The 57,459-nt window shown below is 29.5% G+C and overlaps 2 protein-coding genes across 4 annotated transcripts; both read left to right on the top strand.

Annotated features, from left to right (window-relative positions):
• The first annotated feature begins 945 nt into the window (after positions 1-945).
• LOC107452125 (DNA-directed RNA polymerase III subunit RPC4) lies at positions 946-34,890 on the top strand. Its single transcript, XM_016068441.3, has 9 exons — positions 946-1,067; positions 4,516-4,630; positions 10,687-10,782; positions 20,260-20,414; positions 23,255-23,376; positions 26,617-26,809; positions 29,728-29,856; positions 30,008-30,150; positions 33,372-34,890. Exons 2-9 carry the CDS (start codon positions 4,533-4,535, stop codon positions 33,621-33,623), a joined length of 1,188 nt encoding a protein of 395 aa, XP_015923927.2. The 5' UTR covers positions 946-1,067; positions 4,516-4,532; the 3' UTR covers positions 33,624-34,890.
• A 10,130-nt stretch (positions 34,891-45,020) lies between these two features.
• LOC107452143 (uncharacterized) lies at positions 45,021-55,247 on the top strand. Of its 3 annotated transcripts, none has more exons than XM_043039153.2 (3): positions 45,021-45,527; positions 48,900-48,987; positions 53,082-55,247. In XM_043039153.2, exon 3 carries the CDS (start codon positions 53,124-53,126, stop codon positions 55,068-55,070), a length of 1,947 nt encoding a protein of 648 aa, XP_042895087.1. In that variant the 5' UTR covers positions 45,021-45,527; positions 48,900-48,987; positions 53,082-53,123; the 3' UTR covers positions 55,071-55,247. The 3 variants fall into 3 exon arrangements, with proteins under 3 accessions (XP_042895087.1, XP_042895088.1, XP_042895089.1); XM_043039154.2 differs by lacking the exon at positions 45,021-45,527 and adding an exon at positions 45,603-45,729; XM_043039155.2 differs by lacking the exon at positions 45,021-45,527 and adding an exon at positions 46,047-46,071.
• The last annotated feature ends 2,212 nt before the right edge of the window (positions 55,248-57,459 follow it).

The following is a 57,459-nucleotide window of genomic DNA, read 5'->3' as shown; positions in this document are numbered from 1 at the left end:
CAAAACGTTTTACCACATTAGCAAATTTTACTTTTATTTTAACGTTATACTGTAAGAACGAATTTTAATGAAATAAAAATTAAAGAAAAAGGGAGAATTCAACAGATGAAAGTGCAGATCAAACGATTAGTTTCAATTTTATATTCTTATAAATTTTTTGAATTTTAAATAGTGAAAGCCATGAAGGAAACAAATACACAACCTACTACCGTAGGGTGGGCCATGGCCTATCTGGTCAGTGTTTCCGCCTATGTGGTTCAACGAACTCGCAACCTTCTATGCCGCTGTACTAAACTAGTATCATTACCCAACCTTGACAAAAGCACGTCCCATTTTTTCTGCTCTATTTTTCAACTCCCATGGTAGGAATACCACGTCATTTTTAATCTATACAGACGACGTGGGCAGCTCCTGAACTGGTACCCCTCTTTCTCAGTCCTCACGCCACTACCATTAAGAGAACCTTCAGTCATGACGGAGCCAGGATCGAACTCACGACCCCCAGCTCTCCATCAGCGATGTGAGTGACGCTTTACCGACTGCGCCACCTGAGCGCAAACTACTAAACTTATTTAAATGTGCTTCTTGAACGGTCGAGCTAGAAGTAGGTAACTCAAATTTTTCTTTTAAAGAGCAGAGTAGCCTCGCCGTTGTGCCAAATACTCTATAGCGTGCGGGTAGCGGGTTCGAATCCTGCCATAACTTTTCATGCATCAGCGTGACATCTTTCTCTGACTTGATCTATTTGTGATTCAATCCAATAAGGTCATATAAGCAGTATTTTGTGATGAGCATAATGACTGAACGTGTGTGTGTAACGATAAATATTAATTATCTTTGAGTGTTTTATAATCAAAGCTGCCAAAAATTCTCCTCCTCTATCGTTCGTAAAAAAGTTTTCAAAATTAAACGGATTAAACTCAAGCATTGGAAAATTTTCGTATACACTTCTGGCATCATGTTTCTTAAATCACCCAAATACTGTCTTCAGAAGTTGTAAAATTAAAATTATTTTAAGATTATCTTGAATTAAGATTTCAGAAAAAGAATATTTCTCTGGTTTAAAAGTAAGTACCTTTCTTGTATATGTATAATATTTCTTCGAGTAATGAATATGTAAAAAAGAAGAATTCAGTAGTTTAGGAATGTGTTTAAAATTGATGATTGATCTCTAATTATTAATTTATGTATAAAAGTTCGGTAACTGGTTAAATCTTATTTTTAACATCATGTTTTTATTTTCAAATTTAAACTTGATTTTATTATAAAGATCTTTCGTGCTAGGAAACCAGATTATAAAGGGTAGCTATATTAATATATAAGTTATAAATATTATTGGATTTCCTTCTGTTGCCCTAATTTTGTTTTTTTTTCTTCAAAAAATAAATAAACAAATAAAATAAATATAAATAAATAAATGGAAAAAAAGACGAATTTTTTCTTTGTAAATTAAAGACAAAATGAAGCGTAAAATTTTGAAATCTTGTAATTTTTCATGTATTTTCAGTTTTTGATAGGTTGTAGCTTTTAAAATAATATCTACTTATGTCTGCACTCAGTCACCAAAACTTATTTACGGATCTCAGCAAAAATACCAACAATTCTATTAATTTCAGTCGATAGATTTGGAGACGTAAAAAATTCAAATAATTTTATTAAAAATATTTTTTTTTGTGTTTACGCTTGTAATAGTATTTTTCCAACATAAACAATTATTAATTAATTCATTAACCTGAATATTATGACTTCCAATAAAATTAATTCCAACTAGTATGACATCTATCATACGATCACAAAATGTAAATTCACGTCTGCCGGTTGAAAAAAGCGAATTTGATTGAACGAATTTTTCCAAATTTGATTAAAGCCCAGTTTCGAATAGTTGTCACTTCCCTAATTTTTTCTAAAATCACAGATTTTTTTCGTTAGCTCCTGGTATTTTTGATTAGTTGATTATTAGGCCGTCTAGGGGGAAATTTGTAGGTTGTATATGTTAATTTAACGTTGGCTAAATATTTTACCGTTTTTTTTGTTTGCTTTTTTGAAAAGTTAATACCTTGCCTACTTAAAGAGTCAAGTTCTAAAAATATTAAAACACGTTCTAAACAATTTTATTAAGAGGTTCCTACTTGGCAATATGGAAACGCAGAGCATTAACTGTGTATTTGGCTCTACTGTTACTTAGCCTTAATGTTGGTTGACGTTGAACAAGGATGAATCACCAAACCACACTCCAAAACACTACACATTATTCAGAAAAAAAAGAACAGTGTGGTGCTCTAGCGCAGTTGCTGATCCATTATGATTTTACGGAACCTGACTCATCGATCACAATATATTGCAGGTTACTGTATGTAACTAAAACAAAGAAAAACGAAAAACAGTCTAGATGGTCATCAGATAGTGTCCTGTCTTATTGCATGACATCGCAAAACCACACATAGCATAAAAGACTATGGCAAATCTACAGCAATCGAAATCGGAACTCTGGCAAATCTACAGCAATCGAAATCGGAACTCCATCTTCATCCACACACACTATGCCCATCCCCCACTGACGACCATTTCTTTCTAAATTTGGAATTTTTTTTTCATAAGAAAATTTAATTCCAAAAATGCTGTGGAGCAGGCTTTTCAGGAATTCATTGACTTTCCATTGTCTATTTAACACTTTCAGTTGTGTAATTAGGTATAAATACAAAACTGTACTTTTATTTACATAAATAACTTTTATAACTTTTGAATTATTCGTTCTGTTGACTTTGTTTTAGTGTCATTCGATTTACTGCAACAAAAAAAAAAATAAATAAATAAAAAATAAAAAAACTACGTTCGAAACAATATCTTATTTGCTTAGATCTTTTGCTTTTTGTAATCTACAAAGAATAATGGGAAAAATAATGAAACCACTCTCAATATGTTATTATAAAAATGCATATGGGATATAATTGGGAAACCCACTATAGTTCAAGTTTAAACAAATATTCGATAAGAACAGCAAGGGTGGACTGATCGAAAAGGCACGCTCCCCGTAGAACACCGAAGGCAAGCATCACTGGCTGCGGTCATTAAACAGGTGGGTGATCACTTTGATCAGCCAACGTAGGGACCGAGGGTGTGCGGTATCTGTCCTCGTTAAACTCTTCTACCATAAAGCGCTTGACTTCTCGTACAGGTTATTGGGCTATCGAAGCAGGGATCCCCTCTGCAGAGGATCAAAAGTGCGATGGCATATCTTCGTTTCATGCTCAGGGATGTTTCCCAGACCGTCGCCAATAGCCCATTGTGCAGTTCTAATGCGACGTAAATAAAGTACCTACCTACTTATGAACTGCAAGGAGGAAAAAAAACCCTAATAACTTTCGTTCTAAACATCGGATTTTCACAGATTAAGTCACTAAATGCCAATCTTAATGATTTAAAGTTGTAACCGCAAACTTGCTAATTAGTGCTAAGTATTGATCAAGTTATGAAATCGGACGTAAAAACGTACTTATTATCAATTGTTCAGCCGATTTAGATTTTGGACCCTTAAAATATTGGGAAAGGGATTAATCGGAATGTCTGGAGACTGGTTGAAAAAATGGAGCTTCTAATAGACATTTTCCTTTCTTCGTCATACCTCCTGAATCCTAAGTTCGTTTGTCCAAACATATTTTTTTACTATTCGTTTTAACACATTTTAGCCTAGTGCCCATTTAAAAGCACGAATTCCTTCTTCAGAGAAATAAAAAGTGATAGTACAGGGATGTCATTCATAAGATTGTGCAGAAACATGGTAGTTAGGTCTACCACATTTTACTTGGAATATAAATTTTTATATTTGGGTATTTAGTCAACTTTTTTGAAGCTAAATGTTAGGCAAATGAATGAAATATCCGCCTGACATAAACAAATATGTACTACCACTTTTTATCCTTAAGATGTTTTTCACATAAAGACCACTTTTTGTGTCTAGGCATTAACGGGTTGCACCATTTTGAACTGTGTAGCCTTAAATGACAAACTTTAACAAAAAATTGAACGAAATCGGTCAAATAGTTTCCGAATTATAAAATAATAAAAAAATATTTATATATATTTTTTAAAACTTTTATTTTTTAAGAGTTATTTGACCAATTTTGCTCAAATTTCGGATTTTGTTCTATAAAGTTGAAAAATTAAAAATGTAAAAATTTGTATACCATTCAATAAAATAAAATAAAATAAAATAAAATAAAAATTTTTTTTTCCACATTTTGCGAGCTTCAGAAATACATAACATACTACGTATTACAGGTTTTTTCTCAATTTTATTTCAAGTTTTATAAAAATTAATCAAAGTGAAGATGTAACACTTCAGATGCTATAACTAACGTAACAATCTTAGATACAATAAAACTTAGATTTAAGTCTTGTTTTTACTATTATGTTTGGAACAATTTAGAAAAAGTGCAAAATTGTATTATAAGTATTGAAATTACACTATGGATAAAATAAAGGTAATAATATGCGGCGTTGTTTTTTAAACCACAGGCATTAAAAGAAGAAAGATGAATCCTGAGTTTTCTAGTATGTCTTCCTCCACCATAGAATCCATAAGAAAAGCTGGTATAGGACGTCGTGGAGGTGTTAAAGTTCGTGGTGGAAGGTAGTTTAAACAATCTTGAAAATTTGGTATTTCACTCTACAATTTGTAAATAGAATTGACATCTCAAGATTATGCGCGATTTCCCTACTCTTCATATTTTCACTTTCTCTGTTGCCATGGTTTTGGCAAATCTCAGTAAAAAAAAATTTGACGTAGTCATGGTAACGGAGACTGGATGTGTAGGTGACCGGTGTGTAGAGAGTGAGGAAAGCACATAACTTTTAGACGCTTATTATATTTACAAAGAGTACTTTAAATATTATTTTACAACCGTCGTTGAACAGCCGACCCAATTTTGAGTTTACGACTACTAATGTCCAACTCCGTAGCTTGTAATTTTGAACCCAATCCAGAAGACAAGGGGACTCCTGGATAGAGTATTGGGAAAAATTTGCCTTCGTGGAGGACTTTTTAGTGGAGCTAACCCTCATTTGCGTTACATGGAAGGGAATATCACGAGAACCTCCCACGGTTAACCTGACTGCAAGGGGATTCTGACCCGTGATTCGTCTACCACTGAGGATATTTCACGTCAGCACTGTGGTCGGTGCAAGCCGGATTCGGAATTCGTATCGACTGGGATTCGAACTCGGTTTGCCTCACTGGAAGGCGAAAGCTCTATCCCCTGAGTTATCGCGGCTCTCTACTAAGAGTATCTTATTTTATAACCGTTGTTCAACAGCAGACCCAATCTTGGGTTTACGACTACTAATGTTCAACTCCGTAGTCTTGTAATTTTGACCTAATCCAGAAGACAAGGAAACTCCTGCATCAGTACCCCCAGAGGTATGACTTGTTATGGGAACATGGAGGACTTTGAGTCTCGACAGATCTAACGTGCATCAGTCACCATTTACTACACGGGGAGTCTTCGGCCGACTGGGATCGAACCCACGAACTCTTGGACATGGGCCCAGTGCTCTACCAACTAGGCTATCCCGGCCTTTCTACTAAGAGTATATCATAAATTGGAACGATATTTCAGCTTCTCAAAAGACTTCTTGCAAATATATCATTAGTTTTAATCATGTTTTGTATTAATATCGACGATTATTATTTCAGATTGTTTTCTCAAGTTATACTTTTCGTATGAGATGGTAAACTGTAATTTGAGCAAGATTTTCTAGCACAAAAGAGGCCTTCGCTAAACTAAGCAAGGCCCTAAATCTCTTAACCCTCTGACGCATAATTTTTATTAAACGCATTTTGTAATTTGTATTAATTTATTATAATGAAATGAAATGAATGAATAAGTGTAATAGAATTAAGGAATCAAATGAATGAATTGAGTAGAATGGAATTGAATGAGTTGAATGGAATAAATGGTATGAATGAATGGATAAAGGAAATAAATGAATGAATGAATAGCGTTTCAAGTAACAATAGAATGTATAAAATGGAATAAATTTTACTTTTCTAATAAAATTTCTGTTTCATTACGAGAAACAAAGATAATTACAAAGCATTTATGAGGGTTGGAGAGCGAAGCGAGCGAGGTGTGGGGTCTCCTAGCCATTGTAAAACATTAAATATTCCTGTTCGCTGTTGTTATGATACCTTAATTTAAAAATGATGCAATTATGTAAATGATTAATCATTAAATTGATGCATCATTTTCAAAAACAGTAACTGCTTTTAAAATAATGCATTATTTCCATCTGAAACTTATCACTGTTAACATGCATAAAATAATTTGTTCAGAATCGTTGAGATAATTACGGAAATGTTATTGTTTTGATTTGGATTCTAAAAGTACTTTACACAATACATTTATTATTGATATAAAATATTTCTAATCACATTTTCTAATTCTCTTTGAATTGAAAATCATAGTCGAGAATATAATTACCTTTTCAGTTAGTTATGTTGGTAGAAAAATCAATTATTCATTGCGCATGAAAAAAATTTCTACCAATTGTCTTCGCTTTTTCTTTTTCTAATTTAACCTGTTATAATGAATTGTTTTTGATCTATAAATAATGCATTATTCATATTATTATTTAACCATTGCATTGTCATCTGAATTTCTAAATTACACTTGTCTGTAATATAAATGGTTCAACATATAACATTCAAATTACACACATTATGTTTAATTATACCTCTAAAACTATCTTCTAGTATAAGAGGTTGGAACTGTCTAATACATTTTACTTTTATTGTATTTTCTTACATGAGTAATAAGTAATTACAATTTCGAAATCATTGATCAATTTTAACTTAATATTTTAGTTGCGGGAAGGTAAATTTTATTTTATGGAAGTTTAAAAGGAAAATTTGTAGCATTTAAAGCTATATAAAACAACTTTATCTACAATTGAATAAGCAATGATATGCGTGTGTGTACATTGAAAATTATTGCATATACTTTTTTTTAATACATATTTGTATCAGGGTAACTGGAAAATCCTGCATTTTGCAAATTGCCCAAGTCACTTTGCAATGTTTACAAGGATTCTTCATTAGGCTTAACAAATGATATCGATAGCTGATAAGAGCCGGGTTTTCCAATTAGCGTACGATCCAACACGTTTCCGTTATAATAATTAAAGTTTTTAAGAATTAGAAGATTTAAGCTTTTCAGAGTCTGATATCTTTATTATTATTTTGTTATCGTATTAATCAAACTTTATGTACTATAAGCGCATTTAATACATATTTCTTTAGTTTAATAGGAAAATTTAAGGAGCACAATTGGATATTAGGAGACTTCTTTTATGAAAATATGATAATTAAACTAAGAAAATACCAAGTTTTAAAGCAAAGCTTTTATGAACTGGAATGTACTGTTTTGAAAATTTTAAACTCATCCCCATTTCCCATTGAAGGAAAAAAATGGAGACAATACTAAAGTATTTCATTCTAGAATAGTTTTTCTACATCAAGTGATTCAGTTCAATGATTCGAATCAAGTGATTCCGATCCGTAATTTGTGTTAAGCGCTTTGGATCTTTGATTTGAAACAAGTGATTCAAATAACTTATTCAAATCATGGGATTCAATCAGTGATTTGAATCTGATTCAGGTAACTGATTCAAATCTGATTCAGGTAACTGATTCAAATCAGTGATTCAAATGAAATGAGTGAAGTCATTATTTGAATCATGTAGTTCTAATCACAGATCAGAATCATGCAATTCAGATCAGTGATTAATCACCAATTCAATTGAATTGATTCGGATCAGGGATTTAAATCCGAGATTCGAATCAAATGATTTCAAAAGCAATCTGAACCACTGATTAGAATCAAGTGATTCAAAATGCTTTTTGAATCAAGTGATTCTGACCACTTAATTTTGAATCATGTGATTCTGATTAGTGATTCGAGTCAAAGGATTCGAATCAGTGATTCAAATGATTTTAAACGCCTCTTTAACTGAACAGTGGTCTCATCTCAAACGGAAAAACAAACGATATCAGCGTTTTCAAACGCACTTTTTTCCCATTTGAGGAAGAAAAAAAATGGAGAAAAGACTAAAGCGTTCTAGGATAGTCTTTCTAAATCAAGTGATTTAATTTAAGAAGTAGTCGTCCACATTAACGAAACATAATTATTAAATTTTATATGTCCCGGAATAACATAAAAAGAAAAGTCTAAGACCATTTCTCATTGTTGACATTCTTGTTGGAAAGACAAATTATGTGATGGGATCCTTAATCAACAAATAAGAACCGAAAACTTTTGATTGTCGAGCTCATCAGCATAAAAATAGAGAGATTTCGCAGTTTTACGAATTATCTCGCGTGCTCTCGTACGTAAAGTTAGATGCGCATGCGCCAATCTACGCAATGCTTCAGATGCGCATACGCCAATGTCGGTGAAGTGCGCCTAATAAATATTAAAAAAGTAATGAAATAGTGAGCAAGCATGCGCAGTTGTTACATTCAAACTTACGTATGGGAGAGTGAGGGATGATACGTAAAACTGCAAAATCTCTCTATTAATGAAAATTATAATCTAACAGTATATACCTGTAAATTATTTGCTTATCTCTCATTTAACTGTATTTTTTTGTTGTTTTTTTTAACAAAAGTATTTAATATACATTGGCTTACGTTATCTTCAATTATTTTTTACTGTTATACAATTTATATTCAACTTAAGTTGACACACATCTTTCGTTACATTTTTATTAAAATGGATGGAAATAATGGTGACAGTCTAATTCGGTAGAATTTGTCTAGACAGTCTAATAATATACACTCATTACGCAACATTTATTGAATAACCATTTTACAATCATTAAACGGGAAATAAGTTATGCTTAGTTTTTGATAAATAATATTTATATGATATATTTTATATATAACTATCTACAGTCAACATACGAAATAAAAATTGTTACAAAAAGTTTTTTTTTCTCTAATTGTCAAGAAAATTAATAATAACTTAACGCACTATTGCTAAATAATCTCGTTGGTGGAAAAGATTTAACGAGTTTTTATAGTAACTAAAAATTAAATAATTTTTAAAAAAAAAAAGTCTTGTGAATAAAAGTTGCAATAGTAATTAAGCAAAATGATTAGATTTAAATTTTATTCTGATAGAATTTAAGACTAAATCTGTTTTAACAGAACAGAGCATTTTGGGATAATTTTAATAGAATAAGTTTTAATTTTGGTTTATTTAACTGTTTATCATGAGTAATCTAATATGATTCAGTTAGTTATGATAAATCAAGCAATCGTGGGCGCTGGTGAGCGGCCATGAGCGGGAAGGGTTTGCTGCGACAAAAAGCGTTAAACAATGACATTTGTATCCTAATGTGAATTAAGTTTTTAACAGTGCCGAAAAAAAACGAATGATAAGTAAATAAATAAATAAACGGACTAACCTGAATAACTTTTGAACTAATAATCGTATCATAACGTTCTAAAACTCATTTTTAATGGTTCGAGGAGGTAACCTCAAATATGCTAATTAATTAGTGTAGACGATATTTTAAGTTACGAAATTAGACAAAAAAACGTACTTTCTCTGAATAAATATTCCTGTTTTTCCCGACGAATTCGAATTTCTGACTTCCGAATTATAAGGAGTAGCAGCAATCTGCGAAATTTGGTCCCCATAGTTTGGTCGAAAGAGCTGTCCAAAATTTGGATCCCTTAATGTTAATTTTATTTTTTGCGTATTTCGTCATATCTCGAGAACCTTTAAATCGAATTGAAAATTTTTCACACAAAACTATAAAATTCGTTTGTCCGAAGATAATTCCATTTAAAAAATATAAGTTATAGTAAATATTTATTATCTTTATTGTTTTATTTAATAATGGTCGAAAATGTTTTAAATAGTAAGGCCTTCTTTAAAATTCGATTTCTCTGGAACTATTCGACCGATTCTGTTCAAATTTTGTATTTTGTCACGTAAATTTACATCCTTTAAATTTATGTAAAATATTTTATACTTTACAGTTTAAAGCTTTTTCGACCATTATTAAATAAAACAATTAAAAACAATAAATATTAACTAAAAGTTATATTTTGCATGGGATTATCTTTGGATGAACGAATTTTATAGTTGGATGCAAATTTCTTTAATTTGCTTAATAAGTTTTCGAGGTATTTCGAAATATGCAAAAAATAAAATTAACATTAAAGGGATCAAACTTTGGACCGCTCTCCTGACAAACCTATGGGGACCATATTACCCAGATTGAGACTATCCCATATATTTTGGGGTCAGAAATCCGAACCCGTCTACAAAAAAGGCATGATTATTCAGAAGAAGTACGTTTTTGTGTCCGATTTCATAACTTAAAATATAATCTGCACTAGTTAATTAGCATATTCGAGGTCACACCCTCAGACTTCTAAGATTAAGTCCTAGAACGTGAAAGTCCGATCTTCGGATCAAAAGTTATTCAGGGTGGTCCGTTTTTTATTTCGGCACTGTATATGTATCATTGATGCTTTTGAACTTAGAGGTGATTTATATCTGTTCCTAGTACACTTTTTACCATTAAATTATCTTAGTAGTGTTCCATACTTTTAGTATTCCAAAATATTTAAAATTGTTCTCTTCTAACATTTGAGTTGTTTGATGTATTTTATAGATTACCACCTGTTAAAATACATAATGTGCTGTCAAGAAAGAAAACGATTGCACCAAAAATTCCACAGAAACGAACGGAAGTGAAGAAAGAAAAAATGTAAGTGAAATTCGAACTTCTTCTACGAGCAGGTTTCTTATTTCATTAAAATTAAGTTTAAATGTGTAATTTTGATAATATCTAGTTTTAATAAATCACTCAAAGTTTTATTGCATTGTTGTCAAACTCATAACTTAGAAGTTATTACAAATTTTCAAATTAAGGAAAAAAATCTTTTTATACGTACCAAAATTAATTTTTGTTCAATTTTTAAGTTAAATTTCGAATTTCAAAAATATAATTTTTCCAGAACTCGAAAAAGCCAATTTATTCTAATTGATATTGACAAAGCTATGTGAAGTGCAATGCGTTGATAAATAGGAAAAGTATGATTAAAAAATTTAATGAAAATCAATAGCATAAACTTTTGTGACTGATTATTCAATGTTAATTTTTGTTTAATTGTATTCCAGATATTACAAAAATAAATCAAATAAAATAAGATTTATTTTTTTGTTTAAGAAAGCGGTATTTTCCTTAAGAAACCGATGCATATTTCTTTGTTCGGAAAACTGGTACTAAATGTACAGTCAGTAAAAAAAGAAAGGAAAGAAAAAAGAAAGAAAGAAAGAATATGAAAAGCGGATTACCCATATATCGTTTGAATAGTTGGTCGGATTTTTATTCTGTAAAGTGTTATGGCAATATCTCAAAGAACTCTCTTAAATTATGTATAACAATCAAGTGTAACCGTGGCGAAATATGCTTATTTTGACGCAAAAACGCCTTTTTTTTCGGAAGAAGCAAATAATTTTTTTTATTTCTTTGAGTTATTTAACGCACAAAAATAACTCATGAATTCAAATTTCATGAAGTTCTGACGACTACAAAGAAAAAATGGAATATCGAAGCTTTTTGGTATTGGTTGAAACAGATTTTAAGCGTCACGCAGTAATCGAGCTACCCTTTAAGTAATTCATAGCATAAACTTACAATTGCTTATAGTAGTGTTTCCCAAACTTATGACTTTTTTGTACCCTTTCTAAATTTTTCGTAACGCTGTGTACCACTAATAAAAAAGTGAACATATTTTTTACTATATAAAAATTGCAATAAAGTTTAAAATCACAACTGGCTGTTGATACCACTAATTATTAACTGTTAACTCTGCAAAAAAATGGCCAATAGAAAAATACGTAATCATAAATTTTCATGGCCAGCTTTATTTTAAAATAAAAATTTTTGAAATTTTCGTTTGTTGCAAGATATTTCGAATAAGAACGGGTACCCCGGCTAAACTGTTCCCGTACCCCTGGGGGTACGCGACGCGTACCACACTTTGGGAAACACTGGCGTATAGTAAAGTAAATGCGACCCAAATTAAAATAATAAATAATAAGTGATAAAACTTTTTTCATAGTTATTCATTCCGTAAACTTGTCAACTTACGCGGATAAGTAAAACTGATCCTAGATTAAGGAAATAAATGAAAAGTAGTAGCAAGATTTGAGTTATTCATTGCGTAAACCTATCAATCGGTACTAGGATGTAAATCTGACCCCAAATTAAATAGATAGTGGCAGTGACATTTTCTTTCCTCAAACGAAAAACTAGGAAAAGAAAGTATTTTCTTTTTATCTGACTATTTGGTCTTGCCGTATTAAATGTATATTATTCCTGGAATTTAGATGTTTTTTTTTTCTCCATTTAACTCGTACGCATTAAAAATGCACTATTAGAAAAGCTTTTAAAGAGAGAAATGAAACTTTAGACGTTATTAGATTAGGAATAGATACTATTTAGGTCTTGCATTCAAAAAATAAATGACTGAACTGATGCAATTTGGCGATGTAATCTCAAAATGGAGTAATATTTGGACTATTTGGTCTTGCCGTATTAAATGTATATTATTCCTGGAATTTAGATGGTTTTTTTTTCCATTTAACTCGTACGCATTAAAAATGCACAATTAGAAAAGCTTTTAAAGAGAGAAATGAAACTTTAGACGTTATTAGATTAGGAATAGATACTATTTAGGTCTTGCATTCAAAAAATAAATGACTGAACTGATGCAATTTGGCGATGTAATCTCAAAATGGAGTAATAAATACTAAATACAAATACATTCCATAGTTCATTTTTTAAATTAGTTTTTAAACACCTTTTCATTATATTACACATTCGTCTTTCTGCTGAAACCTTAAAAATTTTTGTGAACGAATTTTTGTAATTTCACTGATATATTAAAAGACATGAAGAGAAACATGACACATTAAAGTAACCAATTTTTGAACCTATATAAGCGGTTAAACAATAAAAGAAAGCTTTTCAAAATTTTGTCTGCTCCGTATTTTGGGAAGGAGAAAGCCGAATTCTATGAAAAAAGTATTTTTTAGAAAAAGAGCATTCTTTGGCAAAAAAAGCATGTTTCGACTCTGTTACAATTAACTGTTCTGCTTATTTCTAGAGTTTTCTGAGAGATATTACTAAAGCACTTTACAGAATGAAAATCCAACCAACAGTTTAAAAGTTATAAGAATGATCCGTTTTTTTCCATGACTGTATATTTTGAAACCAAACTTTTGACAGTATGAAAATAGTAAATTTCTAACATAATTAAGAAAATCATAACAAAACAAAAAAATGAANCTCGCACGCATTAAAAATGCACTATTAGAAAAGGCTTTTAAAGAGAGAAATTTCCAACTTGTTTTTTTCCAGCTGGTAAAAAGTGCAACTCCAGTGGGGCTAGTCCTCCCCATCTATTTGATTGCCTGGATGTCACCATGGAAGAGGTTCTTGAGAGACCTCTCCTTTTCCTCGATTTTCTGAAGACTCACGGCCTCATGGATCTGGTATAGCTCCGCTGCGCTATCCCACATGGGATTGGAAGCAACAAAGAGAGAAATGAAACTTTAGGCGTTATCAGACGAGGAATAGATACTATTTAGCTCAGACGAGGAATAGATACTATTTAGCTCTTGCATTCAAAAAATAAATGACTGATGTGCTGCAATTTGGCGATGTAATCTCAAAATGGAGTAATAAATACTAAATACAAATACATTCTATAGTTCATTTTTTTAAATTAGTTTTTAAACACCTTTTCTTTAAAATACGCATTTGTCTTTCTGCTGAAGGCTTAAAAATTTTTGCGAACGAATTTTTGTCATTTCACTAATCTATTAAAAGACATGAAGAGAAACATGACACATTAAAGTAACCAATTTTTGAACCTATATAAGCGGTTAAACAATAAACGAAAGCTTTTCAAAATTTTGTCTGCTCCGTATTTTGGGAAGGAGAAAGCCGAATTCTATGAAAAAAGTATTATTTTTTAGAAAAAGAGCATTGTTTGACAAAAAAGAGCATATTTCGCCACTTTTATGGTTAACTATTCTGCTTATTTTTAGAGTTTTCAGAGAGATATTACTAAAGCACTTTACAGAATGAAAATCCAACTAACAGTTTAAAAGTTATAGGATTGATCCGTTTTTTCCCGTGATTGTATATTTTGAAACCAAACTTTTGACAGCATGAAAATAGTGAATTTCTAACAACGAAAATCATGAAAAAAAAAAAAAAAAAAAACATTAATGNAACAAAAAAAAGAATTCAAAAGGATTTCTGAAATTATTTGCCATTTTACAATAAATTTATATAAATATATAAATAATTTTAAAACTATTATTTTTTTAATGCACTGGCTCGCTGTCTTCTTTTCATAAGTACGAGTCTGACAGTTAAGAGGCCACTAAATGATCATTTAGCGTTTATTTTGTTTCAGTTCCTTTTGAGTTTTGCAACCGAATTAGTTTATAACACTGTTGGACTTTACAATTAATACATGGGGATGAAATGAGTCATTTCCTTTTTGAACACTAGACGTTATATACAATCTCTTCCTACCTCAGATGCGATGAAAAAAGTGTGAAAAAAGCATTAAGGCAAACGTCACGAGAAAAAACGTCAGATGCGAAAAAAAACGTGTGAGAAACATCAAGGCAAACACCAAGAGAAGAAACGTTCAATGAGAAAGAACGTGAGAAAAACATCATGACAAACGTTATGAGAAAAACGTCCAATGAGAAAAAAAACGTTCAATTAGAAAAAATGTGAGAAAGACATCAAGGTAAACGTCATGAGAAAAAAAGCTCGATGAGAGGAAACCATGAAGGCAAATATAAAGAGAAAAAACGTTTATTAAGTAGAAAATGAAAGAAAAACATCAAAGTAAACGTTATGAGAAAAAACTCTCAATGAGAAAAAAAAATGCGTGAAATACATCAAGGCAAAAGTTTTGAGAAAAATGTCCAATGAAAAAAAAATGTGAGAAAGACATCAAGGCCAACGTCATGAGAAAAAACGTCCAATGAGAAAAACCAGAAAAACGTTCAATGAGGAAAAACGTGAGAAAGACATCAAGGCAAACGTCATGAGAAAAAACGCTCGATGAGAGGAAGCCATCAAGGCAAGCGTAATGAGAAAAGATGTTTATTAAGAAAGAAACGAAGTTAAAACATCAAAGTAAAAGTTATGAGAAAAAACGCTCAATGAGAAGAAAATGCGTGAAAGACATCAAGGCAAACGTCATGAGAAAAACGTTCGATGAGAAAAAATGCGCGGAAAACATAAAGCCAAACATCATGAGAAAAAACGTTCGATAATAAAAATTGCTCGAAAAACATGAAGCCAAACATTATGAGAAAAAACGTTCGATGAGAAAAAATGCGCGAAAAACATAAAGCCAAACATCATGAGAAAAAATGTTCGATGAGAAACGTTGCGTTTTTGACGAATGTGAAACAGTCGTTTGTGATTCCTGTTATACAGACTCTAAAAAATGGCGATATGGTGGAAACAAACCTTTTTTAACTATCGTTTTATCCGTTTGGTCAAGCAAACAATATTTTTCAATAATTTATTTGAAACAAGTCATACGTAATGTGTTCTGTGGAAATAAAAATAACTCTTATGTTTAAGAAAGGTTTTGGTAAAAAAATTCGTTTCTCACCCTGTATTCCTCGATCAAAGCTGCATGTAAACGGAATAATCCTTGTTCACGAGTTCGTCAACTGTAATGAACATAACTCCCCTGTTCGATTAAGTTTACCTCAATAAATTGAAGAGTTTGTATTCGTGACCTAATTTGTGTTCCTTTAGAACATGAGGGAGAGTGTTGATTGATTGTTTAGGAAGAAATCCACCGATCAATACGAAAGAATATTAAAGTGGATGAATATGACATAGTATCCATTAGAGTCACAAAGTTGAAAGAAGAAGCTAGTCGCATTGATGTGCCCATTACAGAGCAATTGCTTTTATTGATTGGAAAGAAAGCCACCTGATGTTTTGTAGTCTGTGTTTTGTAGTATTTCAAAAGCATAACATGTTTCATACATATTTTTTATATTTAATTTAGATAATGAAGTGATTAAATTAGAGTCAATTAAGTGTATGGTATCCAAGGCATTTATACAGCAATTAACGTAATTAATTCATCATAATGCTTTTGATTTTTTTTAAATATCTACTTTATAATTGTAATTTGTTTATTACTTTGCTGTAAATGCCATTGTTTTCATAAATGAAAAGTAACATTTGAAAATACTCACGATATTTGTGAGCATTGACATTTTTTTTAGTTACCTTTAAGCAAAAAGCATTAACAAGTTCTTCCAAGTGATTAAATGTATTTTTTTATATCCGTATTTTTATCGTGTCTGTATAATTGAAGAGCTTTGAATGAAGATTATATTAATTTGAAAATTCTCACATCTGCTTAATTACGTGTAAGTGTGGAACATAGATGTATTCTAGTTATTAAGTTATTAAGTGGATTCTGTAGGTCCGTATTTTTACTATGGTCGCACATTTGAAAAGCTTGAATCAAAGAACATGTTAAGTAACATTTTGAAAATACGCACATTTGTAATTCCTGGAAATATCTTTTAGTTGTCTGTAACTGTTATTAAACAGTTGCCTGTAACTGTGGAACATTCTACCAAGTTATTAAATGGATTCTGTATATCCGTATTTTTATTCAACTGTAAAATCAGTCTACGGGCTTGGAATGAAGAACATGTTAAGAAACACACATTTGAAGGAATATTTGAAGGAATATATAGCTTTCACATTTGAAGAAATATATAGTTTTCAGTTACTTGTAGGCGAAGAACTTTTACTTCTTCATCCAAACTATTAAATGGTTTCTGTATATGCGTATTTCTTTAAAGCCGAATAATTGAAGAGTTTATAATGAAAAGCATGTTGAGTAGTTATCTGGAAATACTCACATATGAGGGCATTGATAGCTTTTAGTTATCTCTGGGCGAAGAACTTTTATTTATTCATCCAAACAATAAATAGTTTATGTATATGAATATTTTTATTATGGCTATGCAATTGAAGAATGTAAACGTGTTACGGCGAAATTATAAAATACTCATATTTTAGGGCATTGAGAAGTTTTAGTTACCTGTAGGCAAAGAATTTTTATTTATTCATCCAAACTATTAAATGGTTTCTGTATATGCGTATTTTTATTATGGCTATGCAATTGAAGAGCTCAAAATGATAAACAATGGAAAATTTTTAAAATACTTACATTTGTGGACATTGGGAGTGTTTAGTTACGTGCAATTGTAGAAGATTAATTTATTCTTCAAAATTATTAAACAGATTCTACATATCTATTAATTTATTAAGGTCATACAATTGGGTATAATATGAAAAAAACACAACTACTTCGATTTAGTAGGAACAACATATGACGCAATGCTAAACGAATGGAATTTAGTTGTTGTTTATTTAGTTATTGTTATTAGTAGTTGTTGTTATTTGTTTTAGTTGTTGTTGTTTATTTAGTTGTATTTAGTTTCAATAACTTTTCTTTATAATGCAATAAAATCTGGCGAGCAGCTATTTAAACGATCGAACACTTCGTTTGTTTATTTGTGGCTTGAAGTTAGGCTCGCAGAAAATGCCGTTCATGGGTTAAATTTAGTAGGAACAACACAACCTGTGACGTAGGCTATATTATACCCAATTGAAGAGTTTAGAATGAAGGACATGATAAGTAATAATTTGGAAACACTCTGGTATTTGCGAACCTTTAGAATATCGTTTAATAATCTGTGAAAGTAAAACATTAATTTAATTTTATAAATTATTAAATGGAACTGTTTTCAACGAAAAAGATGTTTTAAAATATTCCCTTGTAACTAATATTCTAAGTTTCTAAAATTTTCTCAAATTCACTAAAATATCGTTTTACATATTCTTTTATAACGATCTTCAACTTTATCTGACTGATTTTATAATCGAAAAAAAAACACTTCATGAGTATGATTCCAACAAAATTATTAAAAAAAAACGTTAGAGAAGAATACGTCAAACGAAGCATTTATCGATTAAAAAATTGATCAAACGATTTGCATTCATTTTGTGACATGTTTTGAAAAAGACATTTATTTTATTGCTAGTGCATTCAATTTGGAATACAATGTATTTTATTTCATTACAGATATAATATCCAACGCATTTTAAGAGGCAATTTGTTATGACATTCAGTCTATCATTTCTAATATTTTATAAAATATTCATTTGTAACTAATATTCTAAGTTTCTAAAATTTTCTCAAATTCACTAAAATGTCGTTTTACATGTTCTTTTATAACGATCTTCAACTTTATCTGACTGATTTATAATCGAAAAAAAAACACTTAATGAGCATGATTCCAACAAAATTATTAAAAAAACGTTAGAGAAGAATATGCCAGACGAAGTATTTATCGATTAAAAAATTGATCAAATGATTTGCATTCATTTTGTGGCATGTTTTGAAAAAGACGACATATATTTTTTGCTAGTGCATTCAATTTGGAATACAATGAATTTTATTTCATTACAGATATTATATCCAACGCATTTTAAGAGGCAATTTGTTATGATATTCAGTCTATCATTTTTAATATTTTAAAAGTGTATTGATTTTATTTCATTTTTTTTTTTACAATTCCATTATAAGTATTATTGGAAAATATCGAAATGAAAAACATGTTTGTAGTAGAAGGAAAAACATGTTTGTATTGGAAAATATCGAAATGAAAAACTTGTTTGTTTGATTACATATTTGACAGTTCTTAATTTCCGAAGAAGCCTTTAGTATTAATTGTGTTTGGGTAATAATGGTAATATCAGAAGTAATTTTATCAAAGAAAGATGAGGAAATTGGCAACAATTGAGGTGGTATAAAAGAACTTATTTTTTTAATCTCTAGTTATGATTATCGACAAATCGAACGCAATTGGAAATGTCTGTGATACGCCTGCATTTCCCGTTCAATATACTGCAAGTGAATTGCTCAAATAATAATAAAAAAATGTTTTCTAGTTTGAATTATATCGTATGATTTAAATAATTTATTTAATAATGTATTTTACTAACTTTTTTAGTATAAAGTTTAACGCTTCATGCTTTGACTCTTTCAAGATGTAAAAATTAATCTCTGTCAGTATCTGATGCATCTTAAAATGTTACGGTATGGATTCTATGTAACAGTATTGGTAGTGTAGGGAGGACTTTATTTTTTAGGATTCTATAAATTTTCGGAAACAAAGAAGCGAAAAAAAGAAAATGGTTTAACATTTTGGGGATAGTTTTCTTCATATTTTATTGAAATATTACATTCTTCACATTGTCAAAAAATATTACTTTTTATGATATTAAAGCTTTTTGAATCCTATGCAGGGAGTTTTTCTCATTATATATTCATTCTATTTTGGTTTCATTAATAAGAAATCAAAATACATATTAAGCAGTGAATATAGGAAAAGTTAAGCGCAATGGTATCAATCGAAGTATTCCTGTACAATTAAATGAGAAATTCATAATTACCATAAACATTGTTTGACTCAGTTGGAGGATTATTTAACTTATTTCCAGGGGAAAAAAAGTTTTTCGGAGATTGGGGCTTTCTATTATGTTGTGATTGCAATGTAAACAAAATCAACCACAACATACAGTTAAACATATCCTCAGAAATAAATCTCTCACTTTTTTTTTCTTCACAGTAACCCTTGAGCTGCGTTTCATGAATTTTTTTAGATTCATTTTGTCACGAAATTACGTGATTTGTGACGAAACGTGAACTCCCAAATAAGAAACGAAAATGTTTAAGGAGTCTCATTGGAGTGCATTGTGGGAGATTGACAAGTAGTATGACAAAATATTTCTTTACATTTGACGAAGTTCATTTCTTTGAAGAAATGCTGATACTTATTTTGCCACTTTGACGAAATGTTAGCTCGCAGCATTTGCCAGTCTCATTAACATACAGTTAAAAGTCAATTTTATATGGAAATAAAGCTCTAAGAGTCAGAGTAATTTGGGTAATAAAACCACCTCACTTGGAATGTGGTCAAGGTAAGAAGCACGACTTCATGTAATCGTACGTTTTTGTTATAATTGTGCAACTATTTACGTATGCTATTTCAAAGAGTTTAAGCATATTCTGTTCAATTGATTTATTTCTAGTGACAAAGAGGCTTTTGATGAATTGCCATTTAGAGAGGATGCTAAGTATAGGGAGACACGAGATAGAGGGCGTGGTCGTGGAAGAGGAGCAAGAGTGTATATTCAAACTGAAGGAACTTTATTTGGAGATGGCACTGCTTGTAAAGCTAAATCTGGTCAGTAACAAAAAATTTAATTGCTATGTACCTTTTTCTCTTTAAAAAAAAAGTTTTAATTTAATGTTTATTTTTCAAAATGTTTCAAAAACAGTATTTAAATCCTTAAATGGAATTTTATTTGGAGATATCACTGCTTATAAAGCTACATCGGGTTAGTAACAGAAAAATTAATAGCTATGTACCTTTTTATCTTTAAAAAAAAGTTTTAATTTAAGGTTTATTTTTTTAAATAACCGTTAGTTGTGTCAATGCAACTATTTTAGTGGTAGGTCAACCGACCCTTATAATTCAAAGGCAGATAATGACAAATTAAAAACCGTAAGAAAATATTAAAAATTAAACATTAATTATTAAAATAGGCTAACAGGTCCTAATAAGTAATTGTTTAAAGAGGTCAGAACAAGCAGATAAAACATCCAAGAGTCGTCAATAAAAACAGTACGACTCAAGTATTAAAAATAGTAAAATCCACAGCAGCATGTCGATTAAAACCAAACCTGAAAACAAGACACAAACAGCACCAACACAAGGCGAAACTCCGTGTGAGGATCGAATGCTACAATGATTTCGAAAATCCAAAGGTTGTGAGATAAAAATAGTAAAATACATAAGGCAGTAGGGGAGAGGGGGCACATGTGAACAAATTTTTTTATTTCTTCATTTTTTAAAAAATATCATAAATTTTTCACAGTAAAGAAGTCCATATGTTTAAATAGACTTTTCTTTGTCTTATGGAATTTTTTGAGATTTTTCAAAAAAATATTTCTTTACTTTATGATATTTTAGAAAAATGACTTCAATTGTTCACATGTGCCCCCAATAGGGGCACATGTGAACATGTCTGGGGCACATATGAACAAGATAAAAAACGCAAAGCAATCATCATATTTCAAAGAAAAAAATCTTTAATATAAGAGATATAGATAAGCATTATACTGAAGGGCTTGTAGCTTACTATGTGAATTTAAATTGTATAACAGTACTGTGAATAGGAAAATAATTTTTCAGCTGCACAATAATTTTTCCGCAGTTGGGTTATTCGCAACTTCATGTTCCTCAGGAGTTGTAATGGGCCTTTTTCTTTTTTCTCTGATACTCTTTCTTCCTTTTTTTTTTTCATTTTTTCTATCTTTTCATTTGTAGCTTTAGCAATTCTGTCTTTCTCAGGTGTATCAGTTAATATTCGTGATGTGCGATCAACCATTTAATAAAAAATATAAAAAAATTTAAGAAAAAATTAATAAATTAATTATGGAAAATCAAATAATAATAATTTTAGATGCATACATATTTTTTAAGCTTATAATATAATGAGGATGATAATCTTAATACTATGTAGGGGCACATGTGAACTGTTCACATCTGCCCCAGATGTTTTGTTCTCAAGTGCCCCATCATCCTTCTTAAACCTAACTTGAAAAATAAAGAATTTTTAATTGGGTAAAAAAAAAATAATTGTCATAAACTTACCTGAATGTTCATATAATGGTCTGCAATAGTTAATTTTAGTTTATTAGTTGATTTATACTATGCTTTCACTTGAAGAAGCGAGTGATTATAATATATACAACACCAGCTGATATAAGGAAATTGTCAGAATAGAACAACAAAATGTCTCATTGTTCTGAAAGTTTTGCAGAGAGGTAGGACTAGTACTGCCATCAATTGAAAATTTTTCAAGGTTTTTTATTTCAAATAATATTGGTAAAACATACCATGTTCACATGCGCCCCCTGTTCACATGTGCCCCCTTCTCCCCTACATAAAATACAAAACATTAAATACAAAAGGTCAAATATGAAAATATCAAAAGATATAAAAGTTAGTTTAAAGTAAAACAATGATAACATCATCTAGTAAGTAGAAAGTACTTTTATATGAATTTATGTGAAATATTGATGTTATTTAAGAGGGAGGGAACGTTTTTTCGATGTACTTAATTTCAGAGAAAATAAAAGAGCATTAAACAATAAAAAAAATTGCAAGTATTTGATAATTTAGCATTTCTTTAATCAAATATTAGCCGTCGAAAAAGGCATAAGAAGTTGAAGGTGAAATTAAAAAATTCGAATAAAATGTTTTGGAATAAGAAACTGGCTCATGTAAGCACGAATAAATATTTCTTAATTATTCCTTTGTATTTAATGTAAGCGAATTTCTTATTCAAAACCCTTTTGATCGTAGGTGTAAATGAAGTTCTTCAGCAAATTTCGTCTCTTTAAAGTAGTGAAGTAGTTACTAAATTCCAAAGTAGTTTGTAGTCACTACATTTAAAAATTAGTTGCAGTTAACTACATTTGTAACAAATTAGTTGTTGTAAACTACAAAAATATTTTAATTTTTCCGACCACTATCTATTCTATTGCGTATTTCCACTTGAAGGAAAATGATGGTTAAACTTTATTTTAAGTAGAATTAATGCACCTGTTGTACTTAAGAAGGGAGTACTTGGTTTTACTGTAAATTGTAAACTATATCTTATGAGTGATATTCATTAAATTTTATCCTACATATTTTTAGTACGCTTTACTTTTATGCAAATAAGTTTGATTAACTTCAATTGATGCAAGTTGTGCATTTTCTTATATCATTAGACTTAACTCTTTAATTCTGTCAAACTTTTAATATTCTAAAAATAATAATCATCTATCTATGGATTTTATTGAAAAACTAATCATTCTGGCAATGAATTATTGTAGCAATAATCATAATAATATTTAAATTTACTAGTACACAAAAAGTTGCTCTTGAGTTTAGGGATCGCTACTGAGTACTTAAGTAACAAAGAAGTAATTGTAAGATTGTTTCAATTATATTTTTCCTTCTTTTGGTATTAGAAAGAAACTATCCGAGCTATGAAAGAGCAAGTGTGTCTAGATCCAAAGTTTCTATAAAAAGAGAAGGAAATGTGAAGTCAGAAGAAATTGACATTCTTTTGGAATCTTTTAATTATTCTGAAGTAAGTATTTTTAAAATCATTGCTTTTGTTAAAGTTATGTTGTTGTAGACCATTAAGGCACTGGGAATGCCATTGTTCGTAATTTACAGGGGCGCCATCTATGGTCAAGAATTCGACATCTGTCACACCCATACGTCACAGCCTTTTATAGGATGGACTCATTCATACATTCATTCACAAATCGTAATTTTGACCTGAACCAGAGAACGATCAATCTTCAAACCAGTATCCCCAGAGGTATAATTTGTTATGAGAACATGGGTGACTTTTTGACCCGGCAGATTTAACGTGCGCAAGTCACAATGTTCGGCTGGCTGGTTTCGAACTCCCGTTTTCCTGAACGCAAGTCCGGCACTTTACCAACCAGGCTATCGTCGACTTTTTCCAATTTGTATGGTTTTGAAGCGATAGAAGTTTTTAATCAGGTAATGCTATTAATACTGTTGGAAATGTTTTGAAACAAAAAAATAATAAAACAGGTATTATTGAAAAATATATTTTTTAAAATAGATTGTAAAGGGGAAAAAATTCTATTCGCCTAACACCTAAAACGAAAGACGAGATGCTCATCACTTGCGAAAGACGAGGGAAATTTTTGATATTGACAATAGTCTATCGCTAAAGTGACGCGCTCTACGGTTTTGGTCTGACAAAAATAGAATTATGATTTCTTTTTCCATCCACTTGAAAAACGTAACGTTTGAATTTTTTTTTTGATTTTAAACATTTAAATACTTCTTTGTTAGTTTTATGTCTGCTAGTTAATGCCAGGAACTGATTGAAATTTCGAGTAGCTTTTAATGGAGGTCAATGATAAATGTTGTTGCTGTTGTCGTAGGCCATTAAATCAAGGGGTGCGGTTGCTCTAGTTTTCCAGTGGCTCCATCTGTAGCCGAGAATTCAACTTCAACTACACCCATACGTCACACCCGTTTACAGGACGGGCCCATTCATACATCCATTCTCCACAGATCGTAATAATTAATAAATGCTACTTGTAACATTTAGAAAACGATTGCAACTTGCTTTGGAACATAGCTCTAGTTTAAATTTAATTTAAGCATGTTATTTAGTCGGGAAGCCAAAACTTCGACGATAAAATCCATCTGGTGACATAAATTCTGCTTATAGTGGTCAGGAAACGATTGAAATTTCAATTCAGAGCAGAGATCCAGTTCATTTTTGAACACAACACTCTAGGCAATCAGAAAGGGTCAAAATGCCAATAAATAACGAATTCGCTTATAGAAATGAGCAGATGGTTAAAACTCTCATTGTCATCAGGCAGTAGACAATTGCGCTCATTACTAGAAGGAAAAAGGCAGGAATTTTGATTGCTAGATGCCGCGTTCACAGACGCAAATTAATAGAAACGTAGCAATAAATATCTGGATCCTGGAAGCATTTTAAAAAGCCAATGTTTGAAGCAATTAATGTTTAATTATTAATAGAATTTGTTATTATAAATGTTGAATAGTTTTTTTTTATAATTTAAGGTTCATAAAATTTAAATACAAAAATGAAAATTGTTGAAATCATATGTTTACATTAAGGCTACTTCTTTTTACGTCTGCTAGCAGAAAAATGAGTCTGTACCTAAATTATATCAAAATATTTGTCGACTGGGCTGTATGATGGTCGAGAAGTTAGCCTAGTACCAGGAAGCTTTCGGGTTCGAATCCCGCTTCGGGCATGGACATGATTTCTCACTCTGCTCTATGTGTCTTTCTTGAGTCGTTGGGGTGACGTCGATCAGTCTATATGGTGCTCACAAAAAAGAGATCAGCAATATTACACGTTACGTATCACGAGGCTATATGTTGCCAAAATTGGTGGGCACTGGAAAAAAATTAAAGTGATAATTATAAGTGATAATTTGAATAGAAATATTATTCATTGGAAATATAAAAGTTTACCCAATGATATTCAGTAGTTATTTTATCATCTTGCTCACTTTACAACGGACAATTATGACACCAATTTACTTCAGAAAGTTTGCGCACTTTTGTTTTGCATTTTATTTTCTTATAGCACACAGTGGCCAGCATCCAAGGTTTCGTGGCCAAAATTTGTATTTCGATAAAATTTGTTTCAAAATTTGGGGTTTTCTATTTAGGGGTTTTTATGTGCAGGTAAATTGAATTCATAGTTGAAATTTTGAAATACACTAAAAATACCCCCNCCCCCCCCCCCCCAAAAAAAAAAAATGGCGACTGAAATATGGACAGAAAATATAAAAATAATAATATAGTACGTTCAAAGTTAAATATAGTAATGAAAATATAATAATTTTCGTAATTTTATATTAAAAATGAAAAGCAAATAATATTTCCAAAGTAATATTACAAAATAACGCGAAAACATGAAAAAAAGCATAATTTTTGTTTTTCGGTATATTTAGTCCACCTTTGCAATATGGGCAAAATGGNACATAATTTTTGTTTTTCTGTATATTTAGTCCATTTTTGCAATGCGGGCAAAATGAATCAGGTTTTTTCGAAAGAATAAACATCAAAGAAGACAACAAAAAAAAGTTAAGCTAATTACCTCGTGGAACTTTTTGGAACTAAGTTTCGTAAGTCATTCAAACATTGTAAAATATCAACTGATAAGATAAAAACTATAAGTTTGTCAAGAGTATTAACTTATCCAACAAATTGAAAAATTGCACTATAATTTCAGACTAATGACTCTGATAAAAATGTAACAGTAAGGAGAAATTCCTATACATATATTTCTGAAATAAAAATTAGAAAGTTACATTAAAAAAAAATCTTTGAACATATTTTTCATTACATTGTACTTTTGTCGGTCCAAATGTTTGGAATGATTATGAATACTTACTTTGGGCTATACTAAAACTGCCTACACATATTTTAGTTGAAAATTTAATTTTTGACTTTTGGCCAAAGATCATGGTCTTCTGGCCCACAGTGCAGCGGACGATTAGATTGCGCATTGATAATGGCGGATTTGTTGCAAAGTTTCCCTTATGACTTATGACTGGAATATTTTTCAAAATTAGAACAGTTAATTTCCAAATAAATCCTTATTACTCTCTTCTCATATACGCAGAATCTTACCAATAAATAAAAAATCGGTATATATCCGTAAAAATAAATGAAAAAAAAGAAACAGAATTGATAAACAATATTATTTTTTAAAGTATGCTTTTATTCATACAGCTGCGAATCATTTTTACATTATTCACTATTAAATATTTTCTTTGGGGTTTTTTAGGGTGAAAGCGATGAAGAAAATGACTTAAAGCCCGTACGATATCCGTACGTTAAAGAAAAACAAGAAATCAAACAAGGAATAAAGCAAGAAATCAAACAGGAAATCAAGCAAGAAATAAAAAAGGAAAATATTGATGAAGTTGATGGTGACAAAAGCAATTTTAGCATTGAAGATGTTAAAAAGTTCATAAAAGGTCAGAATGGCTAATTTACAATTAGATAAATACTCAAATTAAACTTCAGATCACTGACGCAATTTTTAAAAATTTTCTCAGTTTATGCTAGTTTGGTCATTGCTTTCTAAAGAATTCATATTTCAGATCCTATTGCAAATATTTCAGAGTTGTGTTCACTACCAACTGCGCACAATACCACAATAACGTCGGACATCTATCGGATGAACTTAGTGGCCAAAGAGTTGTGCCCAAGTTCCTCGATTCTATATATAATTCTATTATATCGATTCTGGACATAAAAGACCATTCTGCTTTTTCATATCAAGAATATTTATCAAAAATGTATTTGTAAGAATTAATAATCATCATACCAGGATCACAAGAGATTATTAAAAGGAGAAGAAAAATCTTGATTTAAAGAAAAGAATGAATCGTAGAGTTAAAGTTTAATTCATCCAGCATCTATAAAAACGAACAACGTTTAGTACTTTTTTTTTCTTCTTCAGAAACCATTGAATCGGCGTCTAAAAGCTATTTTCACGTTAAAATTCTTTTTTGCAAAATATTCAAATAACATAATTTTTTCAAAATTTCCAAAAATTGACTTCTGAAAATGAAATTAAAAATATTTGTTGGTAAAAAAAAGTGGTTTTGAAAGAATACGAAAACCGTCCGATAATTTTTTTTTTTTTTATATGTCGAAAAAATATATCTTTAATAGAAATAATGAATCATTTTAAAGCGATTAAACTTCTGAGAAAAGGTTTACAAACGAAGGAAGAGAATATTTAAACTTTTGACCAAATAATTAAATTTTCATTTTCACGAAATTAATGCTTAGCTCTCTTGCCTTAACTATTTTCAGGCCATATTTTCTGAACTACGGCTAACTTTTTTATTTCGGGGGTCTGTTGAAAAAAAATGTGTTTATTCAGATCAAGTACGTCTTAATTTTTTATTTCCTTGTTTTAAATATCATCTCTGCACAAAAATAAATAGGATATTTAGGGTTAGTCCTTAGAATATTTAAAACTGTATTCTAGTACGTTTAAATCCAATCATTAGATCAAAAGTTATTAAGGTGTTCTCTTTTTCTTATTTTGCTCACTGAACAGTATGCAAAACGGACCACCCTGGAATAACTTTAAATCTAATGATCGGATCTTTTTTTTCTAGGACTCAATTTTAATGACTCGAGGAGGGGACCTCAAATATGCTAATTAATAAGTGCAAGCGATATTAAGTTACGAAATCAGACACAAAAAAGTGTTTTCTCAAAATGAACATATCTTTTCTTTTTCTTTTTTTTTGTGACGGATTTGGATTTCTGATCCCCAAAATATAGGGGGCAGCAGCAATGTGGGAAATATGGTCCCAATAGTTTGGTCAGGAGAGCTATCCAAAATTTGGTCCCCTTAAAGTTAATTTTATTTTTTTAGCGTATTTCACTATATCTCGCGAACTTTTTTTAGCAAATGGAAAAATCTTTGCACACAATTATTAAATTTGTTTATCCAAAGATAAACCCATGCAAAAAAAAAGAAGAAAAAAATTTTAAATATTAATTATTTTTCTTTATTTAAATTAGTAATTGACAAGAACTTTTGAAAAGAATTAAAAAAAATTTGCACACAATTATAAAATTTATTTACCCAAAGATATTTCCATGCAACAAATAACTTTCAGTAAATATTTATTGTTTTTTGCGGTTAAAACATTTTGAATTGTAAGATATAAAATTTTTTGAATCATTTTATAGAATATAATTTTACATGGCATGTTAATTATGATGTTAATTTTTTAATTATGACTACCCTCTCTCTCTGCTGCGAATCATTTTTACATTATTCACTATTAAATATTTTCTTTGGGGGTTTTTANATATATATTTATTTATTTATTTGGGGGGGTCAGAAATCCGAATCTGTCAAAGAAAGTTTTGTTTATTCAGCGGAAGTACGTTTTTGTGTCTGATTTCGTAGCTTAAAATATCGTCTGTTCTGATTAATTAGCATATTTGAGGTCATCCTCTCGGCCATTAAGAATGAGTTCTATAACGTGAGGATCCGTTCATTAGATCAAAAATTATTCTGGGTGTTCCTTTTCGTTTTTTTAAGCGCATTGTACATCAAAGTAAGCCATTTTTGCACGAGCAGAACATCCCTTCTAAACTTAGTTTTAGTTAGGTTCGCTGTTATTTTATATTTTCTTTTCTTTGATTAATTCATGTTCGGGATCAAACTATGTAGAGTATAACTGGAATAAAAAACTCATAACTTATGAAGCAAATCGAATCTTCTTATTGCCTGGTTGTTATTTCTTTATAAACGAGTAAACAAAAATTACTTGAACAAATCTGGTTTAACATTATTGTACCATAATAACGTTTTCTTTTTTTTAATTTTCTGAGAACTGTGAGTTTTGAACATACGAAAAAATTACGATTATGATTATCACGGAAATTTTTATAACAATACATTATTTTTATATATATTTCTCAAGGTTAGTTTCTATTTTATTATCTAAACGTCCCTTCAAAAATATAAAATTTTTAAAATTACAATTTTTGACAAAAATACTATTTTAATAGTATCAAATACAATTAATGAGTCTGTTCACACGTTTTTGCAATATACAATCCCATTATTAGTTTGAAAGTTAAATGCAAATCATGTCGTCTCATAAACACATACATGGATACGTAAGTCATATGACTTGAGTATAGAGTATTTCTGTTTTTGTTGGGGTGTGCTGAAAAAAAGATCATTTCGAGAACATTACAAAATTTGGGATATAAGAACAAAACATGAAAAATTCTTAATATAACATATAAGATGATCCAATAACAATTTATGCAACTGTTGATTATGATATCAGAATTTATTTTCATTGTAATAAATCATTTTTTATAATTTAATTTTCACTAATACTCTTAGTTGAACCAGTTGATGATTATGAAAATGAAATCAAAGCAAAACCTTTGGTCTGCAAATTCTTCACTCCCATTGAAGCTGTGACTTTCTCTACAGAAAATGAGCTTGTTACTGATTTAAAGAACTTAAAAAGTAAGGAAAATATTTCGCTCTTACTAAAAAAAAAATTGCTTATTCGCGTAATTTTTTGCAATATTATCAATTTAAGGATTTCCTTTTTCTCATGACTTAATTTATTTCCACTCTTTATAGATATTTTTTAAGTAAGAATTAATATTTTAAGGTGACAGAGGAATTATGTTGCTTCTGCAGTTTCCAAGTTGTCTTCCTCTTGATAAGCAATGGGATAACTTAAATACACCTGAAGATAAAAAACAAGCAACTTCTGCAACGAAAGAGAGCGTTAAAGGCGAGAATCAAAATGAAGTAAGCCTATTACATTTTATCGAAAGATTGACTTAAGTTGATGTTGTTGCAATGACAAGTGACAAGACATCAACGACATTTTTCAAATTAATTTTCTTTCTCAATTACAAGCAACACTTTAACATGCAACTGCGGAAATAGTTTTATTTTTTATTATGGGATGGCGCCACATGTCTTTTTAATGTATCCTAAATATATGTTAAAATGATCGCAACAATTAAAGACTGTAGACCCATAAGAGCAGATTTAAAAAGATATCACAAAACAAATTTGAAAAAAGAAGAAGAAGAAAAAGATTAAGTTGCCAACGAAAATCAGAAAATAAAATAAAGGTGAAAAAAAAAATGCGTTAGTGTTCATCAGACCTCTATACTGCTTGGAAATGCAGCCTAACTTGAATTACCTCTTTCAACTACTGTTGTTTCCTTCAGTTACCGTGGTTTTTCTTTATTCATTTTGCAAATTTTAATCTAGTGTTATATATTTCTATTTGAATTTGAAACTTTTTAAATTTTTAGGATATTCAAATCGGATTTATTTCATTAATTTGCCAAATACGATTCACTACAAAATTATGAAGAAAAAAATTTTTTCCCCACACATGCGCTGTATAAAAGAATTAAACTACTTATATATTGCAAAGTTTTCACGGAATATTTTTTCAAATTTTAAAGCAGATTTATTCTAAATTGCTCTAAAAGTTTTGTTTAAATTTATTGAGTAATTGTAAAATTATAGCAAAAAAGCGCAACACACACGAAAAAAAAAAGTTTTTTTACAAAAATACTTATATTGCCATAAATATTTAAATTAAGCTTACGAAATTTTGCGCAATCATTGCTTATAATAACCAAAATAATTGTTACTTTTTTGGCATAGGATGTTCAAAAACACTGTTTTTCTTTTGTAACTCATTGTCAGTCCCTCAAACCTCTAAAAGCTTTAAATTTTATTGACAAGTATGAGAAATCGCATGATCTGAACACTTCTGAAGTTAGAAAATGATTCTGTAAGCATTTTTTGAGAAATATAAGAAAATGTATTAGCATAGAAGTATTTCCATTATTTTGTCCACCCCCTCCACAACGACATAGTTAATAAAGTTAAAATAATTCAATTTCTCAAATTTTTTACTATATCTTGTTCTTTTCGGTAGATATATATTGTTCATATTTATATATATATATATAATATACATCAAAATAAAAGATTAACTGTATTTAGAATAATTTGGCTAGATGCTATTGCTTGAGGCCAACTCATGATGGTCAAAATTTAACACATTCATGCGCTTTTCTTCTTTATTTATTCTATAGAGAGACGGTAAAATCCTCTTTTTATAGAATATATAAAGCTTCATAATATTAATGCAATTTTAGTAGGTATCAAGCATACTAATATGACATATTGCACTTATTTGATACTTATTCAATTACTATAATTCCGTAAGTGTCTATTACGAAAATTAATTACACAATTTTAATTAATTACATTTTTTTCATTTCGGTTAGTATTTATTACCAAAAATAATTTAGTATTGTTGGCGTTGTAATAATTTGGCGATATTTTACGCTTTTCTTAAATCAATTAGTAGGGGAGAGTGGGGTCAATTGTAACATTTTTTACTTAACTATTTTTAACTAACAAAAAATCCAATATATTATTAGTATTAATTGACAGACGAGTAAAGTANTAATATGACATATTGCACTTATTTGATACTTATTCAATTACTATAATTCCGTAAGTGTCTATTACGAAAATTAATTACACATCAATGGCGTCAATAATAAAATGACGTTTTTTTTTACATTTCTCCTAAACTCACTAGTGGCATTTCTGTATTAATTTTGCTTTATTGCACTTTGAGTACATAGCTTATTTTTTTCGTTTCGGTTAGTATTTATTACCAAAAATAATTTAGTATTGTTGGCGTTGTAATAATTTGGCGATTTTTTACGCTTTTCCTAAATGAATTAGTACTATTTCTCCAATAACATTACTTTTAACATACCTTATTTTTAATTTCATTTAGTACTCTAAGTACTAAATTAAGTTTCATTTAGTAGTAAGTTTCATTTAGTAGTTTTCATTTTATATAGAACTCTGCATTTTTCCTCCATTTCAATTAGTCATCATTACCAAAATTAATTTATCATCATTGACATCTATAATCATTTGATCTTTTGCGTTTCGAATTCGTACCATTTCTCCAGTAGTTTTTCTTTTGAGAACACATTTTATTTTTCATTTCAATTTGCATGTATTACCAAAATTAATTAAGCCTTGATGGAATCAATAATAGAATAGCTAAATTTCACTGTTTTCCTAAAAGAATAAGTACCTTTTCTTCATTAATTTTGCTTTTGAGAACATATCTTTTTTTAATTAAATTATTCCCTAATAATAATAAATTTTCAAGCATCATTTCCGTCAGCAGTAAGGCGATTTTTTGCGTTTCTCCTATAAGAATTAGTATTACTTCTCACTTAATTTTAACATGGCTTTTTTTTAAAAATTTCAATTAGTAATTATTACCAAAATTAAGCATCAATAGTGTCAATATAATATGAGCATTTTTTACTTTTTTCCTAAACGACGTAGTACCATTTCTCTATTAATTTGACTTCATAATACACAGCATTTTACCCCCCTCATATTAGTAATTATTATCAAAATTAATTTATCACCATTGACATCTATAATCACCTTATCTTTTACGTTTCTTTTAAACGAATTAGTACCATTTCACCATTAGCTTTTTCTTATTAGTACACAGCTTATTTTTCATTTCAATTTGTATGTATTACCAAAATTAATTAAGACTCGTTGGAGTCAATAATAGAATGACTATTTTTTTTAAGTGAGAAATATAAAGTGAAGGAATTAAAATCTTTGTGAAAGAATCTTCGTGAAAGAAAATTATTTCCCAGAAATATTTAGATTTTTTGGTATGTAATCAGGTTAAACGTCAGCTAAATTTTGGGCACCAATCAAATTTTTCAGGCATTGTTGGTGATTGGAATTTGTGCAACCCTGATCAAAACTATATTTCATGCACGTTATATATTTTTTTTATTAAGCATCGCTGATTGTGAGAATTTTTAATTGAAAAAAAATTTTAAGATTTTCATCTAAGTTTAAGACAAAAATTTTTTTTATGAAAGCTTAAGTTTAGGTGATTAAATGCTGGACTATAACGAGTTTTAATTTTCTTTCAGGAAATTAGAATTAAATCTAGTGTTCGTGATATACCCGAAGGCTTTATTGGTAAACTGCAGTTTCTGAAATCTGGAAAAATGCGACTAGTTATGGGATCCATTCATTTATATTTAGAAAATGGAAGTGAAAGACAAGTCACTGCAAATGCTGTTACAATATCTACGAAAGGAAAAGAAGGTGATATTACTGTTTTAGGAAAAATAGAACGGAAAATGTTACTTCGACCGCACTTTAATGGAATCACAGATTAAATAGTTCGAATAACTGAAATTACGGTCTCGCCTTATTTTGAATAATAAAAAATCAAATCATGAAACGACCCAAATTTGATGCGTCGAATTTTAAGTTTTAAAGAATAGAAACTAATAAGACTGCCCCTTCCGTTTTAACTTAATAAACAAAATGATATCAAATAACTATTTGTTTATAAGGTATTTTAACTTTCTTCTAATTCTAAATATGTGTTATAAACATGTATGTGTGCTGTTGTGAAACAATTTAATTTCGCATTTTGTAATTTTTATATATCGTCTAGGAGAGTGAAATATTCCAGTGTATATCATTTAAAATTTGTCATTTAGATGTTAAGAAATACAGCGATGCCATTTGAATTTAGTGTGTGTCATCTAGACTTAGCAGTAGTTGTCTTCTTTCAGGATAGAATGTATTCGCACATCCCATGCAGCAGCTGTGCCCGAAATGACGAACAATTTGAAATATGGAAGAAATACGGTAGTAGATAAAAAATATGATAGGGTACGTTCTGCTCAAAGAACGAGAAACTTATTCTCATGTAGTTTTAAAATCAGTTACCGAGTTCGACGATAGGTGGTGTTACTTTCTAGGGAAAAACTATAAGACATTGTTTTTGCTGCAAGTCAGACTGAAATATTTGCTCAGAGTCAATTCATTCGTTCTTCCGGTTGCAAAACGTTATTGCTACAAACGGTGATTCTTTTGAAAACATATTTTTTTTAAAGTTTTGTTAGATGGCAGTGCAATCTGTTGAAAACTTGGTAATTAATTTTGAAATTTGGTGAGGAAAACTCTCTAGTTTACTGAACAAAACATGAGGATACCGTTCTTTCTATCGTCTTTCCATTTTTCTTTGGTTTTCCAAATTGCCTATCATTTTAAAAAAGCTAATTAGAGAACGTTTAAGCAGCATTTTAAAAGTTTTCGCAATTTTTACTGCTAAATAAACACATTCTGTACAAGAATATTTATTGATTTATGTAACTTTATCACTAGGAGGAGTGATTTTTTTTTTAAATTACAGGGTATGTAACATAGAATGATTCCTGTAGTTCTCTTTTATTTTTCTAGATAGAAAATAATTGACACATCCTATATAATTTCAATAAGGTTTATATAGTATATATATTGTTAGACTTATTGTTAAAGTATATAATGTTATTGTTATTTATATACTTACTGTTAAAATTCGTTATGTTTGAAAACCTGCTAGAATTGTAATTATTTTCTGTATTAAATAAAAAGTAAAATCTACACCCACGATTTTTTACTTCGTTTTAATTTTTAAGGTTCCCGAATATTTTTAAGCCAATTTTTGCTAAATTATTGTACCTTCATATTTGTACCTAAAATCATCCATTTTAACTCTCCAAACCATATATGAATTTCGATAATTATCCCAATAGGCAATCTACCTGTCTATAAATTGTCTGTTGGAAGAACTCCCCTCACCACAACAGTCTAGGCTAGTCAACAAAGTCTAAGGCCGTCTGTTGCTGTGGAAGTAAGAAATAGTTGATATATGGGGAGAGAAAGAGGGGAACTTCTCTCCCTTCCTCTCGCCAACCGGAGCTAAAACCTTTCTTAAATATTGACTCAATACAATACCCATACTTGAAATAGTTGAACCTCGTAACTATAGTCACCGCCACTGCTCCAGACATAGCAAAGTGATTTCTTTCCAGAGACAGACTATAATAGACATTTATTTTTCTAATACTTGAGTTTGATTCTTTTTTCTAAGTCGATCTTTAATATGTTGACTTCATTACCTTGAAGTTTTGAATAAATTTTCTTTATTTTCGTGTTCCTGAACTTTTTTGTCTCGTAGACCTCTTGCCCTGTTTTTCGGTTTTGGGTAGACCCCCTGCTTACTTGATATTGATTTTTTGCAAATTCATCAACTTCAAATTTATTTTTGACAGCTGGTATAGTGCTATCTCACTGTGAAAGATTTAAGTTTCTAACTGCAGTGAAGTGTAGAGTGAAAAACTTAAGAAAAAAACGCCTGTTATTTTATACATTTATTAATTAAATTCAAACTAATTTAATTACTAATTTAATTGAAATGTAAATGGAATAAAATAGTGCGCTCTAAAACCCGTACTCCGTTACTAATATTATAATTGCGGAAATAAGTTTGTATACAAAACTGTAGTAGTGCATTGTCGGTTCGTTTATTACGTTTTCACGTAAAAACTGAGCAACAAATCTCCCGTATCTTGTGCCAGGGCTAAAGAGAATAGAAGGGCTGGTTCACTCCTTTGAAGAAACTCTCTCGCCGCGCTAATCCTCCGATTTTCTCTACGTGACGTCACTTTGGCGCAAAGCTCGCACTTTTACTTCAAGAATGGAGCGTTCGGCCTGGCTAGCTCTAACTAATATTGGAGCATTTTTTTTGTGACATATTCTGAGACATTTGTTATTTTCTATAATGACTTTCCTCAGTTTTTGCAGTGAATTTACAAAAATTTAAAACTATTATCGAAATGCCAGTTTGCGCGATTGCAACTTGTAAAAATTCTGATAAAAAATAAAAGGAAAAACGCGTTCCCTAAAGTAAGTGAACAACTATGTAAAGAATGGATTCCGAAATGACACAGTTAATATAAAACAGCAATACGTTTATGCTATCGTTAAGAACTTTTATAAAAATTCATTATCTAAATAGAAACCGCCTTGTTACTTCAAAAAGAAAGGCAGGTAAAAAAAATTAAAAAATGGATAAAGTCAAAGAAAATTAAAATGTAAATAAAAAGTATAAATAAAATATATAGTATATAGTTGAAATTCTCCTAATTTCATAACATATTTTTAATGTAGTTATTTATTCTAAATATTTATGATTTCTTTAAAAATTATATTCTCTTATATTTAAATATCTATAAATTATATCATCGTAAATTTAAATATCTATAAGCAATTGTAAGATTTCTAATGCCATTATGAACCTAAATAATTATTTTGCTTCAGTAATTAGCTTATAATGTTGGTGTTTCCTAATGATTATAAGTATGAACAAATTGCTTTCAACGGCATATTTAAAAATTAGGGATTCTAAATTTAACTCAACTTATTGTTATAACAGAATATGTAGATAAAGAAGTGCCAATATATGCTTTCATTTTTCTTAATAATTAAATTTAAAACTGAACTTTTTAAAATAAAGTATTTATAGTGTCATTTTCGCCAACTAGTAAAATATTTTTATAAGTCTAAAATGGTATTTTTTTAATATAATGGCCAAGAAAGTTTTTTTGAACTATGTTTATAAACGGAAAAAAAGTGTTAATTACGTAAAGTTTGAAAGCTAATAACCAGAAAATGTCTAACTTATTTTTACAAAGAGAAAGATGCAAAGTTATCGTAATATCTTTGCTTGCGATCTCCGAGATCTGTGGACGCAGTGACGTCATGAGGAGGGAAATCGTAGCTTCAGCTCTAAGAGCGGTGTGAACTAGCCCGTCTATTCTCTTTAGCCCTGATCTTGTGCGCAGATAAAATTGGAGGTCTAGCTAGCTAAAGAGTTGACACACTTACTATGCTACAATTTACCAAGGAAAAATACTTCTTTGTTACAAGACTAAACCTTACACGCAGAGAAAATAAAAACGTATGCGGGTGGAGCTACAAGCAATTGCTAGTTTATAATAATTCAGTTTCGTACATCAAAAAATAATTCTAATAACTTAAATTTTAATAAAATTTTTACTTCATAGCTACTTTCATAAATTACGTAAAATGTAGATAGATATGTCTTTATATTATAAGGTAGTATAATGTAAGTAAATGTGTACTATCAGTGTATGTTGATTATTCCATTCATGAAATGCCAAAATGAAAAGTCACGATCTGCTTATATGAGATCCACTATCGTTGACCCCCATTTTCATTTCATGGACTCCCAATTTTTTTCCCCACTTGGCATAGATCCCTTGCAGGTTGTCGTCGAGCCCTGAGGATCGATATAGACAGACCACTTTGGGAATCACTGGTCTATACTATAGAATCAAAGGATAAAACTATACCAATACTGTTTGCCAAGGATAAAACTATATTATTTTTCAGAGCAAAGTTAAAGACAAAAAATGCATTGTTGCCCGCATTCTCAAAATGTGTTACAATATTTGATGCAAATTATTTCAAAAAATTACATTTTGTCTAATATATAGTCAATTCTTCAATTTTATTATTTACAAACACAATAGAAAGAACAAAATTAAAAATGAAGCAATAAGTTGAAACAACGTTATAAGATGCTCATTCCTCAAATTTAGCAAACAATTCCTAATAACTAAACAATTTAATATTTGGTATTCCAAGGAATTCGGATATTGCAATATGGATAAAATGATTTATGACACTTAATCGTTAATTTATTAGTAATAAGCCATTACCTATTCACGACTTTTGATTTTGTAGTGTTAATATTGGAAAATATCGTTTGATTTCACGTCTTCAACATATTTCTGAAACATATTCTGTGGCTGGGTGGTGCAGTTGGTTCGTCGTCGGCCTTCTGAGCCTAAGTCTGCGGGTTCGATCCCCGGCCCAGACACCTGATTTTCGGGATGCAGAAAATCTTAGCGGCCATGTCGTATGATTATGCGGCATGTAAAATATCCCTGGAGTGCCTTGTTGGCTCTTGGCATTTCCGGCAAAATTAAATTCCTAGTGCACTTTAGCATCCAAATAGAGTCTCGGTGCAGCCATCTAGAGTGGCAGAAACTAGACGTCCAAATTAACATGACCAACGGTATCTCACCCATTGTGGTGCTCCTGAAAGTGTGGATACCACCTCTGGAGAACGCACTAGGTCTGCTCATCGGCAAGACCGATTGTGCAGCTCATTGGAAATAAAAAACATATTTCTGAAATTATTTTTGAGAATCAAAAATGGTTTGAACTTACATAATTATAAGCCTTTATTATCCAAAGGTATACGCAAAATATTGTTTATTGGTAAACATTTCATTACATAACTTAATGAAGAAACAAAATTATAATTTGTGAGGTACACAAATTTTTATGTCATCTTGAACTTTACGAATCTTGAACTTTTTTTTATGTCATCTTGAATTTTAAATGACAATAAGATCTCAAATTTGAACAAAATGGATCGAGTTGTTTCTGAGAAATACATTTTAATAAGATTCTATTTCGAAATTTTCGTTTCTCTGAAAATATTTGACAACTTTCCAATTTTTTAAATTTAAAATAACGTTTTTTTAATTCATTTTTCGATAATTGCTAAAATAATAATAGAAAATAATTATCCAATATTTTTTATCAATATTATCGTAGAACAAAGTAATTTTACATTCAGTTACAAAATCCTTTATATTAGGACAAATAATATATATCACTTAATATGCTAGAGTAAAGTGTATAATAACGAGTTCTAATAACTGAACTATTATAGTCTGTTTGTGGAAAGAACTTCCATCGCCGTGCTGATCTTAGTTCCATAGCAGCAGACGGCCTTAGACTTTGTGGTGAGGGGAGCTCCTTTTATAGACATACTATAGTTTTATTTTTCTGTTCCAGTGTCCCAATATGCGTGCCAATTTCTTTTTCTTAATGGAACGCTATATTAACTACTTTATTTTCGCGGAACGCTGAAGTTTATTAAAAATGCTTTAGCATTTTTAATAAACTTCAGGGTATACAAACTGTATTAATAAAAGAAAAGAAAAAAGACCACTGATTATTTTTAAAATATTTATTGTGAAGAAAAAGAAATTTTCATCCTTACATCAATAATATTCTTAAAATAAGAATTCATTTCAAATAGTTGAAATTCACAGATCTAGACTTACATCAAATCTATACTCCGTTGCAAATTAAGAAAAAGACCATTGCTGTATAGGATTTAAGTAATCATGCACATAGTTCCGTTTTATTTAGTTATCAAATTATATAATTATGCTTTCAAAACAATATAAAAGCTTTTAAAAGTTAAACTAGTCGGACAGAAATTAATTCGTGCTAATTTTTTATAAGCAAAAAGGAGGTCGTGTTACGTCGTTTCAAGAATTAGCGATATTGATATTCATCCGCACTTGGGGCTCGGCAACTATTTAGCGTGCACTTCGCTGCAAATAGGTTCTGTGTAATGGTTTTTTCTTAACTTGCAACACAGTATAGTTAAAAAAAAATTTCAGCATGCATTAGTTGAATAAAGCTGAATTATAGATTTTGTTGGAGTTAAAGCGAAAAATAAATAAACAAATAAATAACTGTTATAAATGTTGAGAATGATTTTTAATGTAGCGTATTTCTTTATCGTTGAAATTTATTTTCAGGGTTCGCACGGTCCTTATAAAATTTAAAAAATAATAGCAAAATCAAGATACAAAATTGTATTTTAATATTTTTATATTAAACACTGGGCCTAATGTTTCCAAATAAATATATTTAGTCGCGAAATTGAAAAAGCTAATAATAAGATAAACAATAAGCCGTAATAATAAGCTAAAGTGAAAGCTAATAATAAGATATTCATAACTTCTTCATTAAGATATTAACACTGCTGTTAAAGCTTTCTAAAAAACTTGCGAACCTTGCCTTTTACTTTGAATTGAAGAGTTGGATGTATTTTTTATATTTATAAATTTGTGTCCTTTTCATAGCATATTCAATATATTAGATTTATTCCTTTAAAAAAAAACTGTTTTTAATTTTCTTTACTGGCATTTTACTTGCTTGTGATAAGAATAACTAAAATATTAAATAAATAATGGTTTATTGATTGGATTTAAATACAATTACAGGTGTCGGATTTAAATAAAATCCTAACTCTCGGAAATAGGACTGGGCTATAAATCGATATATCGCGACATATCGATTTAACATCTGTATCGGCAGGCCGATACAGCGACTTTCGTTCCAGGCGATGCATCAGAAATCTGATTTAAGCCGTTGAGTAGAGAAGACGAACGATATAGCGATATACGATATAGCGATACAAGACACGCAATGATCTCTTACGTTCCGATGCCAACTCGCGCTGGGGAAGACGATGTTCGTATCGTTATATTGAAACGGCCTTGATTGATGAGCGGTAGAATCAGAATCAGTTTTGAGAACATCTATCGTGATCTCGCATGTTCGTTTCCGCACCTCTTAGTTTTTTTTCCTTCTTTGTCGCGACTTGATATCGTTTCTTGTAGATTATTTTCAGTGGGACTGACTTTGTGATCGCCGTCGTTACCTTGTTCTGAACGTAATCTATTATTGAAAAGAATATATAAAGAAGTGTTTCTTAATTAATTAGGTAAATTGTTTTTTTGAAACAAAACTTTCTTTTTTATTTTTAAATGTGAAAATTAATTTTGATATTATATGTTTAAGTATTATTTTACATTATTGAATTTATTACAAACGGAAATCTAATTTAAAGTGCCCATAAAGAATTAAATTAATAAGTAATTAAATTTGTTAGGCTATTTTTTACTTTATTTTAATTTATTAAAAACTTTTTGGATAAAAAAATAATTTAATGGGTTTTTATTACTGATTTTAAATTTATAAATCTTTAGTTGTTTTCATTTTTATAAATAAAATTATAACAAAACTTATTTTTCCTCTTTTGGATTTGGACATAAGTCAATCAACTTTGTTTATTCAAAAAAATTAGTAATGTTTGCGATTGCGACTTCTTTTTTTAAAATCATTTAGCACTTCGTTTTATTAAAGAGTATAATCGTGTTTTTTAATTTTCTTTCAATATTGTCAGTTGAATATATTATCGAATATCATAATTCTTTTGTTTTTATTTTTAAGAAATTAAACCTTACTTTGTTTTTTCGTTCAGAATTCGGTAATTATTCAATTTAACTTTATTATTTATGTGAAATAATAATGATAAAAAATAGTGTTGTTTTAAAAGTGTTTTTTTTTTGTTTAATTTATTTAGCACTTTGTTTTAAGCATACAAATAATTTTTAACGAACTTATTTTTTAAATTTTCTTTCTATATTGTTAGGTAAATATATTGATAAATTTCAATTTTATAATTTTTTTTATTATTTATTTTTAAACTAAGAAATCTTTCGTTATTTGCGCGATCGTTTTTAGAAAATATAACAATATCTTTCTTAAGCAAAACATATACATCAAATTCATCAATTGATTTAAACCAATCTGAGTATGAAGTTTTGATAGAAATCCGACTTTCTGCGCCATACAAGTAAATGAATTTCAAAAATACTATATCGCGATGCAGAACTGACGATGCATCACGATATAAAATTTCTTATATCGCCCAGTCCTACTCGGAAATCATATTAGCTTTCTCTGAAAGGTATTTCCCTGGAACACCTTTTGGGAACCGTTGTTCTATATCAACGGTTCTCAATTTTTTCCCGCCACTGAATCCTAAATGAAAGATCATCTTTTGGCGGAACACAAAATATATAAATAAAATTTAGTAACACCTGTAAACATACCAACCTAAGAAAGATTACTAATTATTTTTACGGTATTTAATGTGATGAGTGAAATTATTTTCAATAATTGTTTTATCAATTACAATAATCGGTGTTACGTCAAGCCGTTGAATTCGCAGCCTGGAGTCTTATCTAGGCTAGTTCTTTATTTGTTTTTGGCTCATATATTAGCTGCAAATAAACAACAAAAGTTGTTTCATTGTTTTCGAAAAAGAAATCTTATAAACGTTGAGAATAGGTATCAGAGAAAGATAACTCGTTTTCCTTGAATTCGGTCATTTTATTTAGAACATAAAAAACGACAAGACAAGATGTTCGACAAGAACTGTGGAAATTTTTTTAAATAAATTTTGCAGTTTTTTTTTTCTGGCATTTTATTAGTGAAATTATTTAAATTAAATTATACCTAATATATAAGAATATGATTTATTGTTTAGATAAGATTATAGGTTTTAAAAATCGTTACTGATTTAAAAAATTTAAACTTTCTGAACCCCAGTGGCTTTTTCATGGAACCCTAGAGTACAGTGGAACATTTGGGAACCGCTATTCTAGATTACGGTTGCTTCTTTCCTTCCACATATTTTGAGAGTTAAAAATCAGAGTTGATCAAAAATTTAATCACTTAAAAATGGCTACTTTTTAAGATAAAAAAAAAAATATTTGTATTCAAATAATTTTGTATACTTTTCTCCCAACTGTGGGACAACCTAGAGATGTCTCCCATTGCATACTTTTCATATTCTCGCAAGACATAGTTTATAGCACCATTTGTTTCCGTTACATGGCGTAAGGACTTAAAAAAAGACAACTTATTACTTTCAAAATATTTATTGTGAAAAATGGAATTTTTTCATCCTTATATCAATATTATTCTTAAAATAAGGCTTTATTTCATGTTGTTGAATTCGCAGATCTAGAAGAACATGAAATCTAGTTCTAATATTTTTTTTTAGTATGTAAAAGTTGAATAAAGCTAAACTAAAGATTTTGTTGGAGTTAAAAATGACATTGTGTATAAACAAATAAGAGTGATTGGCGCAGTGTAGCCGCATATGGATTTGAAACTGAATCCTCTTCTATTAACTGACAAACAGAACCCGAATTAAATATTAATTTTTTTTCTTTCAAAAAACAATTGCCTGGAGATGTAAACAGTTTCTCAATTTTTGTTTAAGCTATAATTTTAAAAACAGATAATAACATATTTAAATATATAAGCTTTTAGTAGAAGGTTTCGAGGAATTTAATTTTGATATTTAAAAGTGTTTTAAATAATATTAAAAAATAATTAATTCTAGTATTAAATACTATTATTTCTGTAAAATACTAATCTAAGTACTATTTTTACTGAAAACAGTAAAATATATTATTGCTATTTTTTTTAAAATATTTCTCATCTAAATAAATTTCGTGCATTAAAATATGAAAGATTTTAAATTATAAATTTGCCCGCTTTGAAGCAATTAAAATTATTCTAGGCCTCTGAGCATTATAGTCTCATCTAATTATTAACGCCAAAATATTGAAAAATAAATAAGACAAAGAAATGAGAAGACAAAGTGGCCTCTCATTTTATAACTCTCTGTAGATAGATCCAAGATTTTTCACATCATATTTTTTTTTAAAGACATTGCCATCTTTGATTTTAGGTTAACTTTTTTAACTGCGTTTTCTTGATATTTTTTGTACTTAACAAACTTTTGAGGATGCAGCACAACTACCTTTCAAAAAAGGTCGGATATAAAGGGGTCGTTTTATTAGAATAGGAGAAATAGAGTTTGATCATTTTTAGAATTTCTGTGAATTTTTCCTCAAAATTTTAAAGCAAAATAGAAAAAAAAAGATGCGATTTATGGTTTGGAATCAATAATTTAAAAATTACAAGTTTCTCAGTTTTTAGATTTTTTAAAATCTAACTTTTCAGCAGCTTAAATTGATAAAAAGCGATTTGGATAACGCAAAAAATTGCCTTTGACTTGAATTGCATGAAAATAAAAATACTTATCAAAAATCTAAAAACTTTTAACTATTTAAATATCTTTCAAAAATTGTTGATTGGAATACTTTGGAGAGAAAAAATTAATAGAGAATCAAAAATAACGCCTGTTTTATATCTCGAATTCTGATTGAGCGATGGCCTTATATTTTACATTTATCGAAAGATAGAGTAAATATCCATCATCAGTTTAATAAAGACAAGGCCGACTCTCCGAGTTTTCGCAACAATCATAAAACAAAAACATGATTTGCTTCGGAAAATGTTTTAGGGATCTAACACGGACTGTAGTGCCAGGGAGTAAGAAGGAAGTAGCGCATAAAACCAATGAAAGATGGCTAACTAATGTTTCACATTAAACCTTTCATTTATAATAAATTATGTAATTCGTTAATTAATTTTTTCGATATCAATCACTTTTAAATAAAATTTTTATAAAAAAAATCTTATTATTTGGTAAGTTTACAATTTAACTCAGAAAAACGTCTGTATTTTAATTTAAATAATTTGTCCAGTTTATACTTTAAATATTTTAATACATTAATATTCAATGTACAGTAAATATTTCAATTTTAATAAATTTGCAATGAATAAAAATAATTTTTGCAATTTAATAACATAAAAATATTTTATTTTTATGTTATATTTCTAATTGCAGTATAATTTATTTTGAATAATTTTATACATAAAAATTACACAAATATCTAAGACAAGCGAAATAAAGCCAAATTAATTTTCTCTATTGTAAGACAAAGCGAAAGATCGAAAATGGAAGCTGTAAAATATTGCGCAGAAAATTTCACAGAAAAACAAATTTACAAAAAAATTTCTACCTCTATCTTTCTAAGCATTTTTAAAGCTTATATGTAATGGCGAAAACTATTGGATGCTTACTTAGAAAGCTCCACCTTCCTTTTTTCTCGTCAAAAATTACTTTTCAAGTGCGCATGTGCAGTCTGAGTCATCTCGTGGCAGCTGCTTCGTTCAGCTGAATTACTTTCTTGCGCAGCAATAATGGCAACAGGAAATCGATGTGTACAGGAATTACTCTGAGATTTGTTGTCATTCAGCTATTCATTTCAGGGAGTAATCTATGGTGTGTCATTCACTTTCTGTTTTGAAAACGTTTCCAAAAATTCATGGATTGTGAATTACGACAATTTACAAAACTTAAACTAGCTTAATTTTCTATTTCACGCCAAGTATAATATGCGATTTATTGAAAAAGACCATCCAGACTTGGAACAAAGCACAGTAATGGCGTTCGCTGCGATGAATTACGGAAGCCGTTCGCATGGCAACCATTGGCAGCGTAGAAACCATTGTTTTGGTAATTCATGGCTGAGTGTAATTCACCATGAACGACGATCTGTGCGAAAAATTTTCCATTATTACTGCAATATGGCGAGAACAGATATTTGTTGTAGTAAACTATCCTGGATTCTCCGATGGTAAGTCGAAAATATTACTTAAAAGAGTTGTTTTACTTGATTTTAATGATCTTTAATACCTTTTATTACTATTTTAGCTTTGAAATTTGACAATAATATGTAGAGTAATTGTTGATTTTCACAAAATTTTCGTATTGAAATGCGGATATAACATGGCGACGCCACGGATCGCTAAAATCCATTTATTCTCGAAATCGCAAATGTAATTCTTTAACAATGAAATTTCTCTCACTGCTGTTGATTAATTTTGACATGTAAATTTTTTTTTAATAAATATTATGATAAAATTACTCATGATTTTAGAATTTAAATATTTTTAAAAAATATAAATTCATTGGTAATGCACATTGTTGATGGAGTTTGAAATATTTGTTGCATTATAATTTTAAAATTTTTGCATCAAGAGAGCATATAATATATAGAATGATCTGCAGAAATTTTATAATATTAATGCATTTTAGAATAAAAATTATTATCTTTATGCTTAAAATAATATTTATTTCTATAATTTTATTTGTAAATGATAATGGCTAGGAGGTGACAAGTAAGCTGCATTTTTATATTCATACATTATAATTTAGGTCATTTACATTTTAAGCTGTTGTCAAATATATATTGTAGTATGTATTATTTTTATTTTTGTTTGTTTTTTGTAACTTTTATTTTTGTTTTATTTTGTATTTTTCAAACATTGTGCTGTTAATGATAGTTAAATTTTAAAATTAAAAAGGAACGATTTCAGAAATAGTTTGTGATTTATTAATACTTTGTTTTTCAAATAAAATTTCTTAATTCAAATGTAGCATTTTTAAAAAATCTGATATGAACTATTATCTATATCTGATATAAATGAACAGTTATAAAGCTGTTAAACAGTATAATAGGGGTGAACAGCCTTTATGGTAGAAGCCTGCTACAGAAAATAATTATTATTTTTTTTTTGGGAGGAGGTGAAGAATTTAATTTTTGTACTATTTAATAATGACTTAATTATTCTTTCAATCATAAGAACATGTCAGTTTGTTTTATTTAAAGAAAATTGCTTTTAAAATATACCTACTTAGTATCCTATATGTTTTAAGTTTAAGTAATTAGTTTTGAAGATTTATGTTAAAATAAAAGGTGAGTCTTTGTTTTTTTTAAATATAAACATCAGTGTTCTAAGCACTAAGTTTTTTTTTATCAGTATACTTAATAACATATTTTTAGAAAATTAAATACTTTTTTTATTTGAATTTATTTTAAAAAAAACTGATACTTTTGTAACTTTTCATTTTTCTTAATAATTTATTTACAAAAATACAGGCATACATAAATATTGGGAGGGGGTATAAATTCTAAGAAGAGAAAAAAAACTGTTCTACTACTTGCAGAATAAAAGTGCAAAAAAAATCATCTAAGCCTTTTATAGAATAATGAAAAAGTGATGAAGTGAATAATGAAAAAGAAAAGATGCTAAAATTTTTGGAAAGATTTTGATCTCAAAAAACCATGTTCTGAGATAATATTAGGCTCTGAGAATTTTCTGTATACTGGCGTATATATACATGATAAATTTCCAATAGATCAAGACTACATACAATATGTTTCTTGATCAGGGGTCTGTCCAGGCCAAATTTACTACTGTTTAGTGCTACCTTCACAAATTCAACTTTAAGAAAAAAAACTTTTTCTTAACATTTTATTTTGTATCACATAGGAAACAATAAATCTATACTTTTGTGTTGATTTTTTAATATAATTTTTAATTTTCACAAATTATGTCTAAATTTTCACAAAATAGGTACGTACCTCTCAGAAAAACCTAGACAGACCCCTATTGATAAGTATCCTACTAATTATAATTTACCAAAAATATAAATTTTCAATTAAATGAGTTAATAATTTTTTCGATCAATCAATTCAAAGATTTAAAGGTACAATCAATTCAATATTTTGTTTAATTATTAGAATTAATTTCCTAATTACATGTTACTTTATTATGATATAGTTTTAATATATTTAAATATTTTAATATATTTTGTAGTTTTTTTATTATCTAGTCCATGCAGCTCAGCATCAATCGAAAGAATTGTCTCCTATTTGTCGTATTTAAACTGAACTGAAAATTGGAATTTACGAGAGTACAGAGGGTTTCAAAACCAATTTTTTGTGATCACATGCTTTGGGGAAATGAGAATTTCAAATGGGATTACAATGAAAATTGATTTTACATATAATGAATCAGATGATTGTTAAGTGTTTCTTTTTACGAGATGGTTTTATTAATTTTTATTGTAAATAATTAAGCAAATTAACGGGTTGGATAAATTAGCAATTTTTCACAATTTTATGACACAAAAATTTGGATTTTTGACTAATGTCAAAAATTTTGTAATAAAGGGTTTATTGACATGGCTGTTAAAACCATCAATTGTCAAAAACTTGCCAACCCAGGAAGCAGATACCCCCCCCCCCTCCTGTCAACTACACCTATGGTGGAAGCATTTAGATGTTCTAAAAAAAGATGTTATAATATTCATTTCATATTTTATATCAGGGGTTTCCAACTTACATGAGGCCGTGGGCCACAATTAAAAGCGCCACTCAAATGGCAGGCTGCAACTTCATCAAAACTTTATATAAGACTCTTTTATGTTTGGGAACATTAAATATTACTGTCAGATTTTTATCAAGTTGTTCAAAACAAAAGTATTGAATTAGAAACGAAAATAAGAAGTAGATTTTTAAAAATATTTAATTGCATATTAAAAAATTCCTAGCTACAATAACTTTAATGTGCACCTATGTATTAAACAATTAATGTGCTGCAGATATCAAATAGTTAAGATATAAGACTTTAAAAAGGTTGGTATCAAAACTTACATAGTAGCACACAAAATGTTCAATGAGAGAATTGAGGTTTGTCTGCTGCAACCACCAGAGAATAGATATTTACATTTTATATTTAAAATTTACAGATGTAAATAATTTCGTCCAAAATGAGTGGTTTTGAAAAGTTAAATCGGAGAATTTCTTTGAGAAAACTTCTGATACCCACATGCTAAATTATATTTACAAAATACAAAAAAAAAACAACAAAAAATAAATAAATAAAAAAGAGCAACATATGCAATTATTTTTGTGTTTGAATAAATTTTTTTGCACCATTGGTATGTTAAATTTCTAGAAAATGAAGAAATTAATTTTTTTTTTAATAAGAAAAGTTTTAAGCCAATATAGATTTTTAAAAAAATTGTCCGTAAAAAAATGGCAACTAATATATTTTAGTTCGCGGGCCACAAAAAAGGCTTCACATGCCTCCAGTTGGTAACCACTGTCTCATATCAATTCTTTTCAAATTTGCTATAAATAATCTTTTTTTTTATTTAGGCATTTTAAGGTGAAAACATAACCTGAGCCTTGAAACTTTCTGCAGTGGACTTCACAACTTGTCTTGTAACACATTAAATGCTCTAATGTAAGTATTAATTTTTTTTCAGGTTGTACAATCTGTTTTTTCTTCTTTTTTTTAATTAAATTTTCTAACAATCGCATGTGTGTAATAAATAACTTTGCCATTCAAAGTTTTAAGACAGGTTTAAAAACTACCTGTTTGTTGGCTGAAAGTGACGTTAATAACGAGAGATTATTCAGAGGAGCATAGATTTCATTAATAATTTATTTCAAGTATTTAGAAACTAGTAGTTAGTTGTAATTCAGTTTTTTCCCCTTCTAATAGAAAAGGAACCTGATACTTAGATATAAAATAAATATGATTTTTCTGTAATTATTATGATTGTATGTTTAATATTACAGTCTTACAATTAAGTAATAAAAATTACATTTTGTGAAAGTTTCTGCAAAAATCTGTCCTGATGTACCAAAAGTAATGAAGTTTTGTTATCAACAAATCTATAATTTTTCTATTTTTTAGACAATTTTAAAAACAGTAAATAATTTATATTTTTCATGAACTATTGATTTTTTTTCAGTTTCCCTACTCTTATACTTGCATGAGTTGCAGGGTTAGGAAAAATTAAACCTGTCTGCATTTCTGTCAGGAAAAACTGTAAAAAACTGAGTATTTTCGAAAAAAGTCCCCCCCCCCCAAGAAACAATGAATAAAATTGAGCTTTTCAAAGACAAAACAACTTTATTGAACTAATTTCTTTCCAGAGAAAACAACATTCTTTATTTGCAAAAATATATTGTTACAGGCACTTTAAAGCCTAAGTGTATAGAATATTTTTAACTTATAAAGCAGGTTTAAATGAATTGTATATCTACTTTATTATTCAAAATTCTTCGTTTATAATATTTATTCCATATCTGTTGTAGAGATATCTTGAATGAAAAACTTATTTTATTTTTATTTTTTTAACAATTCAACTCATTAACTGTTATTCCCCCAAGTTTTAGATCCTTTGAGCACATGTCCATTACATTTGGCAATGGTTCTGGTTATTGATCTGTATCACTCTTTGGAAATTCCGTATTACTAGGGTCAGCCTGGTACTTAATAGGTATAGTTTTTCTGCCTACCTGCCCAGTAAATGAACTGAGACTAGTGGTACACTGCTCTCAAATGGTCCTTTTTCCCCTCCAAAGTCTGTTTTTTACAGTAAAGTCTTTTAGTGATTTGGTCCTTTTGATTTGAAAATTGTTTTAAAGAAATTTTCCAATTTTTTTAAAGTTTTGTTTCGTATTAACTTTGAGGGTCACCTCTCTCCTCATCGTTCAATTTGTTTGAAAAGTAATGATATTGATGTTAGTTCAATTTTGTCTCTGTAGATTGGTACCAGAACAGAATAATTAAATCTGAAAATCACTCACCAATTGAGACTTTTCTTGTGAGTTGAGGCAAGTCGATGGCAAAGCTTATCATTTCAAGATTTTCGTTCCCTGTTGTTCGGTTAGGCTTGCTGCTTCAAAGGATCTGTGTTTGTTTTTTTTTTAACTTGATTTTTATTATGAGAATTAATGAACAATTCTAAAATTGCAAATATTTAATTGTGTGAACTTAGGGGACCTCCACTAAGTGTGCGAACATATAGTTTGTCTACAGTAAGAACTCCCCCCGCCACAAAGTCTGAGACCATCTGCTCCCATGGAAACAAGAGTAGCACACTTTAAGGAGGGTAGCTTCTCTTCACTCCAGGGCTAACTTAATAGACCGACGAAAAAGATTCCATTTCTTTCACCGACCCGAGCCAAAACTTGTCCTATACAATGACCCCACACCCCTACTTGAAATAGTTATATCTCATTACCATAGTCACCTCCACGGGTCCAGGCGAATGGCTAGGGGAGTTCTTACTTTAGACAAACTATAATTAAAGCATCTTATTTTATCCTATTTGTTTATATGCATATTGAGCACTTTTTAATTTTATATAAAAAAAAATGTAATAAAATTTCCCTTCATGAAATTTATGAGGGTGAATTAGGGGTCGTATACTTTATTTTTAGGGGAGGAAAATAAATCTTGTATGATTGAAATTAATTGTTCTAAAAATTTGAATTGATCTCTTCATACTGTTTGCATAAATGAATTTTAAACATATTTACAATTCATTAATCACAAATATTTTAAAATAGTAAACTGAGGGTTAAATGGCATTACTTACTAATTGATTCATTAACATCAATTGAAATGTTTATCTGCATTTGTATCTAGAAAAACTTTTAAATTAAAAATATTAGGCTCTGATTAAAAGATATGAAGCGAATTACATGTGTGAGAAATATAATTAAATTTATTTTTCATTTATTAAAATAATTTTTTTAAATAGTTGTTTTTATTATTTTTTTTAACATTTTGTGATTTAAAAATATATTTCTAAAGTTTTATTAAGTTGCACAATATTTAACTTTCTCTCTTTTTTTTTCTACTTCAAAACTGTTATGGCATATCTATTAGTTTTATTTGTAGTTTCAATATTATGAAGTTTGTACATAAGGGACTGTCCTTCAACTGTTCAAAAATTATGGCATTTTATTTATCTTGTGGATTTGTGATTTTAATAATTAACTGTAATTATGATAATTTTATGAAGGAAAAAACATTCAATATTTTTAATTCATGATATTTGTAAAAAATTGCAAATTAAGGGCCCCTTCACTTATCTAATAGGTATTTTTAACAAATCTAGTTACCAGGGGTCTGTTTAGAAGAAATTTGGGTTCGTTAACTGACCCCTTCACAAACTATCTTTTTATAAAAATGGACCCTTCAAAAATATTTTAACTTAAAAACATACCCTTCACAAAATAATTTATCTTTTAATCGGGCCCTTCACAAGAGACACTCGAAAGATATTTGTGTTTGTAAGATGAAAGATATTTGTGTTTGTAAGTGGGCGGGAAAAATTGACTGATGCTGAGTGCTCAGCTATTAATAGATATTTTCAAGTCTACTGGCAATCGATGTATATTACTCTAATATTTTGTTAATCATGTTTATCTGCATGTTATTGACTGATGCTGAGTGCTCAGCTATTAATAGATATTTTCAAGTCTACTGGCAATCGATGTATATTACTCTAATATTTTGTTAATCATGTTTATCTGCTTAAATTCTAAGGCTAAGTTTGATCTCATTTCATTTATATTATGTACCTTAACCTCTTTGAAGTAAAAAAAATTTTATAAATTCCAAATGTAATATTCTAAGAAAATATTTCTACTTCTGCAAACATCGTGTGTACATTCTTATTGATATTAAATGATATTTTTTTGTAAATAAATAATTGAGCAATATATTATTCATAAAATTAATTGATAAAATATTATGTAAATAAACATTAACTTAGATCAATTTTTAAAAAAAAACTATTATAAATTTAAGAATTGTTTAAGTTTACTTAATGTGTAACACATTAGAAGTGATGCATAACTAAGTTATGTTACATAAAATATGTCAATTGAAATTATTAAAAATGTGAGTGATTTTGTCTCCATTATTCGTCCGAAAGGAATATTCTGTGTTGTACAGTATAAGCTAAGTACCAAATATTTGTATGTTGCCTCTCTAATTTAGTAGCAGCAATAGCTGTTTATTTTTGAAAATTAAATTTTTTAATTATAATTTTACAGTGTTGAGCATAATCTTGTTTACATTTGCAATTTAAAAACTCCTTGAAAAGGTTTTTTGCAATAACAGGACCCTTGTTGAAAGAATGGGACTTAACGCTTATTTTATATTCACAAATTACGAGTAATTTTTTCGCAATTTTTCAAAAACAGGACCTTTCACAAAATGTCTGGACAGACCCCTGGTTACAAATACTTAATGCTTTACCTTTACATCCAACCTTTAGCAGCAACTTAACCCACAATAGAAACTGAATTCCATAATTGCTCTGATGAAAAAAGGCATAGTTGTGAGATTGAAATGCTATGCATATATTAATGGGGTCGTTGTTTATACAACTTGATAAAAATTTAAAGATTCAATTACCAAATCAATTGTGAAGTCATGGGTTGTTTAAATAGTTAAAAGTGTATTAAGTAATATTTCAAAATAAATAGTTATTTTTAATGCTCGTTTATAAACAAACTTTACTTTTTCAGATTAAGTGGAAAAACGATCTGATTTATTGACAAATATCAGAAATGTCTAGCTACAACATACCAGAACGAGACTTCATGAGATGTTTCCGAAAGGCTCTGTCTGTTCCTTTTTTGTTGAATAATGTTTGCTCAACAAATATTCAAGAATTCGTTACAAGTTATGCTGCTTCACTTGGTTGCACAGAAAAAAGCTTCTTTTTTCCTCTTTTGACATGTGCTGCATCTTGTATGGGTACTGAGAGCTATTTAGAAATAATAAATCACTGGATTGAACCTCCAATTGTGTGGACTTTAGTTATTGCACCAAAATCACTGTTAAGAGTTGATGTAGCTGAACATGTAAAACAACATCTTCTTAAAGCTCAGAATGATACCTGGGTGCTACACAAAAATGAAGATACCAAGGATTATTTGAAAAAATTTTTGTTTGACATTTTTACTTTGGAACAGTTGCAAGAAATGTTAAAGTTAAGCAATGGTCATGGAATAGCTATTTATAATAGTGCAAGATCTTTGCATAAAAACATGTTGGAACCTGTAGAGGCTGATATAATGTTGCGGCTGCATTCAGGATTGGCTTGGTTTCAAGATTCTCGTGTCAGTCGAAGTACTGTAACTAAGACAAGAGTAAATTTTGCTATCATATCAACTCCTGCTGCTGTTCATCAAACATTGACTTCTGCCCCAAATTTCAAAGAGCTGTTTCATCAAAGCTTTTTACTAACGTGTACTGAAGACAGCCATGCAAAATTTAATCAAATTTCTGAAGTAAATAATTCAGATAAATTAGTTGAAATATTTACATCATTAATAAAACTTCATTGTTCTCATGGTCCCATTGTGTACAAGCTAAGTGCTGAAGGAAAGGAAAAGTTCAGCGAAATTCACGATGAGCTTACAGATAAAGCTAAGCAAATGGCCAGAAAAAATGCTGATAAAGTATTTCAGCCTGCTCTTTCTTATCTTGGACGTTTGACTTTAATTCTTCATGTTCTTGATAATGTTATTGATTCTATTAATTATCAAATACCTGTTTCTCATTTAACTTGGAACACAGAAATAAGTGCAAACACTGTTTGGCATGCACGAGAACTACTTAGTCATTTTATTGAACAACGACATGCATTGATGGAGGAATTGAAATTTCCCTCTCAATCCGGTGCTCCGACACCACCTATTGAAGTAGTAGATGGACAAAACAGAGTTGTATCTCGCAATATGCTTACTCCACCACAACGATCACCTCAAAATGTTATGATGAGGTCTAATAATTCTGTAAATACAGTCAATCCAGTAAATAATGTCAGAAGAAATATATTAAACAATTCTAGAGTTAGGCAGCCTGTTAGAAATTATCAACCACCTCTTCCTCTTAATAGTACTGTTGTTGAACCAATAATTCAGTCTGTGCGTTCAAATGCAATACCTGCTACTCAGACCATTCCTTTTAACCCTATCATTACAAATTGTGAAACCTTAAATAATAACTTGAATACAGAACTAAATTTGCCCACTGCTCTTTCAGTTTCGAGATCCGAAGATCAAGCTGACCAAGCAATACCTGTTCTTCTATCACGTGCACCAAATACATCCATTTCAGATATCTCTAAAGAGGATTTCATTCGAACCCAGAGGAATTCTTTAAAAAAACTGCTGAAACATACAACCGGGGAGATAACACCCTCTCGATGCGTGCAGCTTAAACTTACACCTGATGCCACCGCATCTGATGAAACTCAGAGGTACACTCAAAATTTTTCAAGGTTATTTCTTAAACGATTAGAATTATTTGGTTTTGGTATCTGTGAAGGAGCTAATAATGGCAATAAACGTCATTTTGTTTTTAAAAAGAAGAAATTTAGTGCTCTGGGAGATGATCAGAGACAAATTTTAAATGATCTTAATATCAGCGAGGTAGAGTATAATAAATGCTTTACCTCTGTGTCCATCGAAAACGAACAAAATGGCAAAGTTGTTTGTTTAGAATAAGTTTTTTATTTTGAATTTAGTGTAAATATCTTGTTTTTGTCCGTCTATTTCTCAGACTCTGGTTATTTATTAATGCCTGCAATTTTAACTACAGCATGTACATTTTAGGACATGTTAGGAACAGTTTTTTTGTATATATGTAGAAAGACAGATGAAAAATAAAGTTTATAGAAAATATTTTCTGCATTCTTTGCATTTTGCTTTATTTTTTTCAATTCTTTAAAAGTGATTTTTCAAAAAAAGAAAAAAAAATCCTTAATTAGCATTGAAATGTAATGATAGGTAAAGTTTGATGTAAGAAAAAATAACTTCATTTTTACTGTTTTAAAAAGTGTTTAAAAATATTTTCTTGCTCAATTGTATGTTTCAGTTTTTATTGAAAAAAATTAAATAATAAAAAACTAACATAGAGTTTTTCTTGAGAAGATAACAATAAGTACATAGGTAAAAATATTGCCCATTAAAACACTGCTAAAAATAAATACCTTTTTGCTCCAACTCTTAAATTTATTTCCTCAGCTACCTATTACTTATTTTAACAAAAAATTATGATGTTAGGTCCAAAATCTTCCGAATGCAGCATAAAAGTAAAAAAATGACTTAAAAAATTATTTGTAGTAAGAAAACAAGTGTCTTAAATTGAATGTCAAGGTTTCAACTTGTCATAGTTATGCTGGCAACCCTATGTTGAGCTCAATTTTTTATAACTGAGATGTACATGTGAATGATTGTAAGTTCTGTTCAACATTGCTGATTTTGTCTCTTATAAAACTTTCAAAATCTAGAGTTTGTGAACAATGACCCAGTTGATGTAAAAATGTTTAATTCTTTTGTTTGTTTCTTATTTTAAACTTAAAAATTATGTTTAACATTAAAAAATTGCTTAAAAACATCAGTGGTGTAACAAGAAGGGACATCTGTTTCCAGAAACAGCTTTAGAGGGGGGAGGGCATCGAATTCCTGATGGTTCCGAATTTAATACAAATTAATTCCGGAATAAAATGTATTTTGATGGCATTTTCCATCTCGTGTTAAACTGTTCTGAAAATCTCTGGTTTGTGTAGAGATACATTAACTTTTAATTTGATATATTGCATAAATCAGTAACAGTTGAAAATACCCATTCTAACAATTTTGTAGCAATTTTTTGGATTTAAAAAGTTAAGTTACAAATTTTCATTTCTTGCTTTCCGGATTGTTATTTAACAATTTGCACAATTTTATTGGAAAATAAACTTGGAGGAAAATTATTAATCAGGTATAGTTCACTTACAAGACACACACTTGTGTTTTCAGCAGTCTGAAGGAAATTACCATAAATTGATTAACTGATTCATTAAATATAGAATATTTTATTTAACTGTTTAAAGTATACAAGAATTGTTAGAAATAAATTGAAATAGTTTGAAACAAATAATGGGTTCTTATGAGTAATTTACGCACTAAAAAATATACTGAAAAATAATTTTTTATAGTTAAGTTTCATACTTTATAATAAAGATAATTTTGCAGTGTATTTTTTTTTTGCTTATCTTTTTTGCTATTCGAATATTTCTTCAAAGTATTCCTTATTTTCCTTGTAGAATCAGAATTTGAACGTTGAAGAATTGAAATCAAAACTCAATAATAAAAGTTAACGACTTAGCGCTAGTCAAGCTCTTGCAAAAAAAGGAAGAAAGCTGTGCATAATAATGGTAGAGTGGCAGTGGTTTGTAGAAATTGAGATGATGAAAACGATATTGGTCGAACTCTTTTTTTTTTTCTAACCGTCCTTGAACAGCCGGCCCAATTTTTGGGTTTACGACTACTAATGTGCAACTCTGTAGCCTTGTAATTTTGAACTCAAGCTAGAAGAGAAGGGAACTCCTGGATCGAGCATTGGGAGAAATTTGTTCTACCAGAAGACCACGAGAACCTCCTACGGTTAGCCTGACAGCAAAGGGATTCTAACTCATCTACCACGGAGGATATTTCACATCAGCACTGTGGACGGTGCAAGCCGGATGCTTATTCGTATCGACCAGCCATCGCTGGGATTTGGACCCGGTTCACCTTATTGGAAGGCAAACGCTTTATCCTCTGAGCTATCGTGGCTCTAACTCGATTCTTGTCACAATTGGTGGACAACAACATTTAGTTAAGATCCAACTCCTGTACTTTCAAACAATGAAAAACAATACAAGGAGTACTTGTGGCCCTTCTTGGCAGCCAATACATGACACTTACGATGAAAATTTGTCATTTCAATTCAATTTCAGTTGCAAAATTCGTCATTTGTGTATTGCAGTAAATGATTATTAAAAATGTCTAAGTTTAGTCAGTGTTGCCGTTAATGCTTAAAGGATTTTTTATTATAAAGTATGGGTATGAGTGGTTTGTGACAGACTAT

The sequence above is a fragment of the Parasteatoda tepidariorum genome, chromosome 4, assembly GCF_043381705.1.
Source record: "Parasteatoda tepidariorum isolate YZ-2023 chromosome 4, CAS_Ptep_4.0, whole genome shotgun sequence".
NCBI classification, from domain to species: domain Eukaryota; kingdom Metazoa; phylum Arthropoda; class Arachnida; order Araneae; family Theridiidae; genus Parasteatoda; species Parasteatoda tepidariorum.
This window is presented reverse-complemented; position numbering and strand designations above follow the sequence as displayed.

Excerpts from the sequence above, each read along its gene's own strand:
- LOC107452125 (XM_016068441.3), top strand. The coding sequence starts at position 4,533 with ATGAATCCTGAGTTTTCTAGTATGTCTTCCTCCACCATAGAATCCATA. Across the intron at positions 10,783-20,259 it reads GAAGTGAAGAAAGAAAAAAT|TGACAAAGAGGCTTTTGATG; the intron begins GTAAGTGAAATT and ends ATTTATTTCTAG. Across the intron at positions 29,857-30,007 it reads TGATTTAAAGAACTTAAAAA|GTGACAGAGGAATTATGTTG; the intron begins GTAAGGAAAATA and ends TAATATTTTAAG.
- LOC107452143 (XM_043039153.2), top strand. The coding sequence starts at position 53,124 with ATGTCTAGCTACAACATACCAGAACGAGACTTCATGAGATGTTTCCGA.